At 36.1% G+C, this 72,089-nt stretch overlaps 1 protein-coding gene across 5 annotated transcripts; it reads left to right on the top strand.

Moving 5' to 3' along the window:
• The first annotated feature begins 24,112 nt into the window (after positions 1 to 24,112).
• LOC113281791 lies at positions 24,113 to 33,000 on the top strand. Of its 5 annotated transcripts, none has more exons than XM_026530646.1 (12): positions 24,113 to 24,288; positions 25,673 to 26,119; positions 26,279 to 26,385; positions 26,535 to 27,290; positions 27,443 to 29,017; positions 29,096 to 29,244; positions 29,708 to 30,461; positions 30,591 to 31,636; positions 31,795 to 31,843; positions 31,940 to 32,190; positions 32,460 to 32,567; positions 32,658 to 33,000. In XM_026530646.1, exons 2-12 carry the CDS (start codon positions 25,927 to 25,929, stop codon positions 32,875 to 32,877), a joined length of 5,208 nt encoding a protein of 1,735 aa, XP_026386431.1. In that variant the 5' UTR covers positions 24,113 to 24,288; positions 25,673 to 25,926; the 3' UTR covers positions 32,878 to 33,000. The 5 variants fall into 5 exon arrangements, with proteins under 5 accessions (XP_026386431.1, XP_026386430.1, XP_026386428.1 ...); XM_026530645.1 differs by adding an exon at positions 25,271 to 25,423 and having other exon boundaries at positions 25,871 to 26,119; positions 29,708 to 31,636; XM_026530643.1 differs by adding an exon at positions 25,271 to 25,423 and having other exon boundaries at positions 29,708 to 31,636.
• The last annotated feature ends 39,089 nt before the right edge of the window (positions 33,001 to 72,089 follow it).

The raw sequence follows: 72,089 nt of genomic DNA, 5'->3' as shown, positions 1-72,089 counted from the left end.
TCATCTTCATTGTTTTTAGGATTATTTGTTTAAATTCTAAAAATTGTTTGGAAGGTGATTTTTGCAGTATTAATATTTATGGTTTTATATATTGCAATGTGTTATGGGATATGTGTGTTTGCGTCCGTGAACTATGATTGTCCCATACTTTCTCAAAATTCAAGTTTTTCACATGTCGATATGCAAGTATTAATAAAAGAATGAATGAACTTTTGAAATTACAAAAGTTAAGCCTATTGTATGTCCTTATGCAAATATTGATGGAAGATAGGATGAACTTTTGTTTACGAGGATTATGTCTATTGTATGTCATTGTGCAAATAGTGATGGAAAATAGAATGAATCCTTGTTTATTCCGCAGTATTGATCTTCCCTGATCCATATTTTTGTATGTATATATTGTGCGGCTCCGTAAGTTCTCTTATGTTGAGCATTTCTGATTAAATTAATCAGGGGTTTTCTTGTGGTTAATTTAATTAAGTATTTTGGATTCAAATTCATATTTGTATGTGATTTGTTATGTCCAAAGAAATTCTTCTTTTCTTTTGAAAGTAAGGTCGCTCTTGTTGTTCTTTAGGGAATGACATTTTATGGGGGGAGTTCTTAATTGAACTTGTGCTTAATTGCCAAATCCTTGTGGGGAGTGTGGTTCTGGAATATTATAGGGGTTATCTTGTATCTTTATAAACTCCTTGATGAATACATTTAGCTTCGGCTATATGATGACATCTAAAAAGTTGATATGTGCTTTCTTTTGGTCATGAAATGTCTCTATGGAAATTTCATTAGGATCCCACTAGTTTTCGTACCTTTGCCAATTTTATTGACAAAAGGGGGGAGAATTAATGTGCAGTTCACACTACAATTACATATAGTTTTCAGATCATTATGTAAGGGGCCGTTTCCATGTGAGATGGAGTATTGACCAAGGGGGAGTGATACATATCACCATAGTATTGTTGTCGAAGTTGTGATACAATGGAGATTTGATGTTGTGTAATAATATTATGACATTGTGTAACAATGATTGAGAACTCTTGTTTTCTCATTGTTATAGCTACGCATTTTCAACAACGATGATGCTAAACTTACAACCTTTGGAATCATTGGAGTACTTGGAAGTGACGAAGATTTCGAGTAATGTTGAAGAACCAAGGAGATCATGCATGTGGAAGAGAAGCTACAAAAGTTTATTTATTTATTTATTTTGTATTCCATATATATTGATAGTTTTGTCACGCAAATTTAAAAGGGGGAGATTTTTAGAGCATTGTTCGGTCGAACTCGCAAGCGTTTCTATCTCAAGCTTGTTGTCAATTTTAGTTGCCAAAACTATAAGTCTTGATTTCTAGTCTACTCATAGCTAAGTCTCGGACTAGGATAGAAAGTGTAGTTGAGCTCTAAACTCCATAGCGATCATCATACACAAACCAAGAACTACTCAAGGAACTGGTGGAAATTCATCAACTAAAAGGTATGTGGAGACTTGAACTTATCTATCACTCAAAAGTCTATCTACTCAATCTCCTATCTTCAGACAAAAGTCGTATTGCTATATAGACTATGATTATACACATTTGCTATTTCGAGCCGAGTTTATCTCGCTTATCTATTTCTCGAAATATGTGTTGGTAAGCTTTTGCTTTGACCGAGTTCATCTTTACTAGTGACGAAAGTCATATTAGTTTCAATTACTTGAAAATCGCTTTGACGAAAAATAGATTGTGAACAACAACTATATAACGTCCTATAAGAATGTTTCAATGATTGAAATGAGAGTTTAGAATATAACCTTGAAAGGATATAAACATTGTGTGATAACTCATACGTGTGTAAGTCCTTATTCCTTGAACCAAAGTATGCGTACTTTGCTGCTCAGGAAAACCGGAACTGAAATCCGCGTACCAGTACGCGTACTGTCGGAAGTTCACATCCCGTGAATTTCTGCTGGAGTTTGTGAACTGAAAACAAACTTATTCCGGGTACTTAAGTTCGCATACCAGTATGCGTACTTAAGTGGGTTGGTTTCTAAAAACGATTATTCGTGAACTTAAACTTATATAAAGTAAAGAATGCATACTTGCAAACCGTGGCTATAAAGTTCATGAATTGATTCGAGTGAATCAAATTGTTTTTGCTTCGATTTTGTCTTGTATACTTCTATGAGATCTAAGCAATTTAACAACTCTCTAACTAGTTCTATTGAGTCATTTAAACTAGTTATGGTTAAGATGAATATGGTTGATATGAAAATGCTCATATGGCTAACCATTTGGTTAACTACTGTTGAACCAACTAAATGTACATGTTTGGGTACGGTTACACAAACCTAAATAAACGTGCATTTCATTTGTATGTAAAAAGCTAAGTTCGATCTAACGGTTGAAAGATATTAGCTTGAATCTAATCAGGTTTTCATCTAATGGTGAATATTGAATGCTTTGTTACCAAGGTAACTTAGATTGCAAACCCTGATTTGAAAAACTATATAAAGGAGAACTCTAGCAACTGGGAAACCTAATACCCCCACCTTCTGTGTGATACTAGTTGTATTAGCTAGAGTAGATTCTCCTTTAACCTTAGGTTTCTATCGAGACCCTGTAGGTTAACGACTTGAAGACTTCATTGGAATTGTGAAGCCAGACCCAACTATTTTCTCTGTAGTTGCGTGATCCGATCTTGCTGTTTCTATCGTGTTTGAGTACAATCTTAATATTGACTTGAGATTGATTTCTCCGATAGGCAAGATATAAAATAAGTCACAAACATATTCGTCTCATCGTTTGTGATTCAGCAATATCTTCTTTCGCTAGTCGATTAAGATTATTGTGAGGTGATTGATAATTCTAGGTTGTTCTTCGGGAATATAAGTCCGGGTTATCAATTGGTTCCTGTTCACCTTGATTTATCAAAAGACGGAACAAAAACTCGTAGGTATTTATGTGGGAGACAGATTTATCTATTACCTTAGACTTTTTTGTGTGATACATATTTGTTTATTAAAGTATTCGACTTTGGGTCGTAGAAACTCTTAATTGTGGGTGAGATCAGCTAAGGGAATCAAGTATGTAGTATCCTGCTGGGATCAGAGACGTAAGGAGCGTAACTGTACCTTGGATCATTGTGAGATTGATTGGGGTTCAACTACAGTCCAGACCGAAGTCATTTTGTAGTAGGCTAGTGTCTGTAGCGGCTTAATACAATGTATGTTCAATCTGGACTAGGCCCCGGGATTTTTCTGTATTTGCGGTTTCCTCGTTAACAAAACTTCTGGTGCATGTGTTATTTCTTTTCCGCATTATATTTTGTTATATAATTGAAATATCACAGATTGTGCGTTGAATCGATCAATTGGGAAATCCAACCCTTGGTTGTTTATTGAAATTGATTGATCCTTGAACATTGGTCTTTGGTACCGTTCAAGTGATTTCTCTTATATTTAATTAGACTCGCAGATTTTTATTTGCTTGAGTAAGTATTGAATCGAGAAAGTGAGATATAACTCTTTGATATAATTTTATTAATATTGAGTCTGACTGTCTAGTTGATTCTCTTAAAAGTATATTAGAGTTTGTCCATACAGATTGTTAAGCGAAATATTGGGTGTGGTTGTTAGACCCCGCTTTTTTCAGATAGTTCACTTAGCCTATTGAAAAGCACGTAAGTGCGACACATTTTCACCCATAATTACATTAGCTAGGACTCGTTTTATCACTAATAATCTTGTTTTAAGTATTTTCAAGAAAATAAGCTCTTATGAAAAAAGTTTCTCGAAAAGTGGTTTTTGGACTCCGAAGGACACGTGTTATTCGGACTCTCACTGTTGGTTAAGGGGCACCTCAATTACTGTTTGCACCCCTGAGCATCCCATCTGTTAAAGGCACCCACGATTTGGTTAAGGGCACTTCATCTTCAACATTTCAAATTCGATTTTGGCGGGAAAACTGGCAGCAAAATTAGGGCTTCGGTTTTGGAAGTGTTTGGGTGAGACTAAATGGTTAAAATCAAATGGGTTTATTCCTAGTACCCAAACAGAGCTGGTATGGGTCTCTGTTTCGATTTAAATTGGCTAGAATCATGGATCTGAAGCATCATAGTTTTGGCGGGAAAATGGGTTTTAATGGAACAGAATTAGGGTTGATGTTTTGAAGCTGCTGTACTGAGACTCAATCGCTGAAATTTCATGGGACGTCTTGATTAAGCTTTACAGGAATGGTATGATCATTATTTTGGATTAGAATTGGCTGGAACTTCAATTTGAATCACACAGGGAGTTACAGGTTTCTTTTTAAAATCCGAGAGCTTATGTGAAGAATTACAGGGAGTTTTTGCGAGATTAAATCGTTGGGGTTGACTTGGAATATCCTGTTTTGACTAAACAGGAGTGGTAATGGTGTTCGAATTGAAAATATTAGGTTGTCCACGCGGCTTGAAGTAAAACAGGAAAGATATTGTTTTCTCGAGGATATATCGAGTATACTTATCAGTTAAGATATTTTTGGAGGATTTCATGCGCTGTAATTAGTCACACTCAATCAAGATATGTGTAGCTTCGTGTTTGGAGTGTGTAGTCTGTCAACAGACGTGAGAATGAGATAAAAAAGGGAACTATTCCCGTGAATAATAATGAAAGTTATTGCGAGATATTGTGGAGTAATTACGAAGATTTTGAAGTACTGTGAGTATAAATAGAGTTTCCTGGGAGCAGAGAAGGGCATCGAGAGTTTGGGGCAGAGACTGAGTGTAAAATAGGAGGTTGCAGAGTGAATCATCACCTGCAGGAAGAATAAGCCACGAAGAAAATAAGACTGCAAACTGCAGTCGTTATTTCTAGTGTCTTATTTTTCCAACATCCTAGCGTCTTAAATTTTGTAACAGTCCATTGTAACAAGTAGCTTCAGTTTGCAACAAATATTGTAACAGTGATTTCTGTAACGCCTATACAGTGTTGCAGATTCATTGTTTTATTAATAAAAACACCATTTGAGCTATAAATCATATTTTTTGAGTGTGTTTTTATCATGAGAAGCTAGACCCCAACACTGGGTCGACGGAGGAAGCCGGACTTCATACATGGGTGAATTTATTTTATTTTCTATTTGACTTTTGCACTTAATTAAAATAGAATTATGATTTGAAAAAATTAGTTATTATTTTATTAGATGGGTCATGCTTGCTTAGATGTTTGATGTCCCATGCTTACGATTTATAACTAATGTTTGGAGAATATACCTTGGCAAGAATAAGAGTCGATGTTGTTTTGTTTGTCGAGCGATAATTGTTTGAGAATGAATAATTGAACCTATTGATGTGAGTTTGGCCGAATCCTAGACCCAGTAACTCTCTATTTTATTCCTTTAAAATTAATCTTAACAAGTCTTAGAGTTCGAATCCTATTTACTAAAAATACAACGACCCTATAACTAGAGAATATTATGAGATTATGTTATGAACCTTGTGTAATCCTTTTGGCTAATTTCTTAGAGTGCTTTTGTGATTAACAGTTACTCTTTATTAACAACGATGGATTCAAAGGATGAACCAGTAGTTTGAAGATTTCAAGGTAGGAGTGGCTTGTCATCAAAACATGTGGGAACTCTGTAACCTTCTTGTAATCATTGAGCTTAATTTCTATTTGCGAGCATGATGTGATTTTATTATCTGTATGAGTGTATATTGTGATTGCATATACGCGATGTTTTCTCTGAATGTAATTGTGTGTGTGTGTGTGTGTGATATGCGTAGTGTGATTTTCCCGCGAAGAGTGTCTGTGTTTCCCCACGGCTCCTTGCTAAGTTAAGTAGGGTGGTAAGTCATCCTTCGGCAATAGTATTAGTAGGGCGGTAAGTCATCTGTTTGAATATTATTATAACTGTTTCATTTAGTAGGCCGATAAGTCATCCGTTTGAATATTATTGTTTATTAAGATAGTAGGGCGGTAAGTCATCCATCGACAATTGTATTAGTAGGGCGGTAAGTCATCCGTTTGATTATTATTATATACTATTTTACTTTGGGAAAATCACCCGTGTGCATATTATACTTGTTTGTCTAACTTTCTGATCTTGATGATAATATTCTGAATCATGGTTTGTATGGGCACTCTGTGTGGACGATGTTATTATTATTGATTAGGGTTGCTCTCGTGTCGTCTTCTCCAATGAGTTTGGCGAGGTTAGAGTGACACTTGCTTCATGAAGCATAAATTGCCGAATGATTAGTTTCTTCTAATTCCTCTTAATTTATATTCTTTTAGAACTGTGATGCATGTTAGTGATTACTTGAGAGTTACATGTTTCCATTGAGCGCCCTTTTGGGATGATGTGCTCACTCGTTCCCACTTAAGTTTTCAGTTATCAAGCAGAAACGTTGCGCGTGAAAATATCCATTTTCGTAGTCTAAAGCTTTACTGAACTATGTTATGTTCATGTTACTTATATATATATATGTATTATTTGTTTATCTGTAAAATAACACATTAATGTATTCATACCACTTGAGAGATTTTCAATTAAAATGTATCAGACAGTTTGGGGTTTAGTTGTTTTGCTATATGTAAATATGATTCTTAAAATCGATAATCTAGATTTGATGCTTAAGTTAAGTTGTATCCTTTTAGCTAAGCATGTTTAGTAATCGGGGCGTCACAGACAAAAGATTCTTAATTTATCTCGGCACAGGATCACCTTGAGTACCAAGGAATATCTTTGAACAATAGTCTCTAATAGTCCAACAAATCAACTAAGATACCTAATTCCCTTATTGATCCCGATTGACCAAAAATTTTGGTTTATGGTTCAAACACATACACAATCGGTTTATTCGACAAGACCAAAATAAAGATCAGAATTAACTTTATTTTTCTCATCAGGATCTAATTTTTTCAGAAAATAAATTAGACCTTTCCCGTTATACAAGACAAACGCTAGGTTAGTTAACTAGTTTTTCTTGTCAAGACATTCGATTAGACTTTAATAACCGAATCCTCCAATTGATAAGTCTAACAAAGATCAGAATTAACTTAGTTTCTCTTATCCGGAATCAATTTGACTAAGCAAATGATCTCGTTTTTTTGTTAAGCCACAAACAATAGATACTAACCAAAATAAATTGACTTGCACAGTTATTTTCTTAATCAGAAACAATTGAAACAAATATAGACATTACATCACCACAATCGCACCGAATTTCATTAAGCAAAAACACTTGATACACAACAATAAAGAAGATATCAAACAAGCCAAATAAATTGACACAGTTTTTCTTAACTGGAAACAATTGAATCACATAAACAATCCATACACAACATAATGGAACATATCAATTGTACTTAAATTTTGTTAAGCAAAAGCAAAATATATGCAATATAAACAAGATTTTCTTAAACAGGAAAACGATTAACTAACAAATACAATTGTAACCTCAATTTCCGCAGCCACATCTCCCAAGAAACATATATCATTAAGCGCAAGTTCAAATAAAAACTCTCCCCCCGTGTGTTCTCATCCTCTCGCAAGAACAAAAGAACAACAACAAAGGCAACCTTTACCAAAGAAGGGTTGAATCGGTTTCAACTAATGCGTGCCAATAACAAAAGTTGAAAACCCGAAACACATTTGTTATGTTAAACACAACTCATGTAAACATAAATTGATTCAACATATTGTGACTTTTCACATATGAGTTTCAGTCGGAAAACCTTATGATCCTTTGATAAAGCCTACCAACATGAGCTAGAACTTAATCCCGCTAAATCAAAAAGCCACACACATCATTAGGGTTTCAACATATGAGATCGAATATTAAGGTTAATAAAAACGAAATCTGACATCTCATAAACCGAAAACAGATAACAAAAATATAAGCATTCATTCACAGGCTATGTAATCGGAAACTATCACATGAAACAAAAACTATAAAATAATATTTGATAGTTTTATTCAAAATAGACCTTATACAAAAACATCGAAATTACTCAATATATTGATGTCTATTTTCTGATTAAGTTTCTCAGCATATAAGTTAATCCCTAGTGGTGATCTCATTGTTTACTGAGGTTTCTTTAGTGTTCAAACTCTTGAAGCTTGTCTCGAGAGACTTGTCAGCAACCACTTCTTGTGTTTTTAAGTTTTTCAACTTGTTCATTCATGTCTGCAAGATCAGCTTTTGTTTCTTCAATTCTATCCTTTAGCCAATCTTTATTTCGAACCGTTATTATGAGATTGGTTCTTAGTTCTTCAAAACCATGGATAAAGTTTACCATACTATCAGAAGGTATCCACTTGGTTTCTTTTGGATCTTGAAAGTTGAAAGCCAACAGACATGACTCATCTTGGGATCCAGTAGAACTATCAGACTCGTAATCAAACATGATTTTTGAGATGATCTTCTTCTTCCTTTCCATACTGATTCCTTGACAATCCTTAACTTTTTGAGCTTCCTCCTTATTTACCTTTGTAATACTACGAGTTATTGGATGCATGCTCAAGGATTTAAATAAGAATTAATCAGGATTTCTCAATACAAGCAAGAGAGAGTTTTTCTTAAGAAAAAACAACTTCCGGACCAAAAATACCCAAAGATTTGCGAAAATATATGAAGAATATATTTTGATTCCTGTGTCTGAAACTCTCATGCTGGAAGGTTTATTAAAATTCGAAAATTTAAAATAAAACCTAAATACGGAAGATCATGATAACATGAACTAAAATTATTTTGGACAAAATGGATTCACAATTATCCAAAAATTGTCACAGATTTTCTGATACAGACACAAAACATGTGCTCTTGTTTTATGTGTTTCATCATCCCAAAAATTATGAGCACTAACTTGGACGAGGGTGCATAGACTCCATACAACTAAGTTGTATCGGAGTAAACCTTTTCATGCTTACAACGAGTATTGACGAGGTGTCAACTCGCAAATAATATTTTCTACTTCTCTTTACACTAGCAAGTAATATAACGAAAGCAGATTCGTCCCAAGGGAGGTATGTTAAGCAAAAGTTGTTATTCAAATACTCTTAGCAAGATTACTTTGTTGTAGAAAATCTGAAAATTGTAATATTGTATTCAAATATGAGATGTAATTGATTAAGGATTCATTCTAGACCACGAAATATAAACCTAATTGATATATAACACATTCTTCACATTATCTCGTTACTAACAACCCTAGGATAATTAGTACGCTCAACTATCCCGTTATTATCCCCTAAGCTCACCTGATACGGAAGCGCTCGACTACCAGATTCTACTTGCCAAGTTTCCTAAAAGTACGATCTCTAGGTGTGACTTAAACAAATGCTCTAAGTTTTGTGAGATAAGGTTGCTCCTAGTGATAAATTCAAAAGCTTGAATCACCTAATAGTGTCAATTTCTGCATGCGGGTACTTAACAAAGTCCCATCATCAATACCCATATATCGCTACTTGCATTTATAGTTTCTAGACAATTACGGGTCGAAGAAATTCTAAACTAGCAATAAGACTATGAATCAACTATTTAATTTCGAACTTAAACAATTGACAAATAATCCATAAACATTATTGGCATAGTAGAAATCAAATAATAACGAAAATAATGGCAAAAGAAGAAGCTATTGCATATCGATTATAAGTTCATACTCCGGGCTTTGAAATCGCCCTTAATCAAAAATTGTTTTAGCTACTCATAATAATAACAAAAGCTTAAATATTGTTTAAAAAGAAGAAAAGAGAGTTGAGAATAAACCCAGGCAGCAAATCGGTGTTGCTGCTGTATCTTCTCTGGAGACTTTAATAAAACAGTTCACAGGCGCCTTCTCTCGTGATCCAAAAGTTAGGGTTCCCAGCTGTGTTTCTAAGCTCCTTATATATAGCTCTGCACCTGTAATTTCGCGACCTCAATAGACCCAACCATTCACAGCATACACAACATGTTGGCTTCTAAATCAGGTCCAAGCCAATGCCAAACACAACCAATAAATTATGTTAATCTCAGCTTCTAAATCGCGTCATAGCTGCTGTTAAGCTCCCGTATACTGCCTGGAACCATGGCAACACCACCAGCTCTTTTAACTGACTTCTCAGCACAAAACAGACCTAATTCAGCACCAAGTTGACCACCAGAACTCAGTCCACAAAATCTGCAGCAACCCTGGTTAATGCTCAGCTCAATAACTTTCCTAAATCAACTCCAGGCTCGAGCCAAAAATACCAAACATCAAGCCATCTCTGTCTTGTTCTTTCAAGCTTCAAACATCTCTCAAAACCCACAACAAACACTCACCTGCTATCACTGAATTCTGCACACAACATACTTCTTCCTTGTCTTCATAACCAACAGCTGCAGTATCATTATCATCTTCCCTTCACTGTCGCCATCAGTTGAGATAATGTAGTTGAACAGCTGCAACTTTTATTTCCAGACTGATTGGCATAAGAGAAATTCACTAACATCAGCTCCAAATCGAACCCATTTCAGCTCCAAACTCGAGCTAAAAACCATCAGAACACGGCCACATCTCCTTGTTCTTGTCGCTGTTGAGATACTCCCAAAAAACCCCAAAATCATTCGCACAATTCGGGCCAGCAACAACATCAGTTCTTCCCTGTATTCCTTTATTGCTCTCAATCTCGTCTTTCAGCAACTAATTTGAATTGTACCCATCTTCTATTTCATCACAAGCTCATAAGAACTTCAATCTTTCCTCCTCTTTGTCACTAATTTGTCTACAAAAAGACCATGTTCAATTCGTCGCAACAGATCTCTTCTACAGCCATAAGTAACAACAATCCTGTCCGGAACTCTTCTTCAGCTCGAGCCATTCTCTACTTGCTGTAGCTTCTCCATCAACAAATCCAGTTTACAATCAAATATTTCGAAGCAACGCCAACTCCAAACTGAACCCATTTCAGCCACCAAACCATAGAATCTGCTGATGAACAAACCCCATCTCGATCTCCGGCAAACGACAAGAAGAAATGTAGCCTCGTGGCTTGAACTGATGAACAACTTGACCACCTTCTCTGCTTGTAACTTTGGACTCTAGAGAAACCTAATTTCTTTCCCCTGAAATGTCCCGAGGCACGTGTGTACTGCTCAAGTGGTGAAATCCATTATCTTTTCTTATGCGAAGTGTAGAAATGCCGAGCAGATGTTGATATTAGGCCCATGATACTTTCCCAGCTCCTATCATCCACTGTGCCACCGCACAAGTACTTCATTCTCAGTCCATGCCCTTGCGTTTCCCTGACCGCAACAAAGAGAATTAAATTCTCTTTTAACTCCAGTTTCGCCAACAATGTCCTTGGTCTCCAATTTATTGACATGAGCTTTAACCGCGTGCACCGATCCAACTCCTTTTAGCGCTTTTTCTCCATTGAATTCTTCCACCAACAGCAACCGTCTTTTATTCTCAGATCCACTTCTTCTCTTCAATTTCTCTTCATCACTAAAATTGTCGTGCTTTTCAGACAGATAAATTTGCATCACTAAAGCCGACATGCTTTTCAGACAGAGATAAAGAAATAAAAGGAACTAATGAGAAATAATTCGCCTCCAACAACAGTTGCACTTGAAATGACACTTTTGCCCTGTTTCTTTTCCTTTTATTCCAAATGACTACAAAGTACCTAAACACTCAAAAGCAAACATAAGATACATAATTTACAAGAAAACTTAGCAAAGAAAGTATAAACATTAGATAAATATTAAGGTGTTTTAGAGACCTATCAAGTATCAGAAACATAGTTCATGTTCCTTTTTGAAGGTTTCTGCCCATCATATTTTCTCCCAAGAAGATGATCTTTTCTTGTGAAATAGGTTTGATAATAAAGAATATTTTCCTTTTTGATCATGAGGAGAAAATGTACTGTTGTGAGAATTTTCATAGATAGATAAATCTCTCTTAATTCTGTTAATGAGGTTTTCATAAGATTTTCTCATTTTAAGGATTTCCTTATTATGCACACCAGCTTGATTATCGGAAACAATTGTTGAAATTTTTTCCTGATTGTTTCTCTTGGCAGAAATTATTTCCTTTCCTTTCTTCTGGAAACGTTCAGTAGGAGAACTACCTTCATGTAAACATAGATAGTTTCATATGAATGAGGTGAAGCCTTTTTCCAGAAGTGATCATCAACTCTTTTATCTGATTCTTTTGAGTTGATTTCTTCGAGTTAGGGTATATTTTGTCTTTCTACTGAGGAATGATCTTTCAGTTTTTTAAGACAAAATACTTCTTTTAATACTTTTACAACAGTATTTTGAAGAAGTATAAGTTTCATGTTAAGTGACTGAAGGATGTATCCCTTAAGATCTTTTTCACGGAACCGGTTCAAAGTTTCCTTTGGACAAGATTTCATTTGATCATCAGTAGTTCTAGAAGATGATTTTTCATTCTCCTCTGACTTGACGTAGTTAGGCAGACTACCATCATCATGATATGTTTCAGATGTAATCAAACATATCTTGTTTTCACGATCTATAAAAGTAGAGCAATGACTTTTAGTTTCTCCATCAAAATAAATCACGACAGAGTCATTTGTCATAGTCTTTGAATGAATCTCTTATTCTTGGGTAAGAGTTTTATCAAGTGCTTCTACTTTGACAGTCAGATTCATATTATCTTTGATTAGAATATTTAGTTGAATGTCTTTTTCTCTGATCTCCTGCTTAAGAAGATTATATTATGTCTTTAATAATAACATCCTTGTAGACGGAGATCTTATAGGCTTTAAGAGTTTTACCAACTCTTTCTCAGCATCTTCTTTGACATTAGAGTTTGACTCAAATGTACTATTAATATCCTTAACTCCTGGATCATGAGTTAACAAAGTAGTAATATTTTCAACTTTTGAGTATTCGTAATCTTGTATAACGTTAACTGAATCAGACATATATTCAAATTTTATAGGTTGGATCGCACCAAACAAAGATTGTAAGATATTTTTGTATTTGCCTGATCTAATACCAATTGAAAAGACGAGGGTACCCAAATACACCACAATCTTTTATTTATCAACCTATACGTCCTATACCGAATGTGATCGTCTATGGACAGAGTTGAGACAATACGACAAATTGGTTCACACTTCGTGTGATCGTCTATGGATACGAGATCGAGACAATACAACAACAAAATAACTTTTGTGATTGACTATGGATACATGTGTACTTGATAATGGGTTCGGTAATAACCAAACTTTATAGGATCACTATCGAATATTTCGGAGTTAACGTAAAGTGCAATTTACTTTAATTATAATAAAACAATTATAATACGAAAAAGTAAAGTAAATGGCACAACAAGATTTTGTTAACAAGGACCTAGACCAGTGTATAATACTTTCAGAATTAAGCCGCTATACAAAATCTAATACCAACTTCGTGTAGTTGAGACCAAGCATACTACCCCTAGATACTTAGTCCCCTCAGTATCCATGCGCCTTCGACTTATAGAGTCACGCACGTGAATAGCAAGTCCATTGGATCGTATTCCAAACATCAAAGGAAGAATCTGTTTGGTAACCACTCTAATCAATCTTGCTACCGGATATAGATGAGTTTTTGACAAAGGCTCTTATGTTTAATCTAATAAATTCCTTTTCTGGTTAGATCAATCTAAATATAACTACCGAAATAGTCAAGTATAGATTCGCACTCAATCAAAATAAATCTCAAAGAGAACTGTAGAGAATGCCGATCTCACGCAACTAATCAATCATATCTATCAAAGATAAATCAATTCTAGTTGGATCCCAGCCGATCAAGGTTTGTGCACAAAATCCACAAGATACGAAAACTAATAAGAATTATTCTTCGTCTTCAAATCTTTTATTGCCTTCAAATACCTGCACAACACCACTTGAATCTCTTGTCATAAATAACGCACAGAACGGAGTCTGTTAACAATGGATTATCACAAGATGTCTTTAGATCTAAAAACAGTTCTAAAGATCCCGTCGATACTTTGATCTAGTCTGAGTGAATCTTATATCAGAAGAGAAGATTCTCAAGAACAAACAAACTAGGTGCAATCAAAGTTTCAACAACCGTTAGTCAATCAAATCAAATCGACATAGAGCTTCTTGATCCCACAAAAGTCTTTAAACGAGCGGTCATAAGAGATTTCACCTAATTAGGATGCTTTCTTCTCCGAATAGACGGCTCCACCAGTAGCAACAAGAAATGAAGTTTGCCTGGCTCTTAGGATGGTTCATTAGAAATGCAAACTTAAGTATTTATAGACCAAAGATGTTTGGACACCAAGGAATTTCCAAAACGGAAAATATTCTCAAGATATGCAATGAATGCCCAAATTCGGTTTTCCTAATTTCAATAAATGTTGGTCAAATATTTCTGAAATCTCTCAATAGAAAATCTCCAATTAGTAAATGCACATTACTAATTTTTATTCTCTAGAGCTATGCATTAATTGCTGGTAATTAAAGCATATAAAACCAAAAACCTTAATTAAAAGATTCTTAATTTATTTCGGCATAGGATCACCTTGAGTACCAAGGATATCTTTGAACAATAAATGATAAGAGTTACTGCTCGTGTTCAAAGTATATTGACATCTTTTCGCTGCAAATCCTTATTTCATATTTACATGGATTTACTTCTTAGAATCGTTTCCACCACACTTTCAAACAATATTATAATTGGTTTACCAGTATTCCAAGACTAATATGTGATCGGTCATACGAAGTCACAATGGTTAGTTGTGATCGGTCCTACCAAGTCACATACATGGGTTCAGATCGGTTTATACCAATCACTAGGATCGGTTCTACCTAATCATGGTATCTACTTGTGATCGGTCACACTGGTCACTAGGATAGGTCACACCAATTACAAGGATCGGTCACACAACACTTATGATCGGTCACACCAATAACCAAGATCGGTCACGCCAATTACAATGATCGATTATACCATCTCACGGTGATTAGTTAGGATCGGTTACACCTATTACCAAGACCGGTCATACCAAATCATAAGTATAGGTATTGTGATCGGGTTATACCAAGATACATAACCCGAGTTAAGATCGGCTCCACCAACTCACACATATTGGTCATCCAAAGATATGCAGTGAATAACAAGTCCAACAAACCTATTGATTTCCCTTTCGATTCATGAAACAAGTTCATGAATGTATTTCCTTTAAATAAATGTAAAAAATTGTTTCCTAGGATGAAATCTTCACCATTACCCATACACATAATCATAAAACTATATACAAGATTATGTCGATGTCATATCTACGAAGTTCAAAAGATAACCGTTATACTTCGTAGTCTAATTCCTTAATACTATGATCAGACTATTATGATCATGTCACATCACTAGAGTATAATATATAATATATACAGCTTCGCACGTTATGTTTTCAATATGCACGACTTGAAAGATACGTTAGGAATTGAAACAAGTTCAAGTCAGTATTACTAACCTCGAGTGGAAGGATGATGTCGTCGTTGTAGTTCGTTACTTCTTCACATTATTCAGGTCTTTAGAGTAATACTTGTATATCTCAACATTCCTAGACTTTCTAGTCTAACCTAAATGAAGTTGACTCCAGTATATAATCAAGCGACTCTAAATGAGTTTTGATACTAAAATATGACAACCAAACTTGACATACCAATGTTTCGTGAGTTCAACTGAGCTATGCTCCAACAATTTTCCTTTTTCAAGACTCACCTTATTTTGAGAGTTTTTCCTAAGTTACAACTCTAGCATAAATAATTACTTAGCGTATATTGTATTTTTGTAATTGTCTCTTAATTAAATAAGATAAATCACAATTTAACTTAGGACGAAGTTTAATATGAAAATTAATTATATGTGGAAGAATAGTCATCTTTCCTAGAAGAGGAAATATCAAAAACTTGACTGAAAAAGGTATTTAGTCACGTTTTTACGGTTTAGTATGTAAACCGTTACAAACAGTTTGTGGATTGTTTCATATTCACGAACTGCAACACATATTAAGTATTGCTTTATTAAATCACTCACAACTCGGAATTGAGTAATTCTTGGCTCGTTGAATTTGTATGCTCATCCTCTAGAACATGAGGACCTTTTCAGGGATCAAGGTCATTATCACTAATTTCTTGGGCTCAAACATCCTCGAGTGCATACATTATGTATATTTACCATCATAGAAATTATTCCATAGAGTGAGGACTCTTTTCGATAGATTAAAAAGGTAGAGTTAAACAAGAGTTCCAAATGAAATCATTATCCATATAACTTTGTTGATGACGTCCTTTTAGATATCTTCGTTTGTTCTATAGTCTTCAGTATTCAAGGGTATTCGGTGATTTCTGATACTTGATGTAGATTTTAGATAACCAACATTAATGATTAAATGAAACCCAGTTATATCCGCAAGCGCACAGGTCAATAGTAACATAAATAGCAAATGCGGTTCGTTCCCACAGGGAGTGTGAAATACTCTACCAACTAATACCAAAAATTAAATAATCAACGAGATAATGTTTTAAGGATTTTTAGAAATTCAGAACAAAATGAAATGATAAATAATTTAAAGATAAACAAAACGAGCGTGGGTTATTAGGATTTTCGGTTTCCGCCAATTAATTATGCAAACTCTACTAATCTTTAAAAGTATATTCCATGCTTTTTCAAATATTGTTTCTCCGCTATAGTTGTCTTCGCTTCATGAGTAGTGATTCTAAAGCATTACCTATCTATCCTTGCATACCACGTCTAGGGATTTAACCGAAGCACGCAGTATCAATTCAAAAGCATAAATAATCTAGAAAATCACATCAACAATAGAATACCAAGCCAAATGAAGAAAAACTACTAATCAATCAACTTATTATTAAGCATATAAATATAGAGTTTTCATAATAAAATTGGGTTCTACCTAGACCCTAACATAGCTTTAGCTAGCCATGGCTTTCACAAAAAACCATCAAAAGATTAAAATCAAATAGCTAAGCAAAAATGGAGAAGAAAAACTCCAAAATCCTTCTCCTGTTTCTCTTCCCGCTCTATGGTCGGGCGCCCCCTGGTATATTTTGAAACGACACGTAAATATAGCTCACAAATGAATTCACGTTTTTCTTCTTCGTCTCCACATCACCTCCCAATAGAAGTCTGCCACATGTCATGAAAATATAAATTCACCCAATGATGTTGTTCCGCGTGTCATAATATGACGAGACATTGTAAAGTATCACCGAATCTCCACTTTCCATAATATATGAATTTCATTTAGAAAGCATGATATTTTCTTGCGTGTGCTGGATCCCACCTTAACTGTATTTGCAAAATGACGTCATCTGGCTTCAAATATTCCTTCAGATTTTTTATATAAATATAGCAAGAGAACTTATGTAAGGACAAGATATATTAATCTTTTCTTTTTCTTCATTTGCACGTGGTCATGGAGGTGATATTCTTCCATTCTTATGCTAACAATAATAAAGTCACTCTTGACCAATCTTAGGTGGCATTAGTGTGCTGACATCGACTCGCTTTACCATGCATTAAATGAGATTAAGAATTGTCTGCCCGTTGTGAACTCGTGAGTGCCAAGCCAGTGACACTAGCCAACTGAATTTTAATTCTACCCACGTCTACAGGAATCGTGAACTTAATCATGTACTCCTTTTTCCTTGCAAGTTCATAAGGCTCCGTTTATGTTTGGTGCCGCGCAGTGGTGCTGATTCATAGGAATACCAGGCCAGTCACATTTACCCATTTTAGTCGCAAATGTCATTTGTTGTTTATTTAACCACTTATTTCTCAGGTGATTGGATTTGTTTATAATTCCTGCAAAAGCCTTAAAACAATATTATTAGCCAAAATATCGAGTCTTAACTAATATAAATATGGGCATAAAATGTAGCACTTTCGTGCTTATCAACACCCCCACACTTATATTTTTCTAGTCCTCGAGCAAAACAAAGAATTTACCCGCTACACAGCTGGTCATATGAATATAGAGACCCGCTACACAGCTGGTCATATCATTTATTTATTTTTGTTTTCTTTTAGACCCGCTACACAGCTGGTCAAATAATAAGATAAAGAGAGAGAGACCCGCTACACAGCTGATCATAGAAAATACCATACAAAAGACCCGCTACGCAGCTGGTCATGACCCTAAAAACCATAACGATAATAATATATTTTTTTAAGACCCGCTACACAGCTGATCATTTTTTATTTTTTTATTTTTATTTTTTAGACCCGCTACACAGCTGGTTGTATTTTTTTTTTTAAATCCTAACCAAAGTGCCACTCCCCCACACTTAAATATTACATTGTCCTTAATGTAATTGAGTCATCCAACGTAGAAATCAGGGTGGGAAATTATAAATTGCAAAAAAATAAACAAATAAAAATAAAAGATAGAGAAAAGGAAACAAATCTGATGGGTTGACTCCCACGAAGCGAAATGTATTGTTTCCCTGCTTTTAATAGCACATAATCTCAAACAAAATGAGGTCAATACCCCAAAGTAAGCTGCCAATCATATATATAGAGTCTGAAAAGTTGGGGATCAACCCAACCAATCCGGTCAGCTGAAAATATGCACCTGCAAAAACTATAATCATCTAAAGATATATGTGAATCCATTCCCCATAAATAAAAATCCTTAGTAATCAATCCATGCATTGTCAGGATATGTAAATCATTCACACAAAGAGGTATAAAATTTTCAATAGCTTATAGTTGAGGTGCACGCCCTAAATCAGGTTCTAAATCAGCAGAAATAACTTTTATGGCTGATATTGGTTCCAGTTGAGAAAAATACGGCACACGAACATATGTTGGCTCAAATGGAGCAATAATATCATGACTCATAGACCCGTTATCATCTAAAACGGTTTCATTATTAAAATCATCAAGACAAAAAAATTCTGAACTTAATGGCTTAAAGGTCATGGTCGAAACTTTTTCGACAAATGGAACTAGTCGAGACTCGAATAAAACTAGAGGTTCTAGTTTGGATTTCCATTTATTAGTGTCTAACAGCGGTGTGGAGTCTAACAAGGCATTGACTTCACAAATAACACTATCGTCATCAAAATCATACCCAAAATGAGCTAAGCAAACCTCTAATGGATCTCCCAAGTGGCTCTTGCAAATATCTTGCGAGTGCATACTTTCTTTTCGCCCACACTTCAGACTAAAGTACCTAAAAAAAAAATCAAACAAACTGCGTAAATAGAACTAAAAGAACAATAAAAATAAATTATTTACAAAAATTAAAAATAAGCTATATACAATGATATCAACTAGCGAGTATTTTGCTACCACTCCCCGGCAGCGGCGCCAAAAACTTGATGTAGATTTTAGATAACCAAAATTAATGATTAAATGGAACCCAGTTATATCCGCAAGCGTACAGGTCAGTAGTAACATAAATAGCAAATGTTGTTCGCTCCCACAGGGAGTGTGAAATACTCTACCAACTAATACCAAAAATTAAATAATCAACAAGATAATGTTTTAAGGATTTTTAGAAATTCAGAACAAAATGAAATGATAAATAATTTAAAGATAAACAAAACGAGTGTGGGTTATTAGGATTTTCGGTTTCCACCAATTAATTATGCAAACTCTACTAATCTTTAAAAGTATATTCCATGCTTTTCAAATATTGTTTCTCCGCTATAGTTTCTTCGCTTCATGAGTAGTGATTCTAAAGCATTACCTATCTATCCTTGCATACCACGTCTAGGGATTTAACCGAAGCACGCAGTATCAATTCAAAAGCATAAATAATCTAGAACATCACATCAACAATAGAATACCAAGCCAAATGAAGAAAAACTACTAATCAATCAACTCATTATTAAGCATATAAATATAGAGTTTTCATAATAAAATTGGGTTCTACCTAGACCCTAACATAGCTTTAGCTAGCCATGGATTTCACAAAAAACCATCAAAAGATTAAAATCAAATAGCTAAGCAAAAATAGAGAAGAAAAACTCCAAAATCATTTTCCTGTTTCTCTTCCCGCTCTGTGGCCTGGCGCCCTCCTGGTATATTTTGAAACAACACATAAATATAGCTCACAAATGAATTCACATTTTTCTTCTTCGTCGCCACATCACCTCCCAATAGAAGTCTGCCACATGTCATGAAAATATAAATTCACCCAATGATGTTGTGCCGCGTGTCATAATATGACGAGACATTGTAAAGTATCACCGAATCTCCACTTTCCATAGTATATGAATTTCATTTAGAAAGCATGATATTTTCTTGCATGTGCTGGGTCCCACCTTAACTGTATTTGCAAAATGACGTCATTTGACTTCAAATATTCCTTCAGATTCTTTATATAAATATAGCAAGAGAACTTATGTAAGGACAAGATATATTAATCTTTCCTTTTTCTTCATTTGCACGTGGTCATGGAGGTGATATTTTTCCATTCTTATGCTAACAATAATAAAGTCACTCTTGACCAATCTTAGGTGACATTAGTGTGCTGACATCGACTCGCTTCACCATGCATTAATTGAGATTAAGAATTATCTGCCTGTTGTGAACTCGTGAGTGCCAAGCCAGTGATACTAGCCAACTGAATTTTAATTCTGCCCACGTCTATAGGAGTCGTGAACTTAATCATGTACTCCTTTTTCCTTGCAAGTTCATAAGGCTCCGTTTATGTTTGGTGCCGCGCAGTGGTGCTGATACATAGGAATACCAGGCCAGCCACATTTACCCATTTTAGTCGCAAATGTCATTTGTTGTTTATTTAACTTGTTTGTAATTCCTGCAAAAGCCTTAAAACAATATTATTAGCCAAAATATCGAGTCCTAACTAATATAAATATGTGCATAAAATGTAGCACTTTCGTGCTTGTCAATACTCAACTTCCATATTCTAATCCTAGTCCGAGACTTGACTTTAGTAGACTATAACTCAAGATATAATTTTGTACATCTAACATCGACAACAAGCTTGAGGTAGCAAAACTTGCAAGTTTGACCGAGCACTGCTCTAACAAAGAGGACTCACCACACGCTAAAAAACTCAATCCCGACACTTATATGTCCTAGTTGCAGACTAGAATCGTCCTCTAAAAACCTAAGTTTTGTTCTTTTATACTAGTCTACTCTATGAAACTGTATTAGGTTTACGACTTTGAAAGACTTCATTAGGGGTTTCGTGAAGCCCGGTTAGAATATCTTTTATCTGATACTTCTTGTTACATGGATCTTGTTCTTATTAATCTTCTAAGTTCTCGAAACTTTAGATCAGAAACTTGATTCATAGAAATTTCTATTCGTCTCATACTTTGTGATTCTACATATAAATATCTAAAACACTTATGATTTGATTTATTTAGATTGTTCTTGTGAGGTATAATTGATTAAGCATCTCTATAAATTTTAAAGAGAATAAGTTCAACCTAATCTTGAGTTTTGCTTGATAGCTTCTTTTCTTAAATATCCCTCATAAACATATAGATTTCCATTACTTTGATTGAGTATCTTTCTGATAGAAATAAAATAGGCTTTCTGTTAGAAGTTGAATAGTCATAAAAGTCTCTATTCAGGTTAAGGCAAGTCATAGGACTATAAAGGACGTAAGCTAGGGAATCGTGTTGCACATGGTATTGCGAGATCCAATAGATGTAAAGGTGCGCAACTGAAGCCGAATTGCTCGTAATGGTCGATTCGGTATCAACTAAATTTCAGTACGAAGTGTGGCTAGCGCTTGTAGCGGCTTAATATACAATGTGGTGCGCAAGTTCTGGACTAGGTCCCAGGGTTTTTCTGCTTTGCAGTTTTACTCGTTAACAAATTTTCTGGTGTCTTTTGTTATTTTTTCCCCGTACTATATTGTTTATCTTTATAATTGAAATATCACAAGGAGTACGTTATAATAATCTAGACAGTTTTAAGCCAACAAAACTGTATAGAACCTCCAAGAGTTATTTTTGAGTTCGTTACCTTGAAGAAAGATTACAAGACTTGTTTTTGTTGGAATTCAGTTCTGTAATAGTTCAGACACATATGTTATTGCTTGAATATTGATTTTTGAGATCATCCAAGTTGAACTTGTCATAATAACAGGTATCAGATCCTTAATTGTTGATATGTGCTACTGATCATGACAAGTTTGTCCATACAGGTTTCCGAATTAAAATTTAATGGTGTACTTGGTACCCCATTTTTTACATATTCTATATTGCTTCAGTCGCGCGAATGTTTTCTTGAGGTCCAAGAGATGAGACAAATTTTGCTTGGATTTTACAAATCGTTGATGTAAACTTTTATAGTTTTCCTATCATATCTTTCAAAAGTTCGTTTACTAGACGCTGATAAGTTAGCTTTGTGTCTTTTAGACCGAATAACATAATGAGATAACATTACACCCCTTTATATGTAACAAAACCGATATGTTCTTCATTATCTTTATATGTTCTTCATTATCTTTATGTATTGAATACTCTTCCCATAAAGGACTATCTTTCATATCATGAAGTGGCATCGGCGAGATTTATAACTCTGGGTAACAAGTACGGGTCATTAAGGCATGCTTTGTTCAGTTTGTAAAATCAATACACACTCTAAGTTTACCAATTTTTTTTTTTGAACAACCAAAATGTTTTGCCAACCACTTTAGGTACTGCACTGGTGTGTTACTTAGATGCTATGCATTTACGAAATACGCGAAGCTAAACGAAAGCCTATCTTGATAAGGAAGTTTCGACGCGAACTTACATATTTGTCTAATATTTATCAAAATCTCTTGGAGATTTATTCAGATTGATACTTCCGCTTAAAGGGGAAGTTGTAATACGTACACAACAATTTCCTATGCTTATCTCGTGGGGATAATTTCTTGCAGGGATATCTTGACGTCGTCGTTGAAATTGACGTTTCAACTCCTTCTTGTTAGAAAACGGGCATCCAACTCAAAACCAATTGGCAATGAGTGGAGAGGCCCTAAGAGATTATAAACCGCAGGATCTTAGATTGCCCAACAATGTGGGACTAATAATCTCAGTACGCCCCCTCACGTGTAGCCTCGTTGGGTCTAACACGTGGACAATAAATCGGGTGATGCAGAGTAAAGGTGCGGTCAAATGACTCGACACAATTAACCTGCTCTGATACCATGTTAGAATACGGGCATCCAACTCAAAACCAATTGATAATGAGTGGAGAGGCCCTAAGAGATTATAAACCGCAGGATCTTAGATTTCCCAACAATGTGGGACTAATAATCTCAATACTTATTGAAGTAGATGATCAACATCATTTCGTTTTCCTTGTACTCTTGCATCTGTGTTATCATTCTCATCATTCTGATTTGTTCGTGATACAACCATTGTTTTTCCTGAAGATTCATTCTCTACTCCTTGATATGCATCAAAAGATGTGGTAACATTATTCCTCTAGCACAAAAAAGGAACAAGACAGAAATAAATGGATTAAAACAGATTTTTCGAAGACAACGGAATCATCTCTTGGGATTAGGATGAACCATTAGATAGAATAAGATTTTGGTAAAATTTGATGCGTAACTTGACATATTTAAACTAATCATGCTAGATCTTCTTAATTATTAAAATGATCTTAGAACTAAAAAACTCGTGACCAAATTAAATTAGTCATCAATTACGAACCCATTTGCCACATAAATGTATGTGTAATAACTCCGAGGATAATTAAATGCATGCTGATAGATTATTTAATTTGACGATTGTTTTTTGTTAACCAAAATGAGTACAATTTTCTCAAAACAGATACTGTATTTCCACGTATCATCCGAGCAGCCGTCAGTCCTAACTCTGGCCCTGTCCGCCCCTGTCCTGTCTCTCTGGCTGGACATGTTGACGTGAATCCCTTACAAAAAGGGGGTAAAGTGTAACCAAAGTACAAGAAAAGTACTTCTTAACTAAAAACAGAAAAACTGTAATCAACTTATATCATACAAAGAGTCTCGAAACACGTCGGCAATTAATCTAGTGCTCCCATTCGTACACGATACATATCTCAAATCTTACCAGGTTCGGAACCTAACCAATCTCATATTTGCAACCAAAGCATAGGTTCGGTCCCAGACCCGTGTCTCTTTCATTTCATTTTTTTCTCTGATATCAGTTCGTTGAAAATTTAACACTATTTTCAATCTAACTTTATCTTTCTTTCCCCTTTCCTCCTCCTCCCTCAACAAAAGCCGTCTAAAATTAAACTCCTCGCAACAAAACCATTTCGACTTCTCAAACCCTAATTTACAGTACACCGATTTCGATCTCCATTTCTGTCAACTTCATTAACCAAGTAAGTTTGTACATTTCTTGAAACCCTAATTTTCTTTTATCATCAGTTGTTGGAGTAAGTTGATTTTAGGGTTTTGGTTTCATTTTGGTTTGGAATGAACATTTTCTTAGCTTGTTTTTGTTTGATTATGTCATGAATTTGAGTTCGAATTTTAGTAGAAATGAAGTTTTTAGGGTTGGTAGGTGGAGATTTTTGGATTTGATAATTTGAGTGGTAGATGAGTGTGGAGTAGTAGGGTTTTGTATGTTGAGGTTGTTTGAGCTAGTGTTTTGAAAATGAGTGTTATTTGTTGTCTTGATGTGGTTTGATTCTTGAATGGGGGTAATCCTGAACTGAAAAGTGTATGTAAGGGTTCTTTAGGAGATGTGGTTATCTGGGTTTTATGAAATGAAAATGTTATGATTAACTTAGTCACAATCAAAGCATTACACGTGGTGTGCTGTGTTTTTCATTTCATTTATGGTAACGCGTATATTGGTTTTTGTTGAAATCTTGAAGTGGAATGTTCAATGAACACCGACTAAACTTGTCATTTATTTAGTGCTGAACGTGTTCCTTAATTAGTACTATCCGTTAAATAAGCATTTATTGGCAACGTTTTTGGGAATTGTTTGTTTGTGGAAAGATAACATAATGTCCGGTCTTTCAAAAACTCAAAGGTTAATAGTTCTACGGTTTGTCCATCCTTCAACTTAGAAAACTGTCAGCAAAATTTCCCAAGTTAAAGGTGTATTTCCTTGCTTAAAGCTCTAACTCGGTGTAATGTTGCTTGTATATCCTGTGGTTTTAAACTCTGTTTATCTCTATGTGTACCCTAACTTTAGTCAAAGGCTCGCTAAACTAATTATTTTATTAGGTTTTCCATGCTTTTGCATTTACCCAAATTTGTATTTGCTCTGTCTAGAATCAGCTAATTATACACATGTTTGCATGGCTCGATGTAGTGAGTTTCAGTATTTTTATGTTTGATTGTTATCTGTAGCTGGAACATTGACACAAAGGCAAAAAATGGAATGCGACTATCTGCAGTCCATATGGTTAATATATTCATGTTTGGGGGAACTATAGTTTGGTGAATTCTTATGTTTTCCCCTAATATTCGACTGTACCACCAGCTAATTTTGGGTTTCCTTGGGTATGTATAAAAAATATATCTAATGATGCTAGTTACAATTTTATGAATTAGATTCTTAACGTAATGATGCCACTTGAGGAATTAGATTCTTACCTAATGATGCTATTTACAATTTTATGAATTGGTTATCAAGGACTCTGCATGCTGTTGATGATGGTAACTATTGAGGGTTCTGCCTCATTGTGATCATATTTGGTTATTACTCCATGATTTTGAGTCGTTTTAATTCATTCTTCCGATCTTTTGCAGGAAGAGGTTTAGGCTAGTGTGATACATGCATGACCATTAATATGTACTGAGCATAATAAGCAGCAAAATCAGATTTTGAGGAGTCTTTGTGTTACACATCAAGTTACATACTTATTGTGGTCCTCTGAATCAATGCAATTTGATAAGAGTTGTGTAACGAGAAAACTTTGACCTCTCATTTCTCATGCTCTCTTTTAGGTAAATATTTTCCAAGTAAAAGAACTGTTGTAAATGACCTGTGGTCTAGGTTATCTATGCCTGGTAACGAAGTCGCAGACAAGGTCCACAATTTCTTTGAGCAAGACAACTTGTCCGAGGGACAGCATCAATCTCAAGTTCCAGGTGGCAATTGGCCGTTGCCAAATAGCAACTTGTGGGTTGGAAGCCAGAGACAAGTTGGAACCCAGCTTGCTTCCAATCTAAAGACTTACGGTGTACAACAATCAGGTGATGAACTTTGATTCCAATTCATTAAGTTTTCTAGTCAATTATGTCTATATTTTTTTCTGTTGCTGCTAGAGCCTTCAATGAATATTTGTATTTAGTTTGACTATCCATTCTGCTCAAATGTCTCTTACTCTTTTAGCTTGTACTTGGTGTTGGCAGATACTGAAAGAGGAAGTGGCACTCCTCCACGAATTCCCCTTGGTTCAAATCTTACACAGTTGACTTCCAGGACTGAGTTTGCGAAGAACCAATTGAGAAACCAGCAGGTGAGTTTGAAGGGCTTCACACGTGAACATCAGGATTTTTAGCTAAGAGAGAGTTAAGCAGAAGTTGAGGTTTTTATGTGAGTGACGTCTACTTGATAGCCATAGCCATAATCTAACATCTGGAAGCTTTTTTTGTTCTTGAACCACAGCAAGGAAATGCTGTCATGAATAGAGACTCAGGAAGGCTGGAAGCTGCTGAAGCTTCTAGAAATTTCCATGGTGGGCAGCCACTCATGAGGGGTCAGCAGGTTGGCGGGTCACAACCTCAGTCAAGGCAGCAGCAGCAGCCAGGGCTTAATGACTTGCCGGTATGGCAACAAAATCTTATGCTTAGTCGATTGCAGGAGCTTCAGAGACAGCGTCAAATTCAGCTACTACAACAACAGCAGAATCCGATGAACATTCCGCCCGCGTTGGCGAGACAGTTAGCTGAGCAGTTACCATCTGTTGTCAATGGAATGCCCGTTCACGATGGATCCAACTTTTTTTGGCCGGGTGAGCACATGGGAGGTGAACCAAAAGTTCCAAATACCTCACAAGCGGTCATGGGTGGCAATATGAATTGGTCGCAGCATGCTGGATCTCCTTCTATGCATGGATCTGCCAATGGACCTATGTTTTCACATGATCATGGGCAGGTGGCTCGTTCCTCGGGACTGGTACAACAGCAGTTTGATCAGTCGTTATATGGTGCTCCTGTTGCTAACACAAGAGGTGCATTTAATCAGATTCGCAATCAAGGAACGTCTCATGATTACGATGATGCATCAAACAAGGCTAGAGGCAACCAAGGATCAAAGCCTGCGGTTCAGTCACCGGCTTTTAATAATTCTTTTCATGGCAACCAATCCACGATATTTCAAGATGATGTAAGCACGCCTGATAACCATTTCACTTCTAAGCAGGTAAGTCGAGGAAATTTTTGTTTGTGCATCTTCCTAGTGAAATTTTGTAAGTAGAGTTCAGTTTGGAAACTTCTATTAAACTAATACTATATTACTTTATACAATGCCTGTCCTTATCTTTCCAACTTTATATGTGTGATACACCAATGCAGGAATTTCGTGGAAGGCTTGATCCTAGTGGGTGGCCTGGAAACTTACAAGAAAAAGTGATCTCTCAAGTTGGACCTTCTCAGGATTCAGTCAGCTTAGATCCTACAGAGAAAAAGATTTTGTTCAATGAAGATGAGAATTGGGAATCTCCATTTGGTGGTGGGGTTGGAAACACTGGAGCAGGAGGCTTTGGTAACGCTATGGAAAGCTCAGAATTTGCATTTTCTTCCATGCAGAGTGGTAGTTGGAGTGCTTTAATGCAGTCTGCCGTGGCAGAAACGTCTAGCAGTGACACTGGAGTTCAGGATGAGTGGAGTGGTTTGAGTTATCAACAGACGGATCAATCAACTGGAAATCAACCTGGGACGTTTAGTGAAAGTGGTAAGGAACGGGCCAGTTGGGTTGATAACAATACACATAAAACCTCTTCTTTGACTTCGCGGTCTTTCCCGTTGTTTGATGATGCCAATATGGGTCCAAATAGTTCTAGCATCCCTGGATTTCAGCAACCAGGCATCAAATCATCCTTTCAACAAGGGCAAGCGGTACAGAACAATGTGCCACATGAATTTATCCAGGAAACCCCCATGGGAGGCCAGTGGTTGAATCAAAATATTCAAAAGAAGTCACAGGTTGAGGGGATTAGTCAAGTTCAATCGTCAACGGTGGTGGATAATGCTCCAGAAGGTGCTTGGAATGGCCATTCTTATGAGCAATCGGAAAGTTCTGCACATTCGGCTGAAACTGAGTTGAATGCTCATGCGATGCAAGGCTCTTGGGTTCATAGAAAGAGCATGTCTTCGTATAACACTAGCGGCACACCTTCTAATAATCAAAATGGTTGGAATGTTAATGATACTATGTCACAAAGGGGAAATGTGGCATCGACGTTTTCTGATAATTTAAGCAACATACAACTTTCTCAAGGAAGTGACCAGAAGAGAGGAATGCAAACACAAAAAGGCCATGATAATGGTATATGGAAGGTCAGTGACAGTCACATGGAAAATTCCTTCCCTAGTTCGTCTGGAGTACCAAATCCAACCATTGCAAGGGGCAACCAGGAAACAAACCGACATATCCAAAATACACATCAAACAGATAGAGTGGAGACTGTGGAAAACTTCCAGCATCATTTTGACAATGGACCACGGGTTTTCGAATCATCTATGAATAACTCAGACAATGGAACAACTGAAAATTTCAATGGGAAGCAAGAAAACTTCTACCAGAAAGAGAGCTCAAATGATAGTCAGAAGTCTAACCAATCTCATCATACTGTTTTAAGTGGGAGTCTGCGAAAAAATGTGTTAACTGGAAGTGATTCACATGCATTGACTAGTGGCAATCAGATGTTTGAGGCAAAGCTCGGACGACCAGCACATGGTCCACGTGATTTTCAGCATCATCCAGTGGGAAATTTGGATATGGATCCTACTGACAGCAGGGATCATGTAATCCACCCAGATAACCAATCTCAGCAAGTAATTCGAGGATCGAAGTCTCATGAATTAGGGCACTTTGGGCAGTCAAAATTTGTTGGCCATCTTCGTGACAAAGCTATAGACATGGGAAAGGTATGTGATAGACTTAAATATTAATTCAGTTTATGCTTTCATCTATTTCTTCAGCCGTCTAAAATGTTGTCATTTCAGGGGCATTCTTCTGAAATTCATGGAAATCCAGACGGACCAATGGAGATGCCTCCCAGAGGCACTCGTCCAGGTTATGGTTCTCGCATAACTGGCTCTTTTGATGGAAAGTCTGGCCTTGTCACTTCAAGCCCAAAGGCTCTTCAATCTAGGTAGTCAAAAGTTTCTTTGGTTCCTTTTCCTTGTAGATCTTAGCTTCTTTCAAGTGTTTGGGAATAAGTTCATAACAAACATATGAATGTATTATTTTCATTTCATAGTTTTATGCAGTTGCTCTATCATTAACCAGAAACATTTTTAGCTGATTTTTTTTTTTTCCGTTAGGCGACGCACTTGCATTTAATTCATCCATCATACATGCCCCTACACTAATATGACACAAGATTATTTGCAATTTCTATTTTCTGACATTTCTACCTTCATGTTTTTAGAACCTTTAGTTGCACCAAAGTGCTTCTTGCGCATGTCGAGTGTCCAACATCTTAAGTCTGGCTCATCCTTCAACAACTTACTTATTCTTGCCAACTTAATTTTGTATTTACTTATTGAGTTTGTCCCGAACTATTCCTTTTTATGCTTACCCATTAATGACATACTTTGTTTTGTAAATTCCAGTGATTTTGGCCATGGCAATCAAAATATGCTTGAGCTAATTCATAAGGTAGATCAATCAAGGGAGCAAAGCGTTGTAAGGCACTTAGGCTCCTCTGGTGCACATCCTTCATCTGAGATGCCAGAGTCAGAAGCTTCCCATGGATCCATTACTCAACATCAAGTGAACCATCCTTCTTCTATGCAAGGGTTTGGTTTACGCTTGGGTCCTCCATCTCAACGGGTTCCTGCATCAAACCATGTTTTCTCTCCTCAGAATCCTTCAAAAGCAGTTAATGATCTGAATTCAAGATATGTTGAATCTGATGTTGGAGAGACACGTGTTATGCCAACTTCACACCCTTCTCATGAAATATCTGAAGGAGTAAATCAAGACAACAAACTTAGTGGTGCAGGCCAATCTGGAAGTCAAACCTGGAATACGCATGCAAAATCTTCTGAGGCAACATCCTCAAACAATGAACTGCAACGACAGCACATGTCTGGTGCAAGTGGCCAAGTGATGAACAATCATACCTTTGCTAGACACTCTTCCTTTATACAGCCACACAACTCACATGATGCACCCCTAGCTGATCAATCTACCCACGCTTCACTGCCTGGTGCAACTAGCAAGATTTCACCCTCAAATCATGATCCAGCCTTGCAGCCTACTCTTATGCCAGGCATGTCTCATCAGGGTACCTCTTCAGTGCTGCCTAATGTTTGGAATAATGTCCCCACTCAGCACCATCCAGCTAGTATTCGACCTCACAAGGTTCCCCTTCAATCCATCCACTCGTCGAATAATAATCCTGCATCTACTTTAGCCACGCACAATAGTCAAGAAATCGCGAAAAGAGAAAATGTTCCATCTGATTATGGTATATGCTCTGTCAATTCTCAGCAGTCCTTCGGGGAGGAGCGATTTGAAAAAGAAAGCTCCTGGCGGCAGCCACCATCTGAAAGGACGGGCCTGGTCTCACAGATATCCGGTGCTTCCCAAGAACCCCAAGTCATGGCAGCCCGTGCACACCAGCAGGAAGCTGATAGGGAAAAATATGGAAAAGACTCATCTATGGTTGCCCATACAGATCACGCATCTCAGCAAACCACTGCTGCTTGCAGCAGAGATATTGAAGCCTTTGGTCGCTCTTTGAGACCATCTCAAAATTTACATCAAAGTTACTCCTTGCTACAACAAGTTCAGGCTGTGAAGGGTGTGGAGAATGATTCCATTATGAATGATGCTAAGAGGTTTAAAGGAGCAAATTACGGTACGGATATGCAAAGGATAGTTTCTAGGTCAGGACAGCAATTATTCTACGGGCAAAATTCAGTTGCCAGAGACGGTGTTGATAATGACCCGAAGGAAGCAGGTCAGCATTCTTCATATCCATCTGATGGCAATAAGCCACTGACCTTTTCTTCCGAGGCAAGAGAAGTTCAGGTTAGACCTGCGTCTTCTGAACCTGGTCATGGTGATATACCTTCTCAAGTTGGGCTCACGATGGGGAAGATGAGTCATCGAATTCATTCTGGCCATCCTAGTTTGACATCTGGTGGATCTGAGAGTCGTCATGTTAGTCCACAAATGGCCGCCACCTGGTTTGAGCAGTATGGGGCTTTTAAAAACGGGCAGCTGCTGCAGATGCATGCTGCTCAAGGGACATTGAAAAACATTGCACAAAACTCAGTTTTTGGGAAGGTTTCGGAGAGGTTGCATGAAGATGCTTTGACCAATCAAATCCATGCTGATGCCAATCAATTTGGAGGGGAAACTGCACCCACCAGTCTGTTAGGAGGTGATATTGTGTCTCGCTCTTCTCCTCCAGATAATGGTGATAAAGGTTTAGCGGTTGTGGAACCAAAGAAGCGGAAAAGTGCTAGCTTAGAGCTGCTACCGTGGCATAAAGAAGTGGCACATGGTTCCCAAAGGCTCCAAAATCTCAGGTACTTGTCTACTTTTGCCATTTGCTACCATTGTATTACAATTTCATAATCTCAGACACTATGTTTCTGGTATTATAATGCTACTCTTATCAACTTAGATTCTTGTTGTATATCTTGTATCCTCTTTCCTTGTTTTGCTAATCATTTTGTGTTCATAGTACCGCGGAAGAAGATTGGGCTCAAGCTACAAATCGGCTTGTTGAAAAGGTAAGCTAGTTGCAATGACAAAATAAACTCAGTCATTCTCCTTTTGTAATAAATACTTGATGAGGCGCGAGTTGATCATCTGAGTTTCTCTTGCAGTTGGAAGATGAAACTGAAATGGGTGAAGATGGGCAACTGCTGCTACGCTCACGAAGAAGGCTTATCTTGACTACACAGTTAATGCAGCAGCTCCTTCGCCCCCCTCCGCTGGCCATCCTCTCTTCAGATGCCACATCAAATTATGAAAGCGTGACATACACTGCCGCAAAGTTAGCATTAGGGGACGCATGCAGCCTGATTTCTTCTTACTCGGGAAATGATTCAGATGTAGCTCCTGAGAATGGAAACACGTAAGAACTGCTCTTAGTCTTATATGACATAAATGAAAAATGAATGTGTATAACTAACCAGCATGGTTAATCTATGACCCCTTGGCTTTCATGCACCCCAATAAAAAAAGAGATTACTTGCACTACTCGGTTTTGGCCTAGGATTCTAATACTTCTTTTGTGTTATAACAATTGTGAACAAAAAGCTAGTAAGAGCTTTTGCTTTAAGCAATCATATACTGTACAGGAAGGGTATACTGAATGTTGAATTAAATTTATCTCGTGTCCAGGACACCTACGAGAATTAAAATTACAAACAGAGCGTGTGATCTGCATTTCTCGGAGGTGGTGGAAAATTTCATTTCTAGAGCAAAGAAGCTTGAAAGTGATTTATATAGGTAAATCTTGTAGTTAGTCTTGCAAAATGCTTGATGGATTTTTGAAAATATCTTTTCTGGATCTTTAATTATTTTCGGTGGTGTGTACAGATTGGACAACAGGGCATCGATTTTGGACTTAAGACTGGAGTGCCAGGATCTAGAGAGATTTTCAGTTATCAACCGTTTTGCCAAGTTCCATGGCCGTGGTAATGTGGATGTGGGTGATGCTTCTGGGTCAGCTATACTGAAAACAGCCCCACAAAGATATGTCACAGCCTCTGCAATGCCTAGAAATGTTCCTGAGGGGGTACAATGTCTCTCACTTTAATCATTATATATTAGGGGGCTTACTCTTTAATGTACTTCGGCATCAGTATCAATTTTTTCATCAGTATATATGTAGGCTTTCTTGTATATTAATTTTTTAAAAGTGATGGAGTTTCCGATTCAATCTTGTCAGCACACTAATTTTACTAACTTCTGTGACCGAAAATCATAAATGAGGTGGGATACACAGAGTCGCTGAGCCTGAGACCAACCTAGGAACTGACTGCTCACTTTACCATATGAAGTTAAAAAAAATAACAAAATAAAAGCTGGATTTTAATGAGAAATGATGCATTAGTACACATCAGACCATGTGAAGTCATGTGAAGTATTAAAAAGGGAAGGATTTTCAGTAGATGCTTTTAATTCTTGGTACAGCAGAAAAGTGTTTTCTTGCCTTTTGTCATGTTTTTTGTGGCAAGTACCTCATCGTACGTCACCGAAGCTTTGAGTTCGAAGCTACACGATGACAGAGACAGAAGAAAGACAAAACTGTGGTACATGCACATCTTACAGTGTACTTGCCTGGAGTCTAGGACAAGGAACTCTGGCTTAGGATCATAAATGGAGGTGGCTCCTCGTGGGATATAAACTGTAAGTAACTGGGTTCGAGACTGACGTAGAAACTTACTGCTCAGTTACCATTTGTAGCAAATGTAATGGATCCTTTTGCTGCTGAGAAAGCATCACATACATCAGACATTCTGTCTGCTTTCTGTCGTACTGCACTAAACTATTCTGTCTGGTTTGTGTTTCTCCCGTGCGTGACAGAGACTTTCGACTCCCCACATTAAAAACAAAATGATAAGAAGACTCACTGATCCCTATTACGTCTGACGTATTTATGAAGTGTCTACGTGGGTGGTTTTGGTCTTGCACACCACTACAATTACTCGTGGGGTCACGTTGTAGAGAAATGGCCAAGTATTATGAGGGTGGGAAAAGGCATGGTTACCAGCGTAGAAATTTCCGATGGACACTTTAATATCCGTCGTAGCAGGAGACAGTATCCAGACAATTATTTGATCCTACATTTACAAACAAAACCTTTCTACTTACCAAAAAAAAGAAGAAGAAGAAAAACCTCTCTATTAACTGACTTCCTCGTCGAGTTTGCCCTCAGCTGTGCTTGCTTTTCATATTATGGATGCGTTACTAGGTAATCTCCTTTAACAAAAGAGTACTGATCTTATTATTTTTATATTATGAATGCGTTATCAGGTAATCTCCTTTAACAAAAGAATATGTGTACATTCGAGGAAACCCTAATTTATAACAGCGTCGAAAAATGGTTTCAAGAATTCCAACTGTTGGATTATGATGTATTTTTGTTATGTGTTATATATAGTTCTTGTTGAGACAATGTAAAAATTTCATAAAGATCCAACCATGAAAAATACTTCAAAGTACGTGATATTTCCAGCTGTGTCCACAGAAACATTAATTGCAACAGTCATACGGCTTTATGAATATCTTTTTATATAGCCGTTGGATTATCTTAAAAGTTATCATTTTTGGAAAAACCTTATTATGAATCCGTAAAAAAAATCATCATTGGATACATTTACATTTGTTTTCTGATTATAATATATTTGGGCCTATTTGCTAATAGTTTCAAATATATTGTAATGAGAAAACAAATGTAATAAGAAAACAATGGATTCCAAGTGTAAATGGTTGGAATTCTTAAAATCAGTGGACCATATGATAAAATGGGCATGAACACTTCATATATAATGGGCCATATATAATCAGTGGATCATATGATAAAAATGGGTCTGAGTACTTCGTATATAATGGATCCATATATATGTGAAATTTTGTTAACACCTAGTCAACCAATGGGCCGAGCCTTGACCAAGCAATTAATCAGATTTTGACTAAAGCAACTCGATACTCAGAAGTACTTTGGCGCCATTAAAGAGTCTCTGATACAAAAGTAATTTGTGTCTACAAGGGCTATACTTTCATCATAAAAACCTTTAACCAATGACGATGTATTGTTCAAAAGATGAAGGACTAGCTTTTATGTTTTCAAGGCAATATATTGACTTCAGGCGATGAAATGCTCTGAAAGAAGTTTTTGAAAAATTCATAAATATTTTCTCCCCGAAAAATTGAATGTTCAGTGGGATGGATTCCACTTGTTAGACTATAAAAGAGTCAATAACTTGAACAAAGACATGTTGCAAATTAGCACCTCAACTTTTACGGAAAGAAATTCACAGAAAAGGTGACATGAGTCAAAAAAATCTTTCCATTTTTATCTTTTCAACTTCATCCATTATACTAGAGTGTAAATCAACTCTTTCTAAAGTAATAGAAACACCACCTCCCCTCCCATTATGCTTTTAAAGTAATAAAGCATGTAACTCATTTTACAAAGTCATTCTTTAGTAAAAAAGGTAAACAACCCATTTTTTCAAAAGAAACAAGGTGATATTGTGAACACAAGAAATAATGCGAAGTGTTGAATTAAGTGATTAATTCAGAATGTTGACCATTTAAGTGATTTATGGCTCTAGTGGATGATTCAAAGTGTTGAATTAGTTATTGATCAGAAGAAATAATGCGTTTTTGAAACAATCCTAGCACATACTATACAATTTAAGGACTCACCAACCTTGTCAATGCTAGATATTTACATCAAAAGGACTTGATGAATATTGCATATTTAGTAGTATCAGTGTAGAACATCCTCACCCTATGGTCTCGTAGAGGCAACCATTAAAGGTTACAAATATGGTGTCTAAGGACAGGTTATGCGTAACAACCTTCCTATAAATGCTTGGGGGATATGCAATATTACACACATATTCACTTATTCGTTTTAGAACCCACAATTAGTCAACCATTTTTGCGTACTGGTAACTGGATATAAGCCTGACATTTGTATTCTTATGCATTTTTGGTTGTGCTATATATGTGCCACTACGACTCCACATCGTACTATAGTTGGTTATCAAAACGATTAAGTAGTTTTTTTGGATATGAATTTCCAACAATTATCCGCGTTTGAAAGCTTTAGCAGGCTATCTCTTATCCGCTATTTACGGATCATCATTTTGATGAGACAGTCATCCCGTCGTTAGGGGGAGAGAAAAAAAAAGGAAATCCCAAAGGAACGATAGGAATTATCGTGGTGTGTTCCCACTCTGTCTCATATTGATTCTTGTATTCCACAAATGTAAATGTTTAGTGAAAAGAATAATCGATTTTTTGAAATTGCACTGATATCGGTAACGTGACAAGATCATACATACCAGCTGAAAATGTGCCTTCAAGGTTAGAAATCCTCAGTATAGGGTATACCATAGACTAAGGTGTTGCAACTACACTTGGTGGAAGTGTAGTTGAGGTCGTGGCTCCATAAAGGAAGATGAAGAGACCACCAGGTTCGATCAATGCTCACCTAGAAAGGAAGCAGGTGAACAAGGCACAACCTAATATATCATTGATTAAATCATCTCATTATACTGTCTCTGATTATGTCCATGAATCAAACTGGAGGGCGCTCCAATGTTTAATGATTCCAGAGAACAATGAAATCTTAAAGGATTATGAGAACACACACAAGTCAATGGAAAGATCGTGCGAGCATATTAATGATTTATTATTTTCATATACAGTTGATCAAGGAAATTGAACACAGTGAGATCAAACCATGCTTCTTATTGTTAAAATATCAACAAAGAGCATATTTGGCCTACACAATCCAGGTAGAATTTGATTCTTTGACAAACATATAGGTATTTGGTGTGTTAGTGCTAACCAACCAAGTGTAAAACCTGTGGACATACATGATTATTTGTCACTAAGCGTAGTGAGAATAATGAATTCGTAAAATATAAAGACTCGCCTTGTGGCGCGAGGTTTCTCACAACGCCCTTGGAATTGTTTACTCTCTTGTAACGAACGTTATAACGTTCTGCTACTTAGTTAGCTTGGTAGTTTCAAAAGCACTTGAAATGCAACATTTTATGTGGTTATTACTTATCTCTGTAAAGATTACGAGATAAACATATCTACAAAAGTGTTTAATAGCATTTTCACCCAAATCAAATGACTATAGACCATAGAGTACATTTTCAATTAGATTGGAACGTTCACTTGTGAATTGAAACAATAAGGTTGATTTGGTATGCACGTCTAAGTGACTACTTGATTGGGAAGGGATAAACATGTAAGATATTGTGCCCTGCGTACTCACAAGAAAAGTTTCTGAATTTGAATTGTATCTATCTATGTCGATGGCATGGACATGGTATATACATACTCTTAATGCAATAACAGATGATAAAAGCTACTTGAAATTCAAAATTGAGATGAAAATCTGGGAAAAGGTCGGTCGGACACCGAGCTTGTGGTATATTATTCTACCGGTTTGCATATGTCCAAAGTTTTCAGGAAATTTAACAAGGACATGCATCCTGCTAACACTCTCATGATCAGTTGAGGTACAACTGAAAGTAAATGACCATTTCGTCTAAAGGAAGATGACGAAGATGTGTTGGGAGATGAAATTCCCCTATCTAATGCAATAGACGCATTGTTGTACTTAGCGTAATGTACTCGACCAAAAATTTCATCCTCAGTAAACTTATTAGCTAAATATAGCTTAGCGCCGATGCAATGTCTTTGAAATGGTATAATGAACGTAATCATATACTTAAAAAGGAACCATTGACATGAGTTTGTTTATATCCCTACAAAGACATAAAGAGGACTGCTAATGTAATTGCAATCCAAAAGTTATTGATTATAAAGGAATAACAATCTCTTCTCCCGTGAAAGTAATCAGGGAGAGATATGACTGACTTATTTACTAAGCCATTTCCTATATTCACTTTTGGAAAGTATATGACTAAACTCCTCTGAATGGAATCAGGGGGATATGACAATATCAGGGGGGACGATCCAAGGATATTATGTCGACATATTTAAACTCTAAAATGTGAAGCTGTATTGTACTCTTTTTCCCTTCGATCGAGATTAGTTTTTCCCACGGGGTTTTTGTTACTCGACAAGGTTTTTAGCGAAGCAACCATAACTACACCAACTACATGATAAATGATGAAGACCTGCAGATTGTATTGATATAATTGCTGATCAAAATCAAAGAAATGAAACTCGATAGTTTGTCAAGTGAAACCACTGCCTGAATCAGCACAACAAAGCAAGGATTGCGTCACAATAGTTTTCGGCACAAGTCAACTAGTAGTATTGATATTGCGTATCAATACTAGGTTTTCATCAATCATTTATGAACATAGATAAGATATTATGTATGGGTATTCAACAAAGGAATACTTTCGGACTTATCGCGTTGTACTCTTTTTCCTTCTTCAAGGTTTTATCCCACTTGGTTTTCCCTTGTCAAGGTTTTCACGAGACAACATATGCGAGTTCTATAATACCCCGATATTCGGCAGTGGTTGGCCGAATGGAATACAAGTAATGGATCGTCATTTCCTAACACCGAGGCCTTTTCAACACAAATGTTTCTAGAGTTGGTAGAAAAATATGCAGTTTTCCTTTCCTAACACCGAGGCCTTTTCAGCACAATTGGTTACATAGTTAGCAGAAAAATCTGCAGTTAAACATGCTCGGGCGGGAGTAATCCAGGGATGGGTGTGTTATAGCATTGCTCGGTCGAACTCGCAAGCGTTTCTATCACAAGCTTGTTTGTCAAGTTTGGTTTCCAAAACTATGAGTCTTGATTTCTAATCTACTTATAGCTAAGTCTCGGATTAGGATAATAAGTGTAGTTGAGCTTTAGACTCCACGACGTTCATCGAATGAAGACGAAGGATTACTCAAGGGAACTTGCGGAACTTTATCAACAAAGAGGTATACGGAGACTTGAACTTATCTATCATTCAAAATCTATCTATTCCATCTCCTATTTTGAGACAAAAGTCGTATTTCTATATAGACTTCAATTATACACATTTGCTATTTCGAGCCGAGTTTATCTCGCTTATCTATTTCTCGAAATATGTGTTGGTAAGCTTTCGCTTTGACCAAGTTCATCTTTACTCGTGACGAAAGTCATGTTGATTATTTCAATAACTTGAAAATCGCTTTGATGAAAATAGTTTGTGAACAACAACTATTTTAACATCCTCTAAGAAAGTTTTAATGATTGAAATGAGAGTTTAGAACAAGTAATCATGTTTGGATATAAACATAGTGTGTTCTCACATTTGTGTAAAAGTCCGAAACCGGGAACCTAAAGTATGCGTACCCGTATGCATACTGGCGGAAGTTTCACGTCCGTGAATTTTTGTTGGAGTTTGGAAGTGAAAAACAAACTCAATTCGGTCACTTAAGTATGCGTATCCGTTTGCATACTTAAGAAGGTTACTTTCTAAAATCGGTTTGTTCATGAACTAAAACATTTATATAATAAGGAATGTAATCTTTACAAACCGTGGCTATAATGTTCATGAATTAATTCGAGTAAATAAAAATCGATTGTGCTTCGGTTGTGTCTTGTATACTTATATGATATCTAAGCAATTGAACAACTCTCTAACTAGTTCATTTGAGTCATTTTAACTAGTTATGGTGAAGATGAATAAGGTTGATATGAGAGTGCTCATATGGCTAACCATTGGTTAACTATTCTTGAACCAACTAGGTGTGCACGTTTAGGTACGGTTACTCAAACCTAATTAAAGTGCATTTCATTTGTGTATAACAAGCCAAGTTCGATCTAACGGTTGAAAGATATTAGCTTGAATCTAATCAGGTTTTCATCTAACGGTGAATATTGAATGCTTTGTTACCAAGGTAACTTAGATTTAAAACCCTGATTTGAAATCTATATAAAGGAGAACTCTAGCAACTGGGAAACCTAATCCCCACACCTCCTGTGTGATACTAGTTGCATAAGCTAGAGTCGATTCTCCTTTAACCTTAGGTTTTTCACGAAACCCCGTTGGTTAACGACTTGAAGGCTTCATTGGGACTGTGAAGCCAGACCCAACTATTTTCTCTGTAGTTGCGTGATCTGATCTTGTCGTTTTCTATTGTGTTTGAGTACAATCGTAAGATTGGCTTGAGATTTATATCTCCGATAGGCAAGATAGAAAAGTAGTCACAAACACCTTCGTCTCATCGTTCGTGATTCCACAATATCTTGTTCCGTTAATCGATTAAGATTATTGTGAGGTGATTGATAATACTAGGCTGTTCTTCGGGAATATAAGTCCGGCTTATCAATTGGTTCATGTTTACCTTGATTTATCAAAAGACGGAACAAAAACTCGTAGGTATATCTGTGGGAGAAAAATTTATCTATCCAATAGACTTTCTGTGTGATACAGATTTGTTTATCAAGTCTTCAACTTTGGATCGTAGCAACTCTTAGTTGTGGGTGAGATCAGCTAAGGGAATCAAGTGCATAGTATCCTGCTGGGATCAGAGACGTAAGGAGCACGATTGTACCTTGAATCAGTGTGAGATTGATTATGGTTCAACTACATTCCAGTCCGAAGTTAACTTGTAGTAGGCTAGTGTCTGTAGCGGCTTAGTACAGTGTGGTGTTCAAATCTTGACTAGGTCCCGGGGTTTTTCTGCATTTGCGGTTTCCTCGTTAACAAAACTTCTGGTGTCTGTGTTATTTCTTTTCCGTATTATAATTTTTTATATAATTGAAATATCACAGGTTGTGCGTTGAATCGATCAATTGGTAAATCCAACCTTTGGTTGTTGATTGAAATTAATTGATCCTTGAACATTGGTCTTTGGTACCGTTCAAGTTATTTCTCTTGTATTCAATCAGGCTCGCAATTTTCTATTTATTTGATTGCAGATTGAATCGAGAAATTGAGATATAACTCTTTGATATACTTTTTATTAAGATTGAGTCTGACTGTCCAGTTGTTTCTCTTGAAAGTATATTGGAGTTAGTCCATACATATTGTTAAGCGAAATATTGGGTGAGGTTGTTAGATCCCCGCTTTTTCAATTGGTATCAGAGCAGGCAAACACGTTCAAGACCTCTTAAGTCTGTGTTTGTAGCAATCTGACTCTATGGACATAAGTACTATCTCGATAAACGTACTACCAGTTTTCGATGGCTCGAATTACTTATGGTGGAAAATTGCGATGCGTGCCTTTCTTCAAGCGCGTGATTTTCAATCATGGGTTTACGTTGTTAATGGCTATAATCCTCCGGTTGTTACAATAGGCACTGTAACTGTTCCAAAGGATATTGGTGATTATGATGCTACCCAGATTCTTGCTGCAAAGCAAAATTCTGACGGATTGAATGCAATCATCCATGCCATTACCCCAGATCTTCAACATTATGTGACTACGTTCACTCGGTCTAAAGATGCTTGGGATATCTTAGAAACCGTATTTGAAGGGATACATGTGAAAAAGAAGCTAGGCTTAAAAACCTAAATTATGATTGGGAAAACCTTCATATGACAGATGAAGATTCATTTGATGAGTTTAATCACAAAGTGTATGAAATTGTTAATGCATCTTTTGCATTGGGTAAGACTATTCCTGAAAAGGACATTGTGATGAAGATTCTCAGATCTCTGCCATCTAGATACGATTCTAAGAAACACGCCATCGTTTGAAGGAAATAACCTTGATGTGCTTTCCAGAAATAATCTTGGTGGGAAGTTAAAGATCTTTGATCATGAGCATATATCCAAATCGGGAAAGGATATTGCTTTCAAGGCACAAAAGAACACTAAATTGTTGGATAAAAGCAAAAGTGTTGGCATCTCTGATGATGATCTTTGTGAGACTGATTCTTCAGATGAAGATCTTGACAAGTCAGTCTCATTGATCACAAGACAGTTTAGAGATCTTCTTTTAAAGAGAAGTAAACAGTTCACTAGAGACAAACCTAAGTCATCAGTTAAACCCCATAATCGTGTTCAACCTAAAAATAGGGATACTGATGATAATGATGATGAGGATATGCCACAGTGCTTCAAGTGTAAAGGTTTTGGTTATTTTGCTAATCAGTGTCCAAATCGAAGAAAATACACTGGTAATAAAGGTCTAGCTGCAACTCTTGATGAAATGTCTGACAACTATGATTCTAATGAAGACGAAAAGTCAAGTGCTGCACTTCTTTGTGAAAATATTGATTTTGATAATTGTAGCAATACATACATCAATCTTGATATTCTTTCAGAATAAATCTCAACCGGTCTGGAAGAAAAAATGGATCTACCTGTTTCTACTGGAAACTCTTTTTCGGATTTTTCAGGTCCCACTATGTGTCTAGCCGCGTACACATCTCGGGCGTCTGAATCATCTTCTAGTTGACATGCTCTTATTGTTCTTTCAAAGTTCATGAACTTTCAAAGTTTTTTAAGTACAAACACAAATTGAGATATGTCAACAAACTTCAACGAAGAGCAAATCGATTAGCAAACAAGCTAAACCTTGTTCAAAAATCATCAGAGCTATGTAAACGCATCTCTTCTTCAAAGAAGTCCGTTTCCAAAGAAAAAACTAGACCATTAGAGAGAAATTTATGGTCTAAACACTATGAGAAACATGGCTTTATGAATTCCTTTCTAAAAGAATATGGTGGACAGATTATTGTTCACCCCAACACAACTTAATTGTGTTGGTTTGTGTATCTTGTCTCATGTGCCTAATCAAAAGAGACAAGATTATGCACACCTCAGGCTTTAGGAAAATAAATTCTTTCATATTCTTTTATTATTTTTTTCTTTTCGTGTTTTTGCTTTGCTGAGCATTGTAAGTCTGGAATTCGTGCCTCATTTTATATCTAATTGATATTGGAAAGGACATCCCTGTTTAATCAATAAAAGAGGGTTATTCTCGACAATTCTACCCTATTTAGGGTTGAGAGTTGTGCGTGTGCGAACTTGTGTTTAAAATTTTCGTAACCCTACATTCCTTTTTTCTTCCCTTGAAACTCTTTTTATCATAAGACTACTTGTTGAGATTACCTTGTGATTTTCTCTCACAATTCCGCTTGTGTGGATACTCCAAGCATTATGTCTTCTGATGGAAAAGATGTTAATATGATTGTTAAGCTATCAACCATGAAGGAAAAAGATAAACCTCCCTTTCCTCCAACTTTGAAAAGAAAAAGAAGGAATGTGAGGAAGCCAGGAGTTGTTCCTTCAAATTCTCATAAGTTTTCTGATGTTCTTGAGGAGTTGAAGGAAACAAGGAAGGAGATTTAGCAAATAAAGGCTTTTGTGTTTAAGACTCTTGAAATTCAGAAGGCCCTGGTTCGGCATCAATCAAGAAGGTTTGTTGATATCAACTCCTTTCTTCATGAACCTTATGTCCCAATGGCTGTTGACGGCAAGGAGTTCGGGGACGATGAATAATTTTTCAAAGGTCTTAATGTCTAGGAAACTTCTTATGAGAATTTATTCTTGTGTTTTAAGAAGGATAACTAGGGTTTGGAATAGCAATTATTGTGAGTACACATAGCCTTTATGGTTTTATATATTACAACTTGTTATGAAATATGTGTGTTTGCGTCCGTGAACTATGATTGTCCCATACGTGGTCAGCAGTTAAGTCTTTCATATGTCAGTATGCAAGTATTGATAAAAGATTGAATGAACTTTTGACAAACAAAAGTTAAGCCTTTTATGTCATTATGCAAATATTTATGGAAGAAAGGATGAACTTTTGTTTACAAAGATTAAGTCTATTGTATGTCATTCTGCAAATAGTGATGAAAAATAGAATGAACCTTTGTTTATTCCGCAGTATTGATCTTCTTTGATCCATATATTTATGTAAATACTGTGAGGCTCCATAAGTTCTTTTATGTGAGCATTTCCTATTAAATTAATCATGGGTTTCTTGAGAAAGTAAGGTCGCTCTTGTTGTTCTTTCGGGAATGACATTTTATGGGGGAGAGTTCTTATTTGAACTTGTGCTTAATTGCCAAATCTTTGTGGGGAATGCGGCTGTGGGGAATGCGTACCCGTTTGCATACTTAATAAGGTTACTTTCTAAAATCGGTTTGTTCATGAACTAAAATATTTATATAATAAGGAATGCAATCTTTGCAAACTGTGGCTATAATGTTCATGAATTTATTCGAGTGAATCAAAATCGATTTTGCTTCGATTGTGTCTTGTATACTTCTATGAGATCTAAGCAATTGGACAACTCTCTAACTAGTTCATTTGAGTCATTTGAACTAGTTATGGTGAAGATGAATAAGGTTGATATGAGAGTGCTCATATGGCTAACCATTGGTTAACTATTCTTGAACCAACTAGGTGTACACGTTTAGGTACGGTTACTCAAATCTAAATGAAGGTGCATTTCATTTGTGTATAACAAGCTAAGTTCGATCTAACAATTGAAAGATATTAGCTTGAATCTAATCAGGTTTTCATCTAACGGTGAATATTGAATGCTTTATTACCAAGGTAACTTAGATTGCAAACCCTGATATGAAATATATATACAGGAGCACTCTAGCAACTGGAAAACCTAATCCCCACACCTCCTGTGTGATACTAGTTGCATAAGCGAGAGTCGATTCTCCTTTAACCTTAGTTTTTTCACGAAACCTTGTAGGTTAACTACTTGAAGACTTCATTGGGATTGTGAAGCCAGACCCAACTATTTTCTCTGTAGTTGTGTGATCTGATCTTGCCGTTTTCTATCGTGTTTGAGTACAATCGTAAGATTGGCTTGAGATTTATATCTCCGATAGGCAAGATAGAAAAGTAGTCACAAACACCTTCATCTCATCGTTCGTGATTCCACAATATCTTGTTTCGTAAATTGATTAAGATTATTGTGAGGTGATTGATTTACTAGGCTATTTTTCGGGAATATAAGTCTGGGTTATCAATTGGTTCCTGTTCACCTTGATTTATCAAAAGACGGAACAAAAACTCGTAGGTATATCTGTGGGAGACAAATTTATCTATTCAATAGACTTTTATGTGTGATACAAATTTGTTTATCAAGTCTTCGACTTTAGTTCGTAGCAACTCTTAGTTGTGGGTGAGATCAGCTAAGGGAATCAAGTGCGTAGTATCCTGCTGGGATCAGAGACGTAAGGAGCACGACTATACCTTGAATCAGTGTGAGATTGCTTATGGTTCAACTACATTCTAGTCCGAAGTTAACTTGTAGTAGGCTAGTGTTTGTAGCGGCTTAATACAATGTGGTGTTCAAATCTGGACTAGGTCCCGGGGTTTTTCTGCATTTGCGGATTCCTCGTTAACAAAACTTCTGGTGCTGTGTTATTTCTTTTCCACATTATATTTTGTTCTATAATTGAAATATCACAGGTTGTGCTTTGAATCATTCAATTGGTAAATCCAACCTTTACTTGTTGATTGAAATTGATTGATCCTTGAACATTGGTCTTTGGTACCGCTCAAGTTATTTCTCTTGTATTCAATCAGGCTCACAAATTTCTATTTGTTTGATTGCGGATTGAATCGAGAAATTGAGATATAACTCTTTGATATACTTTTTATTAAGATTGAGTCTGACTGTCTAGTTGATTATCTTGAAAGTATATTGGAGTTAGTCCATAGAGATTGCTAAGCGAAATATTGAGTGAGGTTGTTAGACTCCCGCTTTTTCAGGGTGACCTCCTGGGAAGTTGTTGCTGGATTATTGCAGAGATGCCCGTTGAAAACCCCACACTGCCAGATAACCGTAGTGGCCAAGTGGGGACAGTATCAGTGGAGGGACGGGTCATCAAAAATTCAACCCTATTCTAAATTTTCTTAATATTGTACTCCTTTTCCTTAGTTCAGGTTTTGTCCCTCTGGGTTTTCTTGACGAGGTTTTAATGAGGCAATAGACTTAGATACGGTGGTCATCAAGGAGAGAACTACATTTGAACAACTACATCCGAAAGACTATATGTGAAGCACTACATATAAAGCACTAATATTGGACCGCACAAGGGAGAGTGTTGTCGGGATTTGGTCCCATGTATGTGAGGCCCATATAGATGTATCCAGGGTTTACCTCATAACCTATATATAGAGGCTTGAACCTATGTAACATGTAACTTATCTTAATCAATAAGATTTTCTCTTCTTATGTTCTTTCATATTCAGTTTCTACCTTAACATGTACTTAATTCTGGTGAGTAAACCCAATTTAGGTGGTTGATCTCCAATCCATTGATCAATTAAAGTTAGTATTGATATTCTATTTTTCGGCGATAGATCATATCATTAATTAGGGGGTAAATTGGGCTAGGCCGGGCAGCCTGATCCGTTTCTTAATCCATGCCATGCCAAACGAGCCTCATTATCAGCTACCTAGAAAGCTCGTCAAGCCCATTAGGTTAGGTAAAAATTCTTATAATGAGGCCCAAAGCTTGTCCAAAACCTATTTTATTAACAGGCCAGGCCAGACAGACCAAACAGGATACGAGTTTCTTGTATTTTTGAAGTTATGTAATAACCGATTTAACTCATGTTTGGAATTTATAAACTGAATGAACTATAGTTTAAAATAATTTTTAAATAATTAATCGTCTAATCTAAAATATAAATGAAAATGAAAAGTTTAATCCAAAATATAATCAAAACACATAACAATTTATTTCAATGTAAAACTAAAACTCTAAGGATTATTCAAACGGGTACCACGTCGGGTTGTTTGGACATGTACCAAGCCAGGCTATTTAAATCTAGTGAAAAAACGAGCCCGCCCGTTTATGTTAACCAGGCAAGGCGGCCCATGACGGGCTGTAACATGCTTTGGTCTCCTATGGGTATATGCAGGCTCGGGCGGGTACATGCAGGCCATGTATAGGCATTATTTACAGCCTCTATCATTAATATCATGACATTTTTATAGGAGACTTAAAAATAATTAGGGGAAACTTTTTTATACCAATCTAGTGAAGATGGTTACAGGGTCTTAAAAATAGAAATTGTTTATATTGTGATTCACCTTTATACTAAATCTAAACCTATATCCTTTTTTCATAATCATAACATTCCTCTTCTCCTTCTTTATACTACCGATTGAATTTTTTTTCATCGTTTTAATTTTGATTGAAACCAAATATCGTCGATCAAACAAATTTTATGATTAATTGTTTAAAATTAAAACCCATAATCCAGAAACCTTAAAGTTGAAACTTAGAACATCACAAAAGAAAATTTGAGTTAAATAAACAAAACTGATAGATAATAGTAGTTGTGATCCAAAATTAACATTTGATTGTTTGAAATCAAAAAATTGATCGGAAATTTTTCTAGGATTTACAGTTGCAGAAATACAATTGGTAAGTATAAAGTTGAAATTGAAAAAGCGGGGGTCTAACATCCTCACCCAATATTTCGCTTAGGAATTTGTATGGACTAACTCCAATATACTTTCAAGAGAATCAACTAGACAGTCAGACTCAATCTTAAGAAAAGTATATTTGAGAGTTATATCTCAATCTCTCAATTCAATCCGCAAACAAACAAATAATAATTTGCGAGCCCGATTGAATATAAGAGAGATAACTTGAACGGTACCAAAGACCGACGTTCAAGGATCAATCAATTTCAATCAACAACCAAAGGTTGGATTTACCAATTGATCGATTCAACGCACAACCTGTGGTATTTTAATTATATAACAAAATATAATGCGGAAAAGAAATAACACAGACACCAGAAGTTTTGTTAACGAGGAAGCCGCAAATGCAAAAAAACCCCGGGACCTAGTCCAGATTGAACACCACACTGTATTAAGCCGCTACAAACACTATCCTACTACAAACTAACTTCGATCTGGACTGTAGTTGAACCCCAATTAATCTCTCACTGATTCAAGGTACAATTGCGTTCCTTACGTCAGTGATCCCAGCAGGATACTACACACTTGATTCCCTTAACTGATCTCACCCACAACTAAGAGTTGTTACGACCCAAGTCGAAGACTTGATAAACAAATTTTTCTCACACAGAAAAGTCTATAGGAATAGATAAATCTGTCTCCCGCAGAAATACCTACGAGTTTTGTTCCGTATTTTGATAAATCAAGGTGAACAGGAACCAATTGATATATCGGACTTATATTCCCGAAGAACAGCCTAGAAATATCAATCACCTCATAATAATCTTAATCGACTAGCGAAACAAGATATTGTGGAATCACAAACAATGAGACGAAAGTGTTTGTGACTACTTTTCTATCTTGCCTATCGGAGATATAAATCTCAAACCAATCTTACGATTGTACTCAAACACGACAGACAGCAAGATCAGATCACGCAACTACAGAGAAAATAGTTGGGTCTGGCTTCACAATCCCAATGAAGTCTTCAAATCATTAACCTACAGGGTTTCGTGAAAAAACTAAGGTTAAAGAAGAATCGACTCTAGTTTATGCAACTAGTGAAAAAGCGGGGGTCTAACAACACCACCGAATATTTCGCTTAGCAATCTGTATGGACTAACTCCGAAATACTTTGCTAGAGAATCAACTAGACAGTCAGCCTCAATCTAGATAAAAGTATCTCAAGGAGTTAATATCTCTCTTTTGTTTTTGATATTACTCAAGCTAATAGAAATCAGCGTGTCCTAACAAAAAATAAGGAATAGTTGGACGGAACCAAAGACCAATGTCCAAGGATCAATCAATATCAATCAACAACCAAAGGTCGGATTTCCAATTGATGATCTTTAACGCACAACCTGTATTATTTCAATTATATAAAAATATAATGCGGAAAAAAAATAACACAGACACCAGAAATTTTGTTAACGAGGAAACTGTAAATGCAGAAAAACTCCGGGACCTAGTCCAGATTGAATACACACTGTATTAAGCCGCTACAGACACTAGCCTACTCCAAGCTAACTTCATACTGGACTATAGTTGAACCCCAATCAGTCTCCCACTGATCCAAGGTACAGTTATACTCCTTACGGCTATGATCCCAGCAGGACACTGCACACTTGATTCCCTTAGCTGATCTCACCCACAACTAAGAGTTGCTGCAACCCAAAATCGCAGACTTGATAATAAACAAATCTGTCTCACACAGAAAAGTCTATCAAAGGATAAATCTGTCTCCCACAGAAGAACCCTAGGTTTTTGTTCCGTCTTATGATATGAAATCAAGGTGAACAGGAACCAATTGATAATTCGGTCTTATATTCCCGAAGAACAGCCTAGATTAATCAATCACCTCTCAACAGTGTTACTTGTATAAACAAGAGGACATCGAGGAATTACAAACAATGAGACAAAGATGTTTGTGACTTCTTTATCTTTCCTATCGGAGAACTCTCACGATCTCAAGCCAATCAATAAGATTGTACTCGTACGATAGAAGATGCAAGATCAGGTCACACAATTATGATAAAAGTAGTATCGGTCTGGCTTCACAATCCCAATGGAGTCTTTAAGTCGTTAACCTGGTTTTAGAGAAAAAAACCCAAGGTTAGAGGAGAATCGACTCTAGCGAGCGCACTAGTATCACACAGACGTGTGGGGATTAGTTTTGCCCAATGCTAGATGTATCCTTTATATAGTCTTCAAATCAGGGTTTTGCCCTAGGTACAAAGCAATCACTATTCACCGTTAGATGAAAACCTGATTTAGGTTCAAGCTAATATTTCTAAACAGTTAGATCGAAAACTTAGCTTGTCACACACTTGAGATATATGTTTACTGGGTTTGTGAAAACCGTGCCCAGACGTGTACGTGTATGTTGGTTCAACATAGTAACCCAAAAGGTTAACCATATGAGCATTTCATATTAATCTTGTTCTTCTTCACCATAACTAGTTCAACTGACTCAAATGAACTAGTTAGAGAGTTGTTTAATTGCTATGAGATCTTATGTAACTGCAAAGACACAATTGAAACAAAGATGATTTGATTCGATTTGAATCGACTCATGAACTTTATATCCACGTTTTGCATACTGCATTCCTTAGTAATTTAAGTTTCATGTTCATAGCACATCTTTATATCATAACCCACTCAAGTTCGCAAACAAGTTCACAGACTTAAGGCAACCGACAGAGTTTCCAAACTCAGCAGAAAATCTCGGCAAAAAGACTTCCGCCAGTTCGCGGACTAGGTTCGCGGACTGAGTTCACAAACGAGTTTTTGGAAATCCCAGCAGAAATTCTCGGTAAGAGAACTTCCGTCAGTTCGCGGACTTGGCAAAGCCAATTCCTCCGGTTTCTCTCAGTCAACAAAGTTCGCAAACTTTGGATTAAGGAATAGGAATTATGCACATATGTGTTTCCATACAATGCTTATATCCATCATTGGTTATATAAGCCAAAACTCTCATTCCAACCATTGAAACATTCTTAGAGGACGTTATATAGTTGTTACACTATTTCTCGTCAACGCGATTTTCAAAGTGATTGAAACATTATGACTTTCGTCACTAGGTGAAGATAAACCTGATCAAAGCGAAACGCTTTACCAACACATGATTTCGAGATATAGATAGGCAAGATATACTCGGCTCGAAATATCAAATGTGTATGATCCAGTCTATATAGCATACGAATTTTGTCTCATAAGAAGTAGGAGATAGAGTAGATAGACTTTTGAGTGATAGATAAGTTCAAGTCTCCACATACCTTTTTGTTGATGAAGTTCCACGGTTCCTTGATTAGATCTTCGTCGTTGTATGATGAATATCCATGAAGTACTTGAAATCAACTACACTTTTCTATCCTAGTCCGAGACTTAGCTATGTAGACTAGAAATCAAGACTCATAGTTTTGATCACTAACATTGGCAAACATGCTTGATATAGAAACGCATGCGAGGTCGACCGAGATATACTCTAACAATCTCCCCCTTTGTCAATTTTAGTGACAAAACTATTAATACATATGGAATACAAAAAAGATAAACTTTAGTGGCTCCTATTTCATAGTCTAATCTTCAACATTCCCTGAAATCTTCGTCCTTCCAAGTATTCCAATGATCCCAAAGGTTGTAAGTTTAGCATCACCGTTGTTGAAGATCCGTAGTTATCATAATGAGAGAAATCAAGATTCTCGATCATCATTATACAGTGACATGGTATTATTATGTAACATCAAAGTCCAATTGCATCACGACTTTAACAATAATACTATGGTGATATGTATCACTCCCCCTTAGTCAATACTCCATCTCACATGGAAACCACTCCCCCTTACACAATGATTCGAAAACCATATGTATATGTAGTAGAACTATACATTAATTCTCCCCCTTTTTGTCAATAAAATTGGCAAAGGTACAAGAACGGGATCCTAATGAAATTTCCGAGAAGAGACGTTTCATAAACTAAAAAAAAAAAATACATACCAACTTAATTTAGATGCAATCATAAAGCCGAATCTAAATGCATTCATCAAGGAGTTTTAAGATACAAGATAACCCCTATAAAATTCCACAGCCGTAGCCGCAAAATATTACCGTTAAGCACAAGTTCAAAAGAACTCTCCCCCATCTGATGTCATTCCCAAAAGAACAACAAGAGCGACCTTAATTTCGAATGAAAAGAAGGATTTTTAATTGGACACCAAAAACTATAGGAATGATTTTCTATATCCAAAACTCAATCCAATTAATCACAAGTAAACCCATGATCAATTTAATTGGAATACACAGCTAAATCAAACCACAAAAGTGATCAATTTAATGGATTGTTCTCAACATAAGTAAACTTACGGAGCTACGACTAAGGTAATCATACGGAGATGACTAACTTAATCGTTCACATAATCAACATACGGAAAACCTTACGGAATATACGACTACATTAACCAATAGAACATGATTAGTATAGCCGTTCATATACTCAACACAAGGACTTGTGGAATATATGAATACTCAACTAGATTAATTACAAGAGAACCTACAATTAATCCAATTGAAAAACACAACCAAACTAATCACAGAAGTAATCAATTTAATTGTCAAAAGTTTTGCTCGACAAAAGAAGACTTTCGGAGCAAATAACTAAATAACCAACCAAGATGATTAATTTAGTTCAAAGATGCTCGACATAAAGTACCTTACGGAACAACCAACAAAGTTAGTCACAAAATAATCAACTTAGTTGTATCGTGCTCGACATAAGACACATTACGGAGCCTCAAAGTAATACATAAGATATGGATCAATGCTGATCATTACTGTGGAATACATACAAGGATCTATTTTATTTTTCCATCACTATTTGCATAACGACATAATAGACTTTATCCTTGTCACACAAAAGATTTTATCCTATTTTCCATCAAATACATGACTGCATAGGCATAACTTTTGTATTTGTCAAAAGTCCATTTGTCCTTTCATCAATACGAATACCAACTGAACGACTTTACTTTTGACAACATATGGGACCTTCAAGTTCACGGACGCAAACAATACATATCCCATAAAAATATTGCAATACTTCAAAATCAAACAGATTAATACTACAATAACATCATCCTCCAAATATTTTTAGAATTTAAAACCAATAAAAATAACACAAGAAGATGAAAACAAAAATAGCTATGTGTAGTCACAATCATCGCTATCCAAAACGCTAGTTATTCTTCCAACTAATCCAAAAAGAAGACATACTAGGTAACTAAACCTCTTAAAAATCATTTCACTTACCTTGAATATTCTTCTCGTATTCCCTATATTCTTCAAGCTCATCTTCGATTAGGTCAATCCTTGATTCAAGACTATCCATTTTCTCCTCAAGTCTTTTGGAAGAAACTTCAAGTTCATTTTTCAGAGCAAGAACTTGTTACAAGACGAGATTCATAGTTAAAGAGAGCTTATCAAACTGAGAGACAGTAGGGTTCTCATCAGAAGAAGAGACATGTTTGGCATAACACATCTCATTGTCAGAAGAATCGAAACGAATCTTCTTCGAAGGAAATAAAACCGTCCATACATCACTTTCTTTACTCGAAAGACTAGAGGAGGACATGATAGACAAGATGAAATGAGAGTGATGAAGAGGTAGATCTTTTTAAAAAGGAATATAGGTTTAGAAATCCCAGAAACACCCTTTTTACCAAACCCTAACATAATTTGGTTATCCAAAAGGCTGAAGCCGTTCACGAACAAGACCTGGTAAAAGCACAAACAAAAAATAACAAGATTATATCACAGTCCTCTTGTATATCATGATTCTTGTATAAGAGGAAGAGAACACAAGAATTTTTTTTCAACAAGATTACTGAGCATAAGGCCTCCAATCCAAGGTTGGACTGGGATAATCTTTGCAAAGAGAGAAACCACCCATTCCACTAGGTTTCTGCTTATCCATTTGAAAAGGAGAGTTATGAAGAAATTTCCTATCCATTGTAATCAAAGTTTTAAAAAACTTGACTGCATATCTTTGCAAATCCTGCACCGTTTTTGAAAACACCTTTAGATGAAAGGTAGACTTCTTTTTCTTTTTCAGCATACAACGGTTAGCCAGGCAGGACTGTTTTTGATTTATCGTGCTAATATGATCCTGAGATGAACTCAAATGAACAGAGAGATTTGGTAGATCCTTTTCCGAGAAACTCCTGGAGTTCAACACAAAATTAGGAGAGGTTTGCTGATCCAACTCATGAGACACAGACGGACATGTCATGAAGGAATCATGAGAATGATTTTCAGCAAAGACTGTGAGAGCAATCATAGATTTCTTCAGGAAAATAATCAAGAGTATTCATCCATGCTTTAGTTATCTCTCTTTCCTCCTTTTCTGGATCTTTCGAAGTGACCTGAACACTTTTATAGCACGTAAGACCAGTCTCATTAGTACGGCTTTTCTGGATATTCTTATCCTTTACATTGACTAACGGAGTTTCTTTTTGAGACTTTCTTTTGCTACGTATGAGTATTTTCTTAAGTGTCTGTATAAACAGAGACAACGTAGAAATAAAGCAATTCTCACTTTTCTCGTTCGTCAATTTAGGACGACAGGTCTTACAATCAGGAGAAGTGACATGATTTCTAGACAATTGATGGTCATCTCTTGACATGTATTCGCGATCGAAAATTCTAAGTTTTCCGATAAGTGTGTTTCACGAAAGAGTATTAAGGTTATTTCTCTCAACGATGGCATGTCTTTTGGATTCATATCTGGATGGCAGCGATCAGAGGATTTTCATCATAATTTCCTTTTCAGGGATGGTCTTACCCAATGCACATGATGCATTAACAATTTCAGACAGTTTGTGATAAAAATTGTCAAACGATTCTTCTTCTGCCATATAAAGGTCTTCCCATTCGGAATTAAGGTTTTGAAGCCTAGCTTCGTTTTCACTGGGGTTACCTTCAAATACGCTTTCCAAAGTATCCCAAGCTTCTTTAGATGTGGTGCACGAGGCCACATGATGTCGAAGATTTGGGGTAATAGCATGCAAGATGGCGTTCAGCCCGTCGGAGTTTTTCCTTGCAGCAATTAACTCGGCAGCATCATACATAAAAAATTCTTTAGGTACAAATGCATCTCTTTCCATAACAACGGAAGTTTCATAGCCATTCAAAACATAGATCCATGATTGGAAGTCACGCGACTGAAGAAATGTGCGCATAACAACTTTCCACCATAGGTAGTTTGAGCCATCGAAGACTGGTGGTACGTTTACAGAGATAACACTTCCGTTCATAGAGTCATATCGCTACAAACACAGACTGATGAGGTCTTAGCGTGTTTTCCTGCTCTGATACCAATTGAAAAAGCGGGGGTCTAACAACACCACCCAATATTTCTCTTAGAAATCTGTATGGACTAACTCCGAAATACTTTGCTAGAGAATAAACTAGACAGTCAGACTCAATCTAGATAAAAGTATCTCAAGGAGTTAATATCTCTCTCTTGTTTTTGATATTACTCAAGCTAATAGAAATCAACGAGTCCTAATCAAACACAAGGAATACTTGTACGGTACCAAAGACCAATGTCCAAGGATCAATCAATATCAATCAACAACCAAATGACGGATTTCCAATTGATGATCTTTAACGTACAACCTGTATTATTTCAATTATATAAAAATATAATGCGGAAAAGAAATAACACAGACACCAGAAATTTTGTTAACGAGGAAACCGCAAATGCAGAAAAACTCTGGGACCTAGTACAGATTGAATACACACTGTATTAAGCCGCTACAGACACTAGCCTACTCCAAGCTAACTTCGTACTGGACTATAGTTGAACCCCAATCAGTCTCCCACTGATCCAAGGTACAGTTGTACTCCCTACGCCTCTGATCCCAGCAGGACACTACGCACTTGATTCCCTTAGCTGATCTCACCCACAACTAAGAGTTGTTGCAACCTAAAATCACATACTTGATAATAAACAAATCTGTCTCACACAGAAAAGTATATCAAAGGATAAATCTGTCTCCCACAGAAGAACCCTAGCTTTTTGTTCCGTCTTATGATATGAAATCAAGGTGAACAGGAACCAATTGATAATCCGGTCTTATATTCCCGAAGAACAACCTAGATTAATCAATCACCTCTCAACAGTATTACTTGTATAAACAAAAGGACGTCGAGGAATCACAAACAGTGAGACGAAGATGTTTGTGACTTCTTTATCTTTCCTATCGGAGAACTTTCACGATCTCAATCCAATTAATAAGATTGTACTCGTACAATAGAAGATGCAAGATCAGATCACACAACTACGATAAAAGTAGTATCGGTCTGGCTTCACAATCCCAATGAAGTCTTTAAGTCGTTAACATGGTTTTAGAGAAGAAAACCAAAGGTTAGAGGAGAATCAACTCTAGCGAGCGAACTAGTATCACACAGACGTGTGGGGATTAGTTTTGCCCAATGCTAGATGTCTCCTTTATATAGTCTTCAAATCAAGGTTTTGCCTTAGGTACAAAGCAATCACTATTGACCGTTAGATGAAAACCTGATTTAGATTCAAGCTAATATTTCTCAACCGTTAGATCGAAAACTTAGCTTGTCATACACACTTGAGATATACGTTTACTGGGTTTGTGAAAACCGTGCCAAAACGTGTACGTGTATGTTGGTTCAACATAGTAACCCAAAAGGTTAACTATATGAGCATTTCATATTAATCTTGTTTTTCTTCACCATAACTAGTTCAATTGACTCAAATGAACTAGTTAGAAAGTTGTTCAATAGCTATGAGATCTTATGTAACTACACAAGACACAATTGAAACAAAGATGTTTCGATTCGATTTGAATCGTCTCATAAAATTAATAGCCACGGTTGCATACTACAATCCTTAGTACTTTAAGTTTCATGTTCAGAGCACATCTTTAGATCATAACCCACTCAAGTTCGCAAACAAGTTCGCGGACTTAAGGCAACCGACAGAGTTTCCAAACTCAACAGAAAATCTCGGCAAAGAGACTTCCGCCAGTTCGCGGACTAGGATCGCGGAATGAGTTCACGGACTAAACACGCAAATGAGTTTTTGGAAATCCTAGCAGAAATTCTCGGTAAGAGAACTTCCGTCATTTCGCAGACTGAGTCCGCAAACTGAGTTCGCGGACTTGGCAAAGCCAATTCCTCCGGTTTCTCTCAATCAACAAAGTTCACAAACTTTGGATTAAGGAATATGACTTATGCACATATGTGTTTCCACACAATGCTTATATCCATCACTAGTTATATAGACCTAAACTCTTATTCCAACCATTGAAACATTCTTAGAGGACGTTATATAGTTGTTACACTATTTCTCGTCAAAGCGATTGTCAAAGTGATTGAAACATTATGACTTTCGTGACTAGGTGAAGATAAACCTGATCAAAGTGAAACGCTTCACCAACACATGATTTCGAGATATAGATAGGCGAGATATACTCGGCTCGAAATATCAAATGTGTACGATCCAGTCTATATAGCATACGACTTTTGTCTCATAAGAAGTAGGAGATAGAGTAGATAGACTTTTGAGTGATAGATAAGTTCAAGTCTCCACATACCTTTTTGTTGATGAAGTTCCACGGTTCCTTGAGTGATAGATAAGTTCAAGACTCATAGTTTTGATCACTAACATTGACAAACATGCTTGATATAACAACGCATGCGAGGTCGACCTAGCTATGATCTAACAACTAATATAACACATGAGGTGTGAGGATTAGGTTTCCTAGTTGATGGAGTTCCCCTTTATTTAGATTTCAAATCAGGGTTTGCAATATAAGTTACCTTGGTAACAAAGTATTCAATATTCACCGTTAGATGGAAACCTGATTAGATTCAAGCTAATATCTTTCAACTGTTAGATCGAACTTAGCTAGTTATACATAAATGAAATGTAACTTTATTTAGGTTTGAGTAACCGTACCTAAATGTGTACACTTATTTGGTTCCACAATAGTTATCCAATGGTTATCCATATGAGCACTTTCATATCAACCTTATTTATCTTCAACATAACTAGTTCAAATGACTCAAATGAACTAGTTAGAGAGTTGTTCAATTGCTTAGGTCTTATTGAAGTATACAAGACACAATTGAAGCAAAATCGGTTTTGATTCACTCGAATCGATTCATGAACATTATAGCCACGATTTGCAAAGATTGCATTCCTTAAAATATAAATGTTTTAGTTCATGAGTAAACCGATTTTAGAAAGTAACCTACCTAAGTATGCAAAAAGGTACGCATACTTTAGTAACCGTATTGAGTTTGTTTTACTTTCAAACTCCAACAGAAATTCACGGACGTGAACTTTCCGCCAGTATGCATATGGGTACGCATACTTACACGGATTTCCAACAACCGCCAGTACGCGTACGGTAAGCATACTTTGGGTTCCTGGTTTTGGAATTTTACACAAATGTGAAAATACACTATGTTTATATCCAAAGATGGTTACATGTTTCTAAACTCTCAATTCAATCATTGAAACTTTCTTAGAGGATGTTATATAGTTGTTATCCACAAACTATTTTTCATAAAAGCGATTTTCAAGTTATTGAAATAATCAACATGACTTTCGTCACGAGTAAAGATGAACTTGGCCAAAGCGAAAGCTTACCAACACATATTTCGAGAAATAGATAAGCGAGATAAACTCGGCTCGAAATAACAAATGTGTATAATCGAAGTCTATATAACAATACAACTTTTGTCTCAAGATAGGAGATAGAATAGATAGACTTTTGAGTGACAGATAAGTTCAAGTCTTCACATACCTTTTTGTAGATGAAGTTCCACAAGTTCCTTGAGTAGTTTTTTGTCTTCATATGATGAACATCGTGGAGTCTAGAGCTCAACTACACTTACTATCCTAGTCCGAGACTTAGCTATAAGTAGACTAGAAATCAAGACTTATAGTTTTGGCAACTAAACTTGACAAAGAAGCTTGAGATAGCAACGCTTGCGAGTTCAACTGAGCAATGCTCTAACAATCTCCCGCTTTTTCAATTTTAGTGACAAAACTATCAATACATATGGAATACAAAATAAATAAACTTTGTTGCTTCTCTTCAAAATGCTTGATCTCCTTAGTTCTTCAACATTACTCGAAATCTTCGTCACTTCCAAGTACTCCAATGATTCCAAAGGTATTCAATTCAGCATCATCGTTGTTGAAGATCCGTAGCCATAACAATGAGAAAACTATAGCTCTCAATCATTGTTATACAGTATCGTAGTATTATTACACAACATCACAGTTCAATTGTATCACAACTTCGACAACAATATTATGGTGACATGTATCACTCCCCCTTAGTCAATACTCCATCTCACATGAAAATCTCGGCAAAGAGACTTCTGACAGTTCGTGGAATAATATCGCGGATTGAGTTCACAGACTAAACACGCAAACGAGATTTTGGAAATCCCAGCAGAAATTCTCGGTAAGAGAACTTCCGTCAGTTCGCGGACTGAGTTTGCAAACTGAGTTCGTGGACTTGGCAAAGCCAATTCCTCTTGTTTCTCTCAATCAACAAAGTTCGTAAACTTTGTATTAAGGAATATGACTTATGCACATATGTGTTTCCACACAATGATTATATCCATCACTGGTTATATAGACCTAAACTCTCATTCCAACCATTGAAACATTCTTAGAGGACGTTATATAGTTGTTACACTTTTTCTCGTCAAAGCGATTTTCAAAGTGATTGAAACATTATGACTTTCGTCACTAGGTGAAGATAAACCTAATCAAAGCGAAACGCTTCACCAACACATGATTTCGAGATATAGATAGGCGCGATATACTCGGCTCGAAATATCAAATGTGTATGATCCAGTATATATAACATACGACTTTTGTCTCATAAGAAGTAGGAGATATAGTAGATAGAATTTTGAGTGATAGATAAGTTCAAGTCTCCACATACCTTTTTGTTGATGAAGTTCCACGGTTCCTTGAGGGATAGATAAGTTCAAGACTCATAGTTTTGATCACTAACATTGACAAACATGCTTGATATAGCAACGTATGCGAAGTCGACCGAGCTATGCTCTAACAACTAGTATCACACATGAGGTGTGGGGATTAGGTTTCCTAGTTGCTAGAGTTCTCCTTTATTTAGATTTCAAATCAGGTTTTGCAATATAAGTTACCTTGGTAACAAAGCATTCAATATTCATTGTTAGATGAAAACCTGATTAGATTCAAGCTAATATCTTTCAACTGTTAGATCGAACTTAGCTAGTTATACACAAATGAAATGTAACTTTATATAGGTTTGAGAAACCGTACCTAAACATGTACACTTAGTTGGTTCAACAATAGTTAACCAATGGTTATCCATATGAGCACTTTCATATCAACCTTATTCATCTTCACCATAACTAGTTCAAATGACTCAAATGAACTAGTTAGAGAGTTGTTCAATTTTTTAGATCTTATTGAAGTATACAAGACACAATTGAAGCAAAATCAGTTTCGATTCACTCGAATCGATTCATGAACATTATAGCCACGGTTTGCAAAGATTGCATTCCTTAAAATATAAATGTTTTAGTTCATGAATAAATCGATTTTAGAAAGTAACCTACCTAAGTATGCAAACAGGTACGCATACTTAAGTAACCGGATTGAGTTTGTTTTACTTTCAAACTCCAGCAGAAATTCACGGACGTGAACTTTCCGCCAGTATGCATACGGGTACGCATACTTACACGGATTTACAACAACCGCCAGTACGTGTACGGTAAGCATACTTTTGGTTCCTGGTTTTAAAATTTTACACAAATGTGATAACACACTATGTTTATATCCAAAAATGGTTACATGTTTTTAAACTCTCAATTCAATCATTGAAACTTTCTTAGAGGATGTTATATAGTTATTATTCACAAACTATTTTTCATAAAAGTGATTTTCAAGTTATTGAAATAATAAACACGACTTTCGTCACGAGTAAAGATGAACTTGGCCAAAGCGAAAGCTTACCAACACATATTTTGAGAAATAGATAAGCGAGATAAACTCGACTCGAAATAACAAATGTGTATAATCGAAGTCTATATAACAATACAACTTTTGTCTCAAGATAGGAGATAGAATAGATAGACTTTTGAGTGACAGATAAGTTCAAGTCTCCACATACCTTTTTGTCGATGAAGTTCCACAAGTTCCTTGAGTAGTTCTTCGTCTTCATATGATGAACGTCGTGGAGTCTAGAGCTCAACTACACTTACTATCCTAGTCCGAGACTTATCTATAAGTAGACTAGAAATCAAGACTTATAGTTTTGGAAACTAAACTTGACAAACAAGCTTGAGATAGCAACTCTTGCGAGTTCAACTGAGCAATGCTCTAACAATCTTCCGCTTTGTCAATTTTAGTGACAAAACTATCAATACATATGGAATACAAAATAAATAACTTTGTTGCTTCTCTTCCAAATGCTTGATCTCCTTAGTTCTTCAACATTACTCGAAATCTTCGTCACTTCCAAGTACTCCAATGATTCCAAAGGTATTCAATTCAGCATCATCGTTGTTGAAGATCCGTAGCCATAACAATGAGAAAACTATAGCTCTCAATCATTGTTATACAATATCATAGTATTATTATACAACATCACAGTTCAATTGTATCACAACTTCGACAACAATATTATGGTGACATGTATCACTCCCCCTTAGTCAATACTCCATCTCACATGAAAATCTCGGCAAAGAGACTTCTGACAGTTCGTGGAATAATATCGCGGATTGAGTTCACAGACTAAACACGCAAACGAGTTTTTGGAAATCCCAGCAGAAATTCTCGGTAAGAGAACTTCCGTCAGTTCGCGGACTGAGTTCGCAAACTGAGTTCGCGGACTTGGCAAAGCCAATTCCTCCGGTTTCTCTCAATCAACAAATTTCGCAAACTTTGGATTAAGGAATAGGACTTATGCACATATGTGTTTCCACACAATGCTTATATCCATCACTAGTTATATAGACCTAAACTCTTATTCCAACCATTGAAACATTCTTAGAGGACGTTATATAGTTGTTACACTATTTCTCGTCAAAGCGATTGTCAAAGTGATTGAAACATTATGACTTTCGTGACTAGGTGAAGATAAACCTGATCAAAGTGAAACGCTTCACCAACACATGATTTCGAGATATAGATAGGCGAGATATACTCGGCTCGAAATATCAAATGTGTACGATCCAGTCTATATAGCATACGACTTTTGTCTCATAAGAAGTAGGAGATAGAGTAGATAGACTTTTGAGTGATAGATAAGTTCAAGTCTCCACATACCTTTTTGTTGATGAAGTTCCACGGTTCCTTGAGTGATAAATAAGTTCAAGACTCATAGTTTTGATCACTAACATTGACAAACATGCTTGATATAGCAACACATGCGAGGTCGATCGAGCTATGCTCTAACAACTAGTATCACACATGAGGTGTGGGGATTAGGTTTCCTAGTTACTAGAGTTCTCCTTTATTTAGATTTCAAATTAGGGTTTGCAATATAAGTTACCTTGGTAACAAAGTATTCAATATTCACTGTTAGATGAAAACCTGATTAGATTCAAGCTAATATCTTTCAACTGTTAGATCGAACTTAGCTAGTTATACACAAATGAAATGTAACTTTATTTAGGTTTGAGTAACCGTACCTAAACGTGTACACTTAGTTGGTTCAACAATAGTTAACCAATGGTTATTCGTATGAGCACTTTCATATCAACCTTATTCATCTTCACCATAACTAGTTCAAATGACTCAAATGAACTAGTTAGAGAGTTGTTCAATTTCTTAGATCTTATCGAAGTATACAAGACACAATTGAAGCAAAATCGGTTTTGATTCACTTGAATTGATTCATGAGCATTATAGCCACGGTTTGCAAAGATTGCATTCCTTAAAATATAAATGTTTTAGTTCATGAATAAACCGATTTTAGAAAGTAACCTACCTAAGTATGCAAACAGGTACGCATACTTAAGTAACCGGATTGAGTTTGTTTTACTTTCAAACTCCAGCAGAAATTCACGGACGTGAATTTTCCGCCAGTATGCGTACGGGTACGCATACTTACACGGATTTCCAACAACCGCCAGTACACGTACGGGTAAGCATACTTTGGGTTCCCGGTTTTGGACTTTTACAAAAATGTGATAAGAGACTATGTTTATATCCAAAGATGGTTACATGTTTCTAAACTCTCATTTCAATCATTGAAACTTTCTTAGAGGATGTTATATAGTTGTTATTCACAAACTATTTTTCATAAAAGTGATTTTCAAGTTATTGAAATAATCAACATGACTTTCATCACGAGTAAAGATGAACTTGGCCAAAGCGAAAGCTTACCAACACATATTTCGAGAAATAGATAAGCGAGATAAACTCGGCTCGAAATAACAAATGTGTATAATCGAAGTCTATATAACAATACAACTTTTATCTCAAGATAGGAGATAGAATAAATAGACTTTTGAGTGACAGATAAGTTTAAGTCTCCACATACCTTTTTGTCGATGAAGTTCCACAAGTTCCTTGAGTAGTTCTTCGTCTTCATATGATGAACGCCATGGAGTCTAGAGCTCAACTACACTTACTATCCTAGTCCGAGACTTAGCTATAAGTAGACTAGAAATCAAGACTTATAGTTTTGCAACTAAACTTGACAAACAAGCTTGAGATAGCAACGCTTGCGAGTTCAACTGAGCAATGCTCTAACAATCTCCCGCTTTGTCAATTTTAGTGACAAAACTATCAATACATATGGAATATAAAATAAATAAACTTTGTTGCTTCTCTTCCAAATGCTTGATCTCCTTAGTTCTTCAACATTACTCGAAATCTTCGTCGCTTCCAAGTACTCCAATGATTCCAAAGGTATTCAATTAAGCATCATCGTTGTTGAAGATCCGTAGCCATAACAATGAGAAAACTATAGCTCTCAATCATTGTTATACAGTATCATAGTATTATTACAAAACATCAGAGTTCAATTATATCACAACTTCGACAACAATATTATGGTGATATGTATCACTCCCCCTTAGTCAATACTCCATCTCACATGAACCCCCACCCTACATAATGATTCGAAAACCATATGTATTTGTATGTGAACTACACATTAATTCTCCCCCTTTTTGTCAATAAAATTGGCAAAGGTACGAAAATTAGTGGGATTCTAATGAAATTTCCATAGAGACACTTCATGACCAAAATAATAGCACATATCAACTTTGTAGATGCAATCATATAGCCGAAACTAAGTGCATTCATCAAGGAGTTTATAAAGATACAAGATAACCCCTATAATATTCCACAGCCGCACTCCCTACAAAGATTTGGAAATTAAGCATAAATTGAATTAAGAACTCTCCCCCATAAAATATCATTCCCGAAAGAAACAACAAGAGCAACCTTACTTTCACAAGAAAAGAAGGATTTCTTTGGACATTAACAAATCACATAAGAATATGAATTTGTATCCAAAAATATCAATTAAATTAACCACAAGAGAACCCATGATTAATTTAATCGGACATGCTCACATTAGAAAATTTATGGAGCCTCACAGTATATACATAAAAATATGGATCAGGGAAGATCAATACTGCGGAATAAACAAAGATTCATTCTATTCTTCATCACTATTTGTACAATGACATATAATAGACTTAATCTTTGTAAAAAAAAGTTAATCCTATCTTCCATCAATATTTGCATAATGACATAATAGGCTTAACTTTTGTTTGTCAAAAGTTCATTCAATCTTTTATCAATACTTGCATACCGACATATGAAAGGCTTAACTTTTGACCACGTATGGGACAATCATAGTTCACGGACGCAAACACACATACCCCATAATAAGTTGCAATATATAAAACCATAAAGATTAATACTGCAAAATCATCTTCCAAACAAACTTTAGAATTTAAGTAAATAAATCTAAAAACATAGCAAGATGAAAATCGTTGGAAATAGCTATGTGTACTTACAATAATGGCTATTCCAAACCCTAGTTATCCTTCTTAAAACATAAGAATAAATTATCATAAGAAGCTTCCTAGACATTAAGACCTTTGAAAAATTCTTTATCGTCCCCGAACTCCTGGTCGTCAACCGTCATTGGGACATAAGGTTCATGAATATAGGAGTTGATATCAATAAACCTTCTTGACTGATGTCGAACCAGGGCCTTCTGAATTTCAAGAGTCTTAAACACAAAAGCCTTTATTTGTTTAATCTCCTTTCTTTTTTCCTTCAACTCTTCAAGAACATCAGAAAACTTCTGAGAATTTGAAGGAACAACTCTTGGCTTCCTCACATTCCTTCTTTTTCTTTTCAAAGTTGGAGGTAACAGAGATTTATCTTTTTCCATCATGATTGATGGCTTAACAATCATATTAACATCTTTTCCATCAGTCTACAAATAGTTGGAGTATCCATAAAAATGGAATTGTGAGAGGAAATCACAAGATAATCTCAACAAGCAGTCTTATGATGAAAAGAGTTTCTTAGAGAAGGAAAAAGGAATCTAGGGTTACAGAACCTTTATACACTTCAAGAATTCACGTACGCGCAACTCTTACCCTAGAAAAGGCAGAATTGTCTATTTTAACCCTCTTTTATTGATTATACATGGAAGTCCTTTCTAATATCAATTAGATATGAAAGGCGGCATGAATTCCAGACTTTACAATGCTCACAGAGAAAAAACACGAAAAACAAAATCAAAACAATCTAGAAGACTTTTCTTTTCCTAAATCCTGAGATGTGCAAAATCTTGTCTCTTTTGATCAGGCACATGAGACAAGATGCACTAACCAACACAATGGGGTGAACAATAATCTGTCTACCATATCCTTTTTGAATGGAATTCATAGAGCTCTATTTCTCATAGCATTTAGACCGTAAATCTCTTTCTAATGATCTAGTGTTTTCTTTGGAAACTAACTTCTTTGAAGAGGATATGCGTTTACATACCTCTGATGATTTTTGCACAAGTCTTAGCTTGTTTGCTAACCAGTTCGCTATTTGTTGACATATCTCATTTTGTGTTTGAACTTGGAACACTTTGATAATTCATGAACTCTGAGAAAACAATAAGGACATGTAAACCTGGAAGAAGATTCAGACGCCCGAGATGTGTGTGCGGCTAGACACATAGTGAAACCTAAAAAATCAGAAAAAGAGTTTCCAATAGAAACAAGTAGACCAATTTTTTCTTCCAGATTGGTTGAGATTTCTTCTGAAAGAATATCAAGATTGATGTATGTATTTCTACAATTATCAAAATCAATATTTTCACACAGAAGTGCAACACTTGACTTTTCGTCTTCATTAGAATCATAATTGTCAGACATTTCATCAAGAGTTGCAGCCAGACCTTTGTTCCCAGTATATCTTTTTTACGATTTGGACACTCATTTGCAAAATGGCCAAAACCTTTACACTTAAAGCAGTGAGGCATATCCTCGTCATCAGTTTCACCATTATCTATGTTTTTAGGAGGAACACGGTTATGGGGTTTAACTGATGACCTGGTTTTATCTCTGGAGAACCGTTTACTTCTCTTCAAAAGAAGGTCCCTAAACTGTCTTGTGATCAAGGAGACTGACTTGTCAAGATCTTCATGTGATGAATCAGCCTCAAAAAGATCATCTTCAGAGATGCAAACACTTTTACTTTTGTCAAGTAATTTAGTGTTCCTTTGTGCTTTGAAAGCAACATCCTTTCCGAATTTGTATGTATGCTCATGATCAAAGATGTTTAACTTCCCAACTAGAGTATTTCTGGAAAGAGTTGCGAGATTATTTACTTCAATGATGGCGTACTTCTTAGAATCGTATCTGGATGGCAGAGATATGAGAATCTCCATCACAATGTCCTTTTCAGGAATGGTCTTACCCAATGCAAAAGATGCATTAACACTTTAGGTTTTCCCAATCATAATTTAGGTTTTGAAGCCTAGTGATATGATTTTTGATGTGGTTGTAGTAGTAAAGATTTGAACTCTAAGACTTGTGAAGATTAAATTTTAAGGTTTAATAAAAGCGAGAGCTACTAGGTCTAGGATTTCACGCATTCATAACATAAGGCTCAATATTCATTTTCAACAATTATCGCTCAATAAATAAAAGAACATCGACTCTTATTTTGCCAAAGTAGATTCTCCAAACATTAGTTATAAATCGTAATCATGGAACATCAAACATCTAAGCAAGCATGACCCATCTAATAAAATGATAACTAATTTTTTCAAATCATAATTCTATTTTAATTAGTGCAAAAGTCATATAGAAAATAAAACAAATTCACCCATGTATGAAGTTCGGCTTCCTCCGTCGACCCAGTGTTGGGGTGTAGCTTCTCATAATGAAAACACACTCAAAAATATAATTCATAGCTCAAATAGGGTTTTTATTAAAGAAAAATAATAATACAACGAGTTTGCAACGCTTTCCGGGTGTTACAGAGTCCACCGTTACAATGAACTGTTGCCGGCGTTGATGTTACAGAAAACTATATATGGCAACTGTCGAGAAGAACTGTCGCTAAGCTTAGAACATGCGACAGTTATTAACGACAGGCCAGAAGTGTCTGTTGTTCTTGTCTTCTTATTCTCTGCAGCAGCAGAGAAGTTGCTCTGCAACTCTCGGTTTTTCTCCCCAACTCTCGATGATCTTCCCTTCGACTCCAGAAACTTATTTATACCTCTTCTGACCAAGAAAACTTCTCATTAATCCAAAATATATTTTCATTACTCGGCATCAAACACAAAATATTCTAGGCATATTTTCATACATTTTTACGTAATTGTTTCCTTCTTTATCACCAGAACACGTCGCCATCTCTTCAAATTAGGTAGAGAAAATATCTCGACATAATGACCCTTGAAAATCTCCAAAAATAAGCAGAAGTTAACCACAGAATACTCGAAATGTTTTCTTCCCCTGTTTGACGAGATTAAACCCAAATCTTCCTTTTCTACTCACACGCGTGTTCTGAGCTGGAATTCCTTGTTTAACTTGGCTTGATTGGTCGAATTTTGTTGAACGAAGAATAAAATATTCTCCCATGCAATACGTATCATCCAAAAATCTCGTGATAATCTCCCATGCATCAACTGCCCTGATTTCGTCTGTCCGACGATGTAGCCCAAATTTACCAGTTCTGGTGGACTTACCAGTCCTTTTAAGATGCAACATGCCCAATGCAACGGATTTTAGCGATTTAATCTCCCCAGGAAACTTCTAAATCCAATACAACACTCTCGGGTTTTGACTTCCCTGTTTACTTCGAATCCGAATCTCTAGCCCAACTCTATTGAATCAAATCATTATACCATCCCTGTTAAGCCCAAACAAGTCATCCCAAGAAGTTTCAGCGATTAAGTCTCTCTATAAATCCTCCGAAACTCGAGCCTTAATTCTGTTTCTTCACTGCCATTCTTTCCTGCCAAATTTCATATATGAAAAGGATGAAGATGAAGTGCCCCTAACCAAATACGGAGTGTGAATAGCAATAGGTGCTGAATAGTAAATAGGTTGCCCCTTAGCAACTGGGTTGCCTGTGGGTGCCCTTATCCAAAATGAGGACGCCTTTAACGCCTTTCCTGGGGTGCCTTTAACATTTTTTCTGGGGGTGTTTCCAACACATTTCTTGGACGCCTTTAACACTTCTTCGGGGTGCCTTAAGTACTTTTTCCGGGGGTCCAAAAACCACTTTTCGAGCAACTTTTTCCATAAGATCTTATTTCCTTGAAAACACATAAAACAAGTTTATTAATAATAAAATGAGTCTCATCTAATGTATTTATGGGTGAAAATGCGTCACACTTGCATGTTCATCAAATTCCCCCACACTTACATTTTGCTACTCCTCGAGCAAAATAGAAAATTGACCCGCTACACAGCTGGTCATATATAATTTTTTTTTTTTTTTAATTTAAGACCCGCTACACAGCTGGTCATAACCATAACAATCATAATAAATTTTTTTTAGACCCGCTACACAGCTGGTCATAATAAGAAAAATCATGAAAATAGACCCGCTACACAGCTGGTCATAAGCCTAATAATTATATAAATATATATATATATATATTAGACCCGCTACACAGCTGGTCATATAACGTGCAAGAAAAGAGAAAAGACCCGCTACACAGCTGGTCATAATATGCAAGAAAATTCCTGAAAAATAAAAATAAAACGTTAACCACTCCCCCACACTTAAACATTACATTGGCCTCAATGTAATTGAGTCATCCAACGCAAAACTTAAGATGGGAAATTCATAATGGAAAAAGTACACAAAATATAAAAAGAAATAAAATAAGAGTACACCTACTGGAATATACAAAAAGGATCCCAAAAAATTAACAGCCTGAAAATTTGGGGATCAACCCAAAATACAGTATTTACAAACGACTAGGGCTGAACATGGTTTCGGTTTTCCGCTGGAACCGGACCAAACTAGACCAATTAGAAAGAAACCAAACCGAACCATTTCCTAATGGATTGGTTACGGTGTAAAAAGTGGAAAACCGATAGTGTTGGTTTTGGTTTGGTTTGACCTCCAAAACCGAACCAAAAATCATTGGAAAACCGATTAATTTTTAAACTTAATTTCTACCGTTGATTTACAAGTATTAGATTCTACCCATTGATTTAGAGGATAAATAGAAACCTTAAATCTAATATTTCATTATGATACTCTCCCTCTTTCTCTTTCTCCTTCTCTCAGTCGCCTCCCTTCTCCACCCCCAACTACAACCGCTGCTACTCGACTTTTTTCTTCCCGTCTTCCTTCTTTTTTATTTGTCAATAACTAAATTAATATATATTATATATCTTCTTTTGATCTCTAGAATTGGAGTAAGCTTTAACTATTCTTGATATTTTTTTTTTCTGTAAATTTGTGTAAACCAGTACTATCGGCAACTATGATTTTTACATCTGTAAATTTGTGTTTTTTTTTTTTTGGTTTTACATAATTATTGGTTAACCAAAAACCACTGGGACAAACCGAAACCAACTGGAACCATTTGGAAACCGAACCAATGGTTAATGGATTGGTTTGGTTTAGATTTTTAGAAACCAATAGTATTGGTTTCAGTTTTGGTTTGGCTAGAAACCGAACCAAAACCGACCATGAACAGTCCTACAAACGACAGCTTCACAATTATTCTATGAAAATATGGTGACATTGAAACTGTCAAAAACCAAGATTTGCCCCTAAACCAAGTTTTTACTGCACAAGGAAGTGCGTAAAAAACAAAATATGGGGATTCTATTGATACTGGGGAAATATCAATTGATTCATGCACGATATCAGGAATAGGCAAGTCCTCTAGGTACTTAGATGCAAAGTAATCCAACAACACTTTAGAAGCACACAATTCCAACCCTAAATTAGGCAACTTTTGGAAGTCTAGGAGTCTAGAAACAACCTCTAAGTCGGATGAATGATCTTGTGAGGTAGAATCATCTATGGAATTAGGCAAATCATCCACACAATCATCCACAGGGTCATTTATATGTTCTGTTTGGAACAGAGAGTAACTACCAGATTCATCATTATCAGCAAATAATCTTTGACACTCAAGAACTCTCAATCTTTGTTCCAAACTAGGCGGTGTGTGTTTGTAATACTTCTCATATATCTCTAGAGGAGATTCTTCACTTACCTCATGTGGAGCAGAAACTCCATACCATTGCCTACGCATATATTCAGCAAGCGTCATCTCAGATGAGGTTTCCTGATAATTTGACTTTCTACGCATATATTCCGCCAGCGTCATCGTAGGTGACGTCTCCTCAGAAGAAGTCCTCATTCTCAAAAAGTCCCTGAAAAGAAATACAAAAAGAAACGCATAAAAAAAACAAAACTAGTCATAAAAACCCAAGGTGACCAAACTTGTGGTACAAAAACCCCACTCAAATGTTGGGATCCATTAAAATCCATCGTAAACAAAATTGATACAAAAACCCCAAGTTTAAATGTTGGTTTCATCAAATTTTATTTTGGTTTCATAATAAAATTTGATGAAACCAACATTTAAATTTGGGGTTTTTGTGTTAATTTTGTTTTGATGAGATTTTTGTGTTACTTTTGTTTTGATGGTTTTTTTGTGGAAGGATGGTGACACCTCTAGGGTTATAACTCGCGGACTGTAAAAAAAAATGAAATGAAAATATTGTACAAATAAAAATAAATAAACCTAAAAAATTAATCTAAAAACAAATCCGCGTCGGCGGCGCCAAAATGATATGATTTTTGATGTGGTTGTAGTAGTAAAGATTCGAACTCTAAGACTTGTGAAGATTAAATTTTAAGGTTTAATAAAAGCGAGAGCTACTAGGTATAGGATTTCACCGCATTCATAACATAAGACTCAATATTCATTTTCAACAATTATCGCTCAATAAATAAAAGAACATCGACTCTTATTTTGCCAAAGTAGATTCTCCAAACATTAGTTATAAATCGTAAGCATGGTACATCAAACATCTAAGCAAGCATGACCCATCTAATAAAATGATAACTAATTTTTTCAAATCATAATTCTATTTTAATTAGTGCAAAAGTCATATAGAAAATAAAACAAATTCACCCATGTATGAAGTTCGGCTTCCTCCGTCGACCCAGTGTTGGGGTTTAGCTTCTCATAATGAAAACACACTCAAAAATATAATTCATAGCTCAAATGGTGTTTTCATTAAAGAAAACTAATAATACACCGAGTTTGCAACACTTTCTGGGTGTTACAGAGTCCATCGTTACAATGAACTGTTGCTGGCGTTGCTGTTACAGAAAACTATATATGGCAACTGTCGAGAAGAACTGTCGCTAAGCTTAGAACATGCAACAGTTATTAACGACAGGCCAGAAGTGTCTGTTGTTCTTGTCTTCTTCTTCTTCTCTGCAGCAGCAGAGAAGTTGCTCTGCAACTCTCGGTTTTTCTCCCCAACTCTCGATGATCTTCACTTCGACTCCAGAAACTTATTTATACCTCTTCTGACCAAGAAAACTTCTCATTAATCCAAAATATATTTTCATTACTCGGCATCAAACACAAAATATTCTAGGCATATTTTCATACATTTTTACGTAATTGTTTCCTTCTTTATCACCAGAACACGTCGCCATCTCTTCAAATTAGGTAGAGAAAATATCTCGACATAATGACCCTTGAAAATCTCCAAAAATAAGCAGAAGTTAACCACAGAATACTCGAAATGTTTTCTTCCCCTGTTTGACGAGATTAAACCCAAATCTTCCTTTTCTACTCACACGCGTGTTCTGAGCTGGAATTCCTTGTTTAACTTGGCTTGATTGGTCTAATCTTTTTGAACGAAGAATAAAATATTCTCCCATGCAATACGTATCATCCAAAAATCTCGTGATAATCTCCCATGCATCAACTGCCCTGATTTCGTCTGTCCGACGATGTAGCCCAAATTTACCAGTTCTGGTGGACTTACCAGTCCTTTTAAGATGCAACATGCCCAATGCAACGGATTTTAGCGATTTAATCTCCCCAGGAAACTTCTAAATCCAATACAACACTCTCGGGTTTTGACTTCCCTGTTTACTTCGAATCCGAATCTCTAGCCCAACTCTATTGAATCAAATCATTATACCATCCCTGTTAAGCCCAAACAAGTCATCCCAAGAAGTTTCAGCGATTAAGTCTCTCTATAAATCCTCCGAAACTCGAGCCCTAATTCTGTTTCTTCACTGCCATTCTTTCCCGCCAATTTTTCATATATGAAAAGGATGAAGATGAAGTGCCCCTAACCAAATACGGAGTGTGA

The sequence above is a fragment of the Papaver somniferum genome, chromosome 5, assembly GCF_003573695.1.
Source record: "Papaver somniferum cultivar HN1 chromosome 5, ASM357369v1, whole genome shotgun sequence".
Classification (NCBI taxonomy): domain Eukaryota; kingdom Viridiplantae; phylum Streptophyta; class Magnoliopsida; order Ranunculales; family Papaveraceae; genus Papaver; species Papaver somniferum.
The sequence above is the reverse complement of the archived record's forward strand: the minus strand, read 5'-3'. Positions and strand labels throughout refer to the sequence as shown.

Excerpts from the sequence above, each read along its gene's own strand:
- LOC113281791 (XM_026530644.1), top strand. The coding sequence starts at position 25,927 with ATGCCTGGTAACGAAGTCGCAGACAAGGTCCACAATTTCTTTGAGCAA. Across the intron at positions 26,120-26,278 it reads TTACGGTGTACAACAATCAG|ATACTGAAAGAGGAAGTGGC; the intron begins GTGATGAACTTT and ends TGGTGTTGGCAG. Across the intron at positions 31,844-31,939 it reads CAAATCGGCTTGTTGAAAAG|TTGGAAGATGAAACTGAAAT; the intron begins GTAAGCTAGTTG and ends TTTCTCTTGCAG.